Source organism: Gobio gobio (assembly GCF_949357685.1).
Source record: "Gobio gobio genome assembly, chromosome: 1".
Lineage (NCBI taxonomy): Eukaryota > Metazoa > Chordata > Actinopteri > Cypriniformes > Gobionidae > Gobio > Gobio gobio.
The window spans coordinates 42,113,617-42,184,214 of record NC_137097.1 but is presented as its reverse complement, the minus strand read 5'-3'; the positions used below and the strand labels follow the sequence as shown (position 1 = coordinate 42,184,214).

The 70,598-nt window shown below is 38.8% G+C and overlaps 5 protein-coding genes across 6 annotated transcripts; 4 read left to right on the top strand and 1 right to left on the bottom strand.

Moving 5' to 3' along the window:
* Positions 1 to 19,057: 19,057 nt before the first annotated feature.
* On the top strand, positions 19,058 to 19,384 carry LOC307127626 (proline-rich protein 15-like protein A; the record flags this gene model as incomplete). The annotated part of the gene is made up of 1 exon (XM_079819003.1): positions 19,058 to 19,384. One exon carries the CDS (start codon positions 19,058 to 19,060, stop codon positions 19,382 to 19,384), a length of 327 nt encoding a protein of 108 aa, XP_079675129.1.
* Positions 19,385 to 20,926: 1,542 nt separating this feature from the next.
* atf4b (activating transcription factor 4b) lies at positions 20,927 to 23,834 on the top strand. The gene is made up of 3 exons (XM_079840393.1): positions 20,927 to 21,103; positions 21,896 to 22,282; positions 22,390 to 23,834. Exons 2-3 carry the CDS (start codon positions 21,994 to 21,996, stop codon positions 23,367 to 23,369), a joined length of 1,269 nt encoding a protein of 422 aa, XP_079696519.1. The 5' UTR covers positions 20,927 to 21,103; positions 21,896 to 21,993; the 3' UTR covers positions 23,370 to 23,834.
* Positions 23,835 to 24,103: 269 nt separating this feature from the next.
* On the bottom strand, positions 24,104 to 27,891 carry LOC307140645 (GTPase IMAP family member 8). Its single transcript, XM_079840268.1, has 4 exons — positions 27,598 to 27,891; positions 26,057 to 26,758; positions 25,354 to 25,935; positions 24,104 to 25,182 (listed from the first exon to the last, which is right to left on the bottom strand). Exons 1-4 carry the CDS (start codon positions 27,626 to 27,628, stop codon positions 25,130 to 25,132), a joined length of 1,368 nt encoding a protein of 455 aa, XP_079696394.1. The 5' UTR covers positions 27,629 to 27,891; the 3' UTR covers positions 24,104 to 25,129.
* A 739-nt stretch (positions 27,892 to 28,630) lies between these two features.
* On the top strand, positions 28,631 to 46,032 carry adsl (adenylosuccinate lyase). 2 transcript variants are annotated; one of them, XR_013818251.1, is made up of 14 exons: positions 28,631 to 28,899; positions 32,327 to 32,530; positions 32,761 to 32,805; positions 33,212 to 33,291; positions 33,613 to 33,784; positions 39,551 to 39,597; positions 39,747 to 39,837; positions 39,957 to 40,026; positions 40,100 to 40,247; positions 40,375 to 40,465; positions 44,086 to 44,175; positions 44,339 to 44,515; positions 44,648 to 44,858; positions 45,418 to 46,032. XR_013818251.1 is itself a non-coding variant. In XM_079840003.1 (13 exons), the coding sequence occupies exons 1-13, from the start codon at positions 28,753 to 28,755 to the stop codon at positions 44,732 to 44,734; spliced, it is 1,449 nt and encodes a 482-aa protein (XP_079696129.1). In that variant the 5' UTR covers positions 28,631 to 28,752; the 3' UTR covers positions 44,735 to 45,165. The 2 variants fall into 2 exon arrangements, 1 of the variants encoding a protein (XP_079696129.1); XM_079840003.1 differs by lacking the exon at positions 45,418 to 46,032 and having other exon boundaries at positions 44,648 to 45,165.
* Positions 45,791 to 52,721, top strand: tmem150b (transmembrane protein 150B). Its single transcript, XM_079840153.1, has 7 exons — positions 45,791 to 45,917; positions 47,402 to 47,515; positions 47,606 to 47,665; positions 50,108 to 50,175; positions 50,252 to 50,379; positions 51,087 to 51,264; positions 51,374 to 52,721. The coding sequence occupies exons 2-7, from the start codon at positions 47,451 to 47,453 to the stop codon at positions 51,568 to 51,570; spliced, it is 696 nt and encodes a 231-aa protein (XP_079696279.1). The 5' UTR covers positions 45,791 to 45,917; positions 47,402 to 47,450; the 3' UTR covers positions 51,571 to 52,721.
* Positions 52,722 to 70,598: the final 17,877 nt, after the last annotated feature.

The window sequence follows — 70,598 nt, the reverse complement described above, 5'->3', positions numbered from 1 at the left end:
ATTGTGCTGAAACTGATTCAGTTTTCTTTAGGATATTTTGATGAATAGAAAGGTCAAACAAACAGCATTTATTTGAAATGGTTATCTTTTGTAACATTATAAATGTATTTACTCTTACTTTAGATAAATGTAAAGTATCCTTGCTGAATACGAGTTTATTTCCTTTAAAATAAATGTTACTGATCCCAAACTTTTGAATAAAATATTTGAACACATGCACATATACGGTATATATATATATATATATATATATATATATATATATATATATATATATATATATATATATATATATATATATATATATATATATATATATATATATATATATATATACAAACAAGGTATAATACAAACTTTGGTTTGTCAAATCTGAAGAGTTTGAGCCATTGTTGAGATCTCTTCTGAAGCACTAAAGGAGACACGTGTGAGATTACATTGACATGCGAGGAAGGTTTTTTGTTCTCAGGAGATTAATCTAAAAAGCAGATGACTAAAGCATTCTCCAAAATGGTAAAAGAATGCCTTTTTTCCTATTCATTTTTTTTAAATAAAAGGGTGGCTAATGACCCGAGGTGTGTAACAGTGTAAGTATATTTTTTCCTGCACAACAATAATTTAATCTTTGATGACTGAATAAGTGCAATTCACCTTTATTCCACAAGGTGGCAATGTCTGATACACAATCTAGAAGTGACGTTTCACTCATAGTTACCGCAGGCAGAAAACAGAAGAATAGCAAGAATCATCAGCAAAACTTGAAATGGCCCAGCGATTTACTGCAGATCAAGTGCAGAACTCAATCAAATATTAGTGCCAGTGTCACTTGATTGTGGATCTGGTGAAGAAGATCAAAATATTGATTTTGAAGATGTTGAAAATTATAGTTTTGCGAATATGTTTGAGATGCTGAATGTACTGGGAAATGAGCTCTGACGAGGACAGGGATGAAGGTATAAAACTGCTCAAACTGAACCCTTCCAAGCTCAAAAAGGTAACAAAATATGCATTACTCTAATATCAGGAGAGTTTTATATTATTGCAACAGGTAGAGATCGATCTGTGTTAGAAATAGATCCAGGTCGCTAAAGACCCGAATATGTAAGAATGATTGGCGAAAAATTCATGCATTTAAGGGTTTATGTTCTTTCCGAAGGGCTTGTTTGTTATATGAAGTTAATGCAAATTATTGTTTGTAAGTGAAGATTATGTTTGACGGCCTCATTTTAATGTAATGTCTTCCACAGTAGCAACAGAACAAAACTGCAGGGTACTATGGTATTTTGGCCGATACTTTAGTTACCATAGTACATCTATATAAAGAATGTTTAAGTCCAGTAAGTTTCCAAAGACTTTGGAGCAATTTATCATAATTTTCAGTTCATGCTCATGAGAAACATCTCTCAAACGGTGTTTTTCCATCGTGACTTTCAGCAGAATGAAATGGGAGACGCCACCCAGAAAGCGATGACCTCTGACCTTGTCGTAATGCCAGCCTCCAGGCGTGCTGACTTCACAGAAGCAGATGCACACAGCTCTTTCTGTTCTGTTCTTCAGCTGCCAGGCTCTGGAGCCATGGGGAGGAAACCTCAAGGACAGGGAGAGAGGAGACGGAGCCCTCCGGGCCTGTTCTGGACGCCACTGTCAGCTACAATGGACAGCTGTTGCCCAGGTAACAGGACAGGCGGGTTTAAGGGATAATGTGGGCGGCTGGTGTTCTGGTTTGTGGTTATCAATGCACAACATACCCTATAGCTTATAATTAAGTACATAACCAACAAGATTATAAATGTATAATCAAAAACAAACTCGAAGAGGAGTCCACTACAATAAAAAACACAGATTATAAACCTAATGAGCCCAAGCAGGAGCAAGTGTGTGTGTGGACGGTTTGACAAGCCGAGGAGATTCCACTTTGCTTCAACTCTCCAGATGCCATCACCATGGCTACACCAGGCTGGGAACCTGACCCTTGACCTCTCAAAGGGTCACTAAGTGACCCCTGCTGTTTGTACAGAGAAACTCCTTAGTGACAAGCAAGGGAGAAAGACATCTGGCGGTGTGTGTGTCTAGTGAATTACTGGGCGTAATAGACGAATCTTAACTCTGAATAAAAGTTTTGGACATTTACAATGATAGAGTGAGGTTTTGAATTTTGATGCCGTGTGATGCTTGTGCGAGTGTCTAAAATAAGCAATATTAAAACATCACTTGTCTCCATTTCTCCAATCTGACAAACCAGCCTATGTGGGGGGAAACAGTCTATCAAAGTGCTATTTCTTTTATACTCCCTCCCTTTTTTCTTTTCCATATTAATTTAACATGAGTGGCACTTGTGTTGTGCTCTCTCTCTCTCTCTATGACGCCCACATTCTTAATGTATGCATTTCCACCTTCTCACATACAATTGGACATATCTAGCCACGCCCCAATTATCTCTCTGTTTTTCTCTGTCTTACATATTTAGATACTATGAGTTCTAAATAGTATTAGAATGAATGCATCCTAGATCATAGTACACTACAGTTCAAATGTTTGTGCTCAGTTAGATTTTTTTTATTTAACTTTTTAATTCTATTTCAAATTAATGTTGTTTTTTTTAAATATTCTATGCATCAAAAAATCCTGGATAAAAGGCATCACGGTTTCTACAATAATATTAAGCAGCTCAACTTTTTTCATCATTGATAATAATAAGAAATGTTTCTTGAGCATCAAATCATCATATCAGAATGATTTCTGAAGGATCATGTTACACTGGAGACTGGAGTAATAATGCTGAAAATTCAGCTTTGATCACAGGAATAAATTACATTTTAAAACATATTACAATAGAAAACAGTTATTTTGAATTATAATAATATTTCACACTATTACGGTTGTTTAGATCAAATACATGCAGCCTTGGTTTCAAAACATTAAAACAAATCTTACTAACCCCAAGCTTTTAAACAGTGTACATTAAAATATGATGCCAAAGGTGCCCATATGGTAACAATATCTGGTGAATTTTGTATTAATATTTACGTAAATTCTGCAGTTTACCAGCATGTTTCCAATGTTATATAAATTACTTTTCCAGTTTTATTAATTATATCTACAGTTCAATTTGTTAGTACATAGTTACAGACATTTAATTGCAAATTACATTTTTGCTAATTATATAGCTTCAGTGTAGTTAACTACGAGTCAAGTCTTGATAAGCTAAATGAATAAATGTAAATAAAAAAACAGTGCATAAAATAAGTATGCAAATTGAAATGCAGCCTTTATGTTTATTTTGTATTATTATTGTATTTTCTTCATATAAAAAAAAAACCTGCTCTGAATTCCAGTGAAATCTGCTATTAAAATCATGGACTTGATTGACTGGCAGGCTCAGAAGGAGCCCGGGGCCTTGCAGGCCACAGGGCAATAGTGCATGATAATATACAGAACAGAAACACGCGGGAGTCAAGCAGAGCCCAAACACACATCCTGTCTCCTGTAGGACTCCCAGGTGCTGTGGTGTATCACATTTCCATGTTCACTCCCCAGAACGCTGCCAGTCAACGTGCCGAGAACTCGGAGCGAAAGACCGTCTGTGTGTTTGAGGGTGATACAGCACATATGGCCCAAATGATCTGGCAACTCTATTTATTACACACAAGAAGTTAAATTGAGCTTTATGAAGAGTGTGTGAACATACAGCTCTGGCAGCGGCCAACCAGCGTGATGTTACGCAGGCCTGAACGAGTGTGTGTGTGTGTGTCTGGAATTTCTATATAACGTAGTCAGTGGCCATTTCTCTCTCCCAAGCACACTGAATCGAGCTCTGTCAACTGGTTTAAAAAAGTTTTCCACATCTTGATTACTGCCATCTTCAATCACATCTCATTGGACAGCCATAAGGGAAGCCGCATTTTAATTAGTCACATTAATTAATACAGCTGTTAGAGTCTCGGTCCAGTTCCCATTACCATCAAATCATTTCACATGCCCAAACTAGAGTTCATGCAACATTGAGTTGTACTTCTGATTTTTTTGTTGTTGTTTTATCTCACTTTCCAGGTGTAATTGATTCAAATTAGTTCCAAACTCACATGAGAATTTGCTTAAATCTTATTATTGTTTGTAGCCAGATGAGTTTCATTAATATATAAACATCTCTTTGGAGTTTTAGTCCCAGGAGCTCTAATGCAATAAAGCATCTTTAACTACCATCTGCCCTGAATTATGGTCTAATTACCTAATAACCTCCAACATAAATGAACAGAATATAACATTGTAATGTTTTAATGTAGCACCTGCATAATAATGTCAACTAAACTTGCTATCTAGATACTGACAGATGTAAACATCCGAATTTCTACTGGAAAAGCACTGTTGCTTTAGTAGATGATGCCGGGTTTTATTGTGAATGAGTGATGCTGTGTTTTCATAACCGAGACAGATCTTCAGCACTTACCGTAGATAATTCAGAGCGTACGTTCACCCCGTCACTTTATTACACACTTTATTAAAGCACTCTGACCAGAGATGAGAGGCTGCAATATCCACACCATTATTTTTCTTAATGCCTGCGATCTATCTCTGTGCATTAATGCACCCGCAGAGGATTCCACCGAGTGTGTGTTTACAGTACTTGTGTAAAGCTGAGCTTTATATATTTAAAAACAATAAATAAATGAAAATATAATACAATTATTTATTAATAGAAAAACCCATTAAAATATAAATAATAAAAAGTTATGTAATAATATCAAAATATATATTTAAATTACTGTGGTCTCTTCAGCTTATTGTACATAAAACTATTTTATTTTTGCTGTTTGTTTTATAGTATGTGATCACCGGTTATAGTTTATAGTATCACCGGTTTTTATGTGAGCATGTCACGTCTTTGATGTTCCATGTTTTTAGATTGATACACGTCCAGAACATCATCTGCATTTCCAGCTGTGCAGATCCGGACTCACCGATGAGTGTGCGTGTTTGTGTGCGCATTCAGGTAGATCCTACGTTATGAGGACAAAATGTCCCCAAAAAGATAGCAATATCCGAAATCCTTGTACTTGTGGGGACATGTTTTGGTCCCCATGAGGAAAATAGCTTATAAATCAGACTGCGTTATGTTTTTTGAGAATGTAATGGTTTTCTGTGATGGGTAGGTTTAGGGTTATAGGGACAGAATATACAGTTTGTACAGTATAAAAATCAATATGCCTATGGAAAGTCCCCATAAAACATGAAAACCCACCGTGTGTGCACGTGTGCTAGCAGCTGAGCGAGGTGAGGTGTGTAAATCGGGTTTGCTGATGTATGTGTTTGGCATTCTTATGGTAATGGTGTCAGATAGCATGTAATGAATTCATTACACTGCCTTATTGCACCCTCATCTGCAAACAGAGAGCCACCCAGGGACATATGTACGTGTGTGTGTGTGTGTGTGTGTGTGTGTGTGTGTGTGTGTGCGATTGTGTGAGGTTAGTTGAAAAATATTATGGCATTGTCATTTCTAATAAGATAATAATGATCCTGCTTTTGTTTAACTAGGGAATGTTTCTTTTTTATTTAACGACAAAGCATTTTAATGTATTCACATTCATTTTCAGTCAAATTATTCAGTTATTTTTTCTTAAAGTCTCTGTTATATGGTGTAAAATGTGAATGTGCAGTCATTTGTGGTGTGTAGAGAATCTCGGGTCCCATATGGTTGAGTATGTGGCATCATGGCTGATCTGCTCAGCCCGCCCTTGTTTCTTTAGTTATGAAATACTGGTTGAAACGAGAACAACGGCTAGAAACGTTTAAATAAACATTTGATTGCAAAATTGAGAAGATCAGTCTCAGGCTTTAAATTTATTCATTTATTTCTGTACCGATTAGTAACATCCCAAACTGCACTGCGTATTATATATAATATATAATTATTCATTACTGATAATGATGATGGTGAGGACAATGAGGAAAAATAATTTGCCAGTGGAAGTGAAGGTTGATGGAGTATTAGTTATGTTTGGAATGGAATACTGGCACACCGCACAATATGTACTGTATCCTGCATGGCTATCATCATAGACACTGACAGGAACAAAACCCACCAAATATTTACATTAGTCTGGATGAGTTTTTCTTATATTACATTTGTTCCACCTCAGACCTGAATATGTGGTTACATACTAGCTATAAATACTACTATATTTTAAATAGCACACAGAATGCAACAATACTTTCGAACAGCAGTCTGCTATGTTGACCTCAACATGGGTATATTGTAGGCTATTCAGCGAGTTATAATCTTGGAAATAAAAATATTTATTTTGCATTTTTAAAACAATTGCTTGTAAAAAATTATTTAACGTTTGGCAATCTGATCAAATAATGAATCAAAAAGTAAATCATTGCATATATTAGTTCTGGTTCATTCATATTTTGACAAACATAATATCATCTGGGTATTCAGTGCATACAGAACATGTGCATGGTGCACTGCGCATTATCAGCTATACACTACTGCAGTAGCCTACTATAGTAGGCCAGTATGCTATTTGAACAAAGCCACTGAGTAAAGTGTCAGATCAGTAAAAAAGTCAAGCACTTCATGTTTGAGTAGGCCTCTACACAAACTCTTTACCTCACAAACACTCACTCGCGAACTCGAACACACAGAATCTCCTTCCCTCTTGCTCTGCTTGGCTTCATATTTCTCCATTACGCAGGTTTTTAAACACCTCTTGTACTCCTATTAGAGAAAAAAGAAGCAGAAGAAGAAGAAGTTCTGCACTATTTATCCCGTCAGACTATCAATCACTGTCGCTCTCGCTGCCCCGTCTTGGGCGCAAAGACAGCGCTACGCGGCCAGCCATTTGTCAAAGCGGCCCCGGAGGCTACGCATGGCTGTGTCCGGGGAGGACGGCCTGTCGTCGGGCCGACGTGGATGAACGAAAGCGCTATGCAAATTAGCGGCTAATCTGTGGCGGAACACAGGCGCGCCCGGCTCGCAGGTTCCATTACTCCTCTTTAGCTCGGTTGATTATGATTAAACTGATGCCTGCCGATCGGTTTTAACCCTTTTGCCCGCCAAAAAAGCAGCCCGGTGCGGATGCTTCCGTGTGGCTGGAGGCGCGTGGAAGATGAACTGTCTGTTTGTATAAATAAACACGCTAAGTTTGAGTCACGATGGTTCCCCACAGGATCAGCGGTTTAGAGTCAAACTTCCCTCCTCGGTCTCATGTTAATGAAATAACCTTATCAAAACGAGAGAAAAAAAAAGGTAATAGAACGGTTGTGTTGACCCACTTCGCAGCACATATTTTAAATGAGTTATTGCCACATTTTTTGATGAAAAAACAAACAAAACAAAACTAAAAGATGAAATTTAGAGTAGCTTAAAACAGAATGTATGATAGTCAGGTCTTTCTTTATTGTGACATAGCCTATTTAAGTGAAATGGCTTTGCGAACAAGAAAAAATGTAGGGTGGGACTTGATTTTGTCCATAGAGATTTGATTGGAAGGTTGTGGTTTGCTACTCATGAATGACAGGTTGTCCCGCCCACACGCCAGTAAACACGTCATCAGATAAGAGATGTGAAGTTACTTTGATTAAAGATTATGAGGACACATGAATTTTAATGAAATAATGATGTGGATGAATAAATCATGTCCTACAGTAGTAAACACGGCAACATTCCATTAACAAAAATAATTGTCCATTTTTATTTCATGCCGACTTTTAATGTTCCTCACTACAAAGTCTGAACTCAGAATCTAATGTTGGAAGTTGTTTATTTTATTCAAGAGGCATTAAGATTAGCTATGTCTTCAGAAGGAAGATGCAGAGAATAAAAAGCGATAGAAGCAGATATGTTTTGATTGATGGGTTCTATCATTCAACGTCCCTTCTTCTCCACATCGACAAGAACGAGTAGCCACAGAGTAAAGATGTGGTCTGGTAGCCACAAAATAAGAGCTCTCTGTAAAAACATGCTCTAAGCGAGATTTCTGGAAGAATGAGAGCAACAACCATAGTTCTCTTTATTTATTCTCGTTTTATTTTTCCGTCTATAGTGTAGAGCACTCATTTTATTTTTGCTTGTGGTACGTTTTCCAACCCATCCTGTTCAGGGGCTATTGTCCTCTCTTGTCCCTACAATTTTACTCTTAGTTTTCTTTTATTCTTGAACAATGAAATCTTTATGTGAATGCTTTCCCTGTTGCATCAATTATGTAATGCGCAAGGGGAAATAAGGAACAAGGGAATTGGAGATGTGAAAGAGCGGGAGGATTCTATTCAGTAGAATAAAACAAAGAAACAACAAAATAACTGTGTCATCCTTTTTTCTGCTCCTGTAAAACCACTCTATCTGCACCAGTAGCCCATCTGTCCATTTTTCCTTCCCTCTATGGACTATGATATGACATAACTTCATTCTCTCAATAGATTGACAGTAATTTCATTTTCAATTTGTTGTGGTTCAAGGCAGTAATGATGACTGACGGGAGCTACTGCCACCTGGTGGACAAATAGAAGACTGCAGCGCTTAACCGCATCACTGTATTGTTTCCACGGGGCGAACCTGTTGTTCAAGAATGTCGCCACGAGGAGGCGCACTAATACAACACATACCACGCTTTCAATTGACACAAGGTAAATAAAAACAATGTAATGCATGTGGACGAATGTGCAGTGCATTTCAAAACTGTAAATTATTTTTGATTGTAAAGTCAAACAAAATAATTTATGCTACGCAGAATTAAATCGAGATGAATCAAATTCCTGATTTTAATCGAATAAAATAGCCTATGTTGAATTGTATTTTCAATGTGAATAATAATGCAAAAATGTATTGGATTCCACTTTTCAGAATAACCAATGAAGATTTTTCATAGACAACATATGGTGTATTTTCAAAAACATTAGCCTATAGCCTATTATAACCAATACATGCCATCAATAGAAATGTGCATTTAATTATGATGGCATTTAAAAAAAGGCAACATTTTTATAATTTTAAATGAATTAAAATAAATAGATTTAATATATTATATGGACCATGGTGGGAGACCACATTTTCCAGAATGTTCTCATTTACTCTAAAAGCAGGGTTACAAAAGAGAAACCTTAAACAGAACGCCGGAGAAGTTATCTGACTATTTTGTTGTGTTGAACAACTGTGTGGTGTGTTTGTCTTGAATATCTTTCAAATGCAATTCAGTAAATTCATCTTCCTGTCATTCCAACTCTAGATACATCCCGTAGCCATTTATATTCAAATTCCAACTCATCAATTTAAAGGGAGACAATTCTTAAATTCTGAATTTTTATGAACTGCCGAATGTTCAAAGAGAAAGTCAGATAGCATAGGCTATATCAGAAATTGGCCAGATGCTTTAGATGCCCAAAATGTTCACTTTAAAATGAAAATGATGCTTGCCGGGCCAAATGAAGTTTCCCATCAGAAGCTATAAGATAGTGATTAATGGACTGTGTTCTGCAGACTGTGGAGAGGCAGATCTTGGCTGCCATGAGCAAACTACCAACGCCAGAGCCCAGCTGGTGCTGAACAGCCTTTCGAGCAGGCCATGAAATGTGGCTTGTTCTTATTTAATCCCGTGTGTATGAACCCTGCACACCCTGTCCTGCCGCCAGCGCACCACATGAACCAAGCAGGCCCCAGACAGAGGGCAAGTCCTCCTAAACACACCCAGCTAGGGCAGCGGTCAGCCATTAGTATCCCTCAGCCAGCCTAATCGCACCAGTGGGCATCCTGGCATCAGGCACTTCTCTGGCTATTGTTCCTGTTCAAACTAATGCCTGAGCCAGGACTGCTGAGTCTTACCTCTCATAGACAGGACTGAGAGTCTGCCCTCTACTGGTCGGATGTGGATTTCTTTCTTTCTTTCTTTCTTTCTTTCTTTCTTTCTTTCTTTCTTTCTTTCTTTCTTTCTTTCTTTCTTTCTTTCTTTCTTTCTTTCTTTCTTTCTTTCTTTCTTTCTTTCTTTCTTTCTTTCTTTCTTTCTTTCTTTCTTTCTTTCTTTCTTTCTTTCTTTCTTTCTTTCTTTCTTTCTTTCTTTTTTTAAATGCTGTTTTTTAAATCTGTTCTTTTTAAGATGTTTAACATATGTTTATAAACACCTTTAGAGTGTGGACACATTTAATTTAGAAACATAGAATGTGATGTTTTCCAGATATATAAGACTAATTTATTTTTTATTGGTGAGTGAATAAGTTTAATTTTGGGTACGGCGATTTAGGCTAGTTGTTTTTATATATTATCAAACAGCACCAGTCAAAAGTTTGGACACAACTGTTTCTCATAATTTTAAAGAACTGCTTAAATAATTGAAATGCGTTACAAAAGCAAAATGGTGAAGGAAAAGCTGCAAGCAAGTGTCTTGCATATATTGACTGAGAGAATGTCAAGAGAAGAAAATAAAATACAATTTTTAATTGTAGTGTCTATTCTTAAATTATTTTATTACTATGAAAATCAAAACGACGGTGGGGGCGGTGTCATGGTGGGCAAGTGATAACCAGTTGCCGTGGCTTTGGGAGTGGCCTCGTAGGGCAGCGAAGCAAGTGCATTCTGGGAATTGTTGTCTTTCATCCACATGAGACAAAAATACATTTTCTGTCTTTTCTCAGTCTAAAGGCACCAAATTCAAAAATAATTTCACATTTCTACTACAGCCCCAAATCAGAAAAAGTTGGGACAGTATGGAAATCGCAAATAAAAAAAAAAGAAGTGATTTCTAAATTTACTTTGCCTTGTATTTCATTGCAGACAATATGAACAAAAAATATTTCATGTTTTGTCTGGTCAACTTCATGTCATTTGTAAATATGCATCCTTTCCTGTCATTCAGACCTGCAACACATTTAAAAAAAAGTTGGGACAGGAGCAATTTAGGGCTAGTAATGAGGTAAAATGGTTAAATAATGATGTGATTTGAAACAGGTGATGTCAACAGGTGATTGTAATTATGATTTGGTGCAAAAGCAGCATCCAAGAAAGGTCTAATCCTTTAGGAGCAAAGACGGGCCGAGGATCGCCAGTTTGCCAACAAATACGTGAGAAAATTATTGAAATGTTTGAAAACAATGTTCCTCAAAAAAAAGATAGGAAGAGATTTGGATATTTCACATTCAACAGTGCATAACATAATTAAAAGATTCAAGGAATCTGGAGGAATTTCAGTGCGTAAAGGACAAGGGCGCAAGCCTAAGCTGAACAACCGTGATCTCCGATCCCTCAGGCGGCACTGCATCAAGAATCGTCATTCATCTATGAGCGATATCACCACATGGGCTCAGGACTACTTTGGCAAACCTTTGTCAAGTACCACAATACGTAGTTACATCCACAAATGCCAGTTAAAACTGTACTGTGCCAAAAGGAAGCCCTATGTTAACAGTGTCCAGAAGCGCCGTCGACTTCTCTGGGCTCGGAGGCATCTGGGATGGACCATCACACAGTGGAAACGTGTACTGTGGTCAGTTGAATCAGTATTTGAGGTATTTTTTGGGAGGAATGGACGCCGTGTGCTCCAGACCAAAGAAGAAAAGGATCATCCAGACTGTTATCAGCAACAAGTCCCAAAGCCAGGGTCTGTCATGGTATGGGGTTGTGTCAGTGCCCTTGGCAAAGGTAACTTGCACTTCTGTGAAGGCACCATTAATGCTGAAAAGTACATAGAGATTTTGGAGCATAATATGCTGCCTTCAAGAAGACATCTTTTCCAGGGACGTCCATGCATATTTCAACAAGACAATGCAAAACCACATTCTGCACACATTACAAAGTCCTGGCTGCGGAGGAAGAGGGTACGGGTACTTGACTGGCCTGCCTGCAGTCCCGATCTGTCTCCAATAGAGAATGTGTGGCGCATTTTGAAGCGCAAAATGCGACAACGAAGACCCCGTACTGTTGTCCACCTTAAGACTTGTTTGCAGGAAGAATGGGACAAAATTACACCTGAAACACTTCATCACTTGGTGTCTTCAGTCCCTAAACATCTTTTAAGTGTTGTGAAAAGGAATGGCAACATTACAAAGTGGTAAATGCTTTACTGTCCCAACTTCTTTTGAAATGTGTTGCAGGTCTGAATGACAGGAAAGGATGCATATTTACAAATGACATGAAGTTGACCAGACAAAACATGAAATATTTTTTGTTCATATTGTCTGCAATGAAATACAAGTCAAAGTAAATTTAGAAATCACTTTTTTTTTATTTATTTGCGTTTTCCATACTGTCCCAACTTTTTCTGATTTGGGGTTGTACATAAATGACCCAGTTTAAATACACATTCATCTTCCCAGCGCTGAAGTACCCCTTTAATTATTGCAGTTTTGCATAATATTCTAAGTTTTTATTCATTTTGAGGAATAGTACTGAATTGTTTGTGCGCAAGTGAGATGAGTAAAAGCATGCTTACAATAATGGGCCGTTTACACTACACCGTTTTCAACAAAAAACATACGACTTATTATGCAATTTGGCCAATCATGGCCGATCAACATGACAATGGTGTTCGGGGGCCTGAAAATGCAAACTTCTGAAAACAATATCATCGTCTCTGTGTAAACTACAAAAATGGGAATTTGTGAAAATGAGTTTGTGACATCATGTGCAAGAGTATTATGTGTTCAGTCCATATAGACACGTCGTCGTGAAAAATTACAAAGGAAAGTTTTTAGTATCGATGTTGTGTAAACGTACCATAAGGGCCAGATTTACAAACAGCTTGCTCCAGCGCAAACCCTCATGGGTGTTAAAAAACTACTATGGCAAAAATAGAAGAAAGGAAATTGTAACTTTCATTGCTTTACTGTAAGTTGTCTCACTCCTTCAATAAAAAATAAAAATAAAAAAATAAATAAAAAACTACAGGATTTAGGCTACTAAAGACATGCAGTAAATTAGTGCTGAAAAGGCGCGGACACAGTTATTTTTGCGGCTGAACTTATTGCATATAGGCCTATGCATTTGTAAGAGTTTCCCTTTCAAAATTTATGGCAGAAGAGTATTTAAATGAATCACACAAAGTGATTTACTATGGTTTGCACTCGTCAATTTACTGTTTGCGTCATTATTTACCGCCCAAAAAAGCACGTCTTAAACCAGACGCTAACTGGTAGATTGCATTGGTCATCTGTGTTCTTTAATTTGCGCGTCGTCAGTAGATCACACATAGAACTGTCCACTCCAATCGGTGATTTTTTGGAATTGCGCTCTCAGGCTAATTTTCCCTGTTTAGTAAATCTTGCCCCATCTTGAATTAAAATAGCCTAACCATCATGTTTACACACAACGCCTCTTGATTTCTCACAGACAGGAGGTGTCAGCCAATAAATGAGAAGTTGCTTGTGTTACTTATTTGAAAAATGAACTTTATTTTGTTGTAAATTTAAAGGTAATGTGTTACTTCACTTGTTAGCTACTTAAAAAAAGTAATCTGATTACGTAACTTGCGTTACTTATAATGCGTTACCCCCAACACTGATGAAGAGTAGATGTGTCTGAACATTTGACTTGTAGGCCTAGTATGTCTTCTTGTCTGAAAAACATTCACCACATAAATAACGCTGTTAAACACAGTTTTTGAGAGCATTGTCAATGTCTTAAAAAAAGAGATAAAAACGTCTCACACTATATACTATTATTATCACAATCCCTGCTGATTACAGTCCCAATGGCCATTAACTGCCTCTTAAATATTAGCTAAAGTAATATCAAAAGTTGATTCAGTCATTAATCTTCTACAACCAATCCAAGTATATATATTAGCTATTGTTCTGGCTGATGTGACATAAGCCTGTTTATTCAGGCAGCAGAGGGAAGGAGGAGCCTGATGTGGGTGTCTGTGTGGCTGCAGGTGGGAGGAGCCGCGTACCTGTGAATCTACACCTGTTTGCCAGAGAGAGCGAGAGGGACAGCCAAGCCGGAGAGGAGGTAGAAGAGAAGGGATAGACAGAAACAAATTAAAATCCCAAAAAAAGCTGGGTCCTATAGAGCGATGACCTCACCTGTTGGACTCAACTGGACCAAAAACTGAACCAGAGGACAGTGACCCCTCTAAGGCAGATAACAACTATCTCAACGGACATACATTCACCTGCGCAGGTGAGAGAGGCTTATTACCAGAATTCACTAGAGGATAAAAACTCTTTTAACTCCATGGAATATCGTCCAGTTGCAGTTAGTTTCATATTAATTAATTTACAGATAAGTTACTGTACTTAAATGTAAAATCAAAGTTCTAGAGAAAAAAAAATAGCCGATCAAATGGGAATTAATATTAAGTTATAGAGAAAAAAGCGAATGATAGCTGTGAATTTCAATGACCTTTGGACAGAGACACATTTGATTACACATTCATAGCAAACAGTGAACCTTTATCACTGACTAATCCAGCACAATGAGGTGCCCGAGATGAGTGTGTGTTTGTGTGTGTGTGTGTGTGTGTGTGTGTGTGTGTGTGTATGTGGGCATGTTTTTGTGAAATATCAGGACACAAATGTGTATAATGACATGGGTATGACATAGGTATTACAAAAAGAGGGTGAAATATGAGGACGTTCCCCATGTCCTCACTTTTCAAAATGTTTATAAATCATACAGAACAAGGTTTTTTTCACAGAAAGTGAACTGCACAGTCTTCTGTGAGGGCTAGGTTTAGGGGCAGTGTAAGGGGATAGAAAATACGGTTTGTACGGTATAAAAACCATTACGCCAATGGAATGTCCTCATATTTCACAAAAACAAACGTGTGTGTTTGTGTGTGTGTTGGGGGGTGGGGGTATTGCAATCAAGTGAACACTGAAATGCAAAAAAAAAAAAAAAAATCCGTTGTCTCAATAGTACAAGTCCAGCAGGCAAGATGAACATCTCTGAACAGATTTTGAATTTACTTATTAATTCTGACAAAAAAATTGCATTAGGAAGGAATCCAGCCAAGAAAGTTCTGACCTGAAATCAAAACAATCCAATCCACAAACAATAAGACATGACAGACCTTATTCACAGCAGCACCATCTTTGACTTTGACAAAAAAAACTCCCGACAATATAAGCTTTGGAAAATTAAAAGTGATCTTTGTGCTTTATACAGCTTTAGCAGATGCCATTGAAAACACTGTAAATATATCCTTTACAGCTTTGCTTTCAGACCTGTCATGGCGCTGTTCTGAATAAGGTTTATTGCTTTATAGTGAGTCTCTCCGTAATTCATAGAATATCAAGGATTTAATTCAAGTAAGGGGAGAAACTAATGCCGTTATGAAATTACAAGCAAATGCTATTTAGTGCCTCTACTGCCTGCTTTATTTGTTTACCATGTGATATTTGTATCCATACACAAACTCTCCCCTCTCCCCATTGGAAAGAAAAATGGAAAACTTTCAAAGTCAGAGATCTCAATATATAAGTTCAAACATTCCTCATTCAATTCTATCAAAACCAAATGATATGCACTATACACATTCAATTTATATCTATAACTCTTACCTTTGGTCAACAAATGTTTAATTTGAGTGTTTTTGTTGTTGTTTTTTAATGATGATGATGATGATGAAACATCTGAATTGGGATCTATTCTTCTGAGCTCTGAAAGAGCTTCTAAACAAACAAAAATTCTCTCTCTGGAAACTTCTGGAAAAATCTGGACCGATTTCCCTTTCCTCATTATTAGCTACTCTCTTACAAAAATTCCAAAAGGGGTTTTTCACAGTGATGCCATAGCGGAATCATTTGAGTTCCCCAAAGAATATTTCAGTGAAAAGTTCCAAAAGTATAAACATTATAATAATATAAAGAACCTTTTTAACGGTATAATGAACAATGGAAAGTTTCCGTGGATGTAAAAGGTTCTTCATGGAACCATCGATGCCAATAAAGAACCTTTGCTTTTAAGAGTGTATTTTACTCTCACGCCCTTTCAAAAAGGGACTTATTTTTAAGGTGTAAGAGTAAAACAGCATAAAAATAAATCTGAACTACTTTATGAAATGGATGCCACTGCACATTTTGGGCCTAAGATTGCTCAAACACAAGAATATGTCTGTGCACCCCAATTTCTGTAATTTGCACTATACTTTTACTTACTTAAAGTGTGACTGTTCCCGGAGCGAAGCTCTCCATGGACCTCCAGTTAACACCTGATGTTTTTTTCCAACCAACGACAGGAATAATTAATTAATCAGGATGTCTACAGAGATTGCTGTTTCTCGTGGGAGCTTCTGTTGAAACTAAATGTACTTTGTGTCGTTATTATTGTGATGCCTGAAATAAATTGAAATGCTTTTAGAGAAATTAACAAGCGGTCCGTAATTTGCCTAACAAGACAAATCTGAAGTTAGATTTTGCGTCATCAAAGCCATTGTGATATTATCAAATCCTTTTATTATCAGCACACAGAAAGTTCCTGCTGGCCATTGACATTATCCCGGAAAGCTCTAGCTTTTCCTTCTGAACAATCATTTCCTTGACCCCTATCATTATTTTTATCTTCATATGAAAACCACACTCTAACAACATGGAGTGTGCATGTAAGACCATGTGCTTTGCTTAGAAGTTCCCTTTGCGTGCAAAGAGTATCCTTCCTTATCCAAATCCTGACTACTTTCCCACGGCAAAACTGATGAGTGCATTGCACGTTTCAAAATCCATGTTTGTATTATAAATTGTGGTTTAAATGTATTCAGTATAATTGCAAATGATAAATGTGCGATAAAATTCAAGGCTTTATGTAGTTTATGAAGTGCTGGCATCACTTTTTGAACGATCAAACCCAAGAATTTTATAATATGCATAGGTAGCTTTTCAAATAGGTAATGCAATATGGCTTATTGTTAAAACCATCTGGATTAAATGCTTTTAAAGGTTAAAAGCGTCCAAAAAACAAGGCTGTAAGGTTGAAAGGGAGCTGGCCGGCACCACCTGATCTCTGTTTGCTCTCGTAAACATAAAAGCCGGAGCAAGAGTCAAAGCCCTGAGAGAGTGAACAGAAATTAGCATACTGTATGAAAATGACCACTTTGTTGCTAAGCAACAGAGCCAAGCCTTTCCCGTGAATGGATATTGCCACACGCTACAGCAGTTTTGTGTGAATTTGAGTGTGGGAGTTCATTTTTACATTTCACAGACGGCTGCTTCAGTTCGAGATATGATCATGGAGACTAAAGCATTAACATTTTCCAGGATATGCAGCTCAAATTATTTGTTTATTGTTGTCTTTGTGTGAATAAGTGTGCGGTAAACCTCACAATATGATGCTGGAACTTTCATTTGGACAGTGTTTCACCATGTATGCCAAAGGCGTGCTTGCTTTTATTGTAATGGTTTCCTTCAAAGAAGCCATTCATATGTATGAACCATAAACTCTCTCTGGACTGTGAGCTCTTAACACGTGAATGGATCATGGAACATCACGTAAATGAATAAATTAATCACAATGAATCTATTTGCGGTGTGAGCAAAGAAAGAACACTGAATATTATGGCTAAAATGAAAGCAGCTAAATGGAGAAGTGAAGTCTCACGAGGCCAGATGCTATAGTGTGTTCACTTATGACCTGAATGGAGACAGTTACACATTTCTGCTGAATTAGTCTCTTGCATGGTTGTTTATTAAATATTTTTGCTAATGTGATCCAGCTCCATTTAATGTTTTGTCATATTATTAGGTCAAATTAAGATAATAATTGTGTTAATGATTTCAAAGTAATCACCACAATCAACCTTTATATAAAGTTGTATTGAGGTACAAATGTACCATTCAAAAGTTTGGGCTCAGTAAGATTTCTCTCTCTTTTAAATTGTAATAATATTTCACAATATTATAATATACTTTTTTAGAGAGACTTCTTTCATCATAAAAAAAATCGTACAGGCCACAAACTTTGAACCGTAGCATTAATCGTCAGTTTTATTATTCGAAAGTGTTCAAGTCATGTCTGAAAAATCATATTTACGAGTTGAACGCACATGGACAATGTAGTTAATACGAGTGGGAATTTACCGGGATTTTCTTTAAGCCCTGATGTTTACGAGTAGGATGTGTGTCAGTGCTTATAATACCACAATTATAGGTATTTAGCAGCAGTGACATTTTCAGGCTTGTTTATTTACAACAAAATAAGCTAACTGCCTGCACACAATATGATAGCATTGTAATGTAACAGTATAATAAAATGTAATGATAAAGTTCACAGTGGCTTCATAAGTTAATTAAAAACACAAAAAGGCAAAACACACCTGATGCACATTCGTTGTTCTTCATTTTAGATGTAGAGTTGAAAAACCTTGCTGTATTTTTGTGTATTTAATCAAGAGAAGGTACACTGCCCATGCTGAAAAAAAAAAAAAAAAACCTGGCTGATCTTAGCTGGTTAAAGCTGGTCTCCCAGCCTGGCCAAGCTGGTGTTCAGCTGGTTTTAGCTGCCTTTTAGATGGTTTCCCAGCTTGACCAGCTAAGACCCGCCTAGTCAGCTAATAAAAGGTGTCCTCTAAAATCAGCCTGGGAGACCAGCTAAGACCTGCCTAGGCTGGCTTTAATGGGGCCATCTTGCTCTGACGAAAGTGACTTCATAAACCTGACATCGTAAACATGACTTCCCAACTCGTAAATACGAACTTCCCAGGAGGACTTGAACGCACCTTAAGCACATGTGCTTTATCATTTAGCATTAGCATGGTCTACATTTAGCATTTCCATCTTCCTAGCATATAGATGCACTGCAGAATGTGTGAAATTCGAGGCCTGTAACCAGAGCTCTACGGGTTAAAACCCTATCATACCTCTGCCATATGGTGCTTATTGAATTACACTAAAAAATTCATTAGCGGCTGTCCCTTCTAATGCAAGACACAGATCTTACATTAGCATTAGCTCACACCCTCAGGCCTCAGCTTACACATTATTCTTACTTTTTGTGGCCAAATGAAACAGCTGGTTAAATTGAACAAAAAACAGGATGTTTATAGTTCATTTTCTCATTCAGGCATACTGTTTGATCTTTAATCATAAATATAACTCTCTTTCTGTCCTCTTTGCAGAGTCTGTTTTCATCTCGATGGCGACCGCAGAACCTGCACCGAGCTGGTGGAAGCTGACCTTCCTGCGTAAGAAGAAATCAGAGCCGAAAGTGTTGTACGAAATCCCTGGAGACCACTGTAGCAACGCCGGGGAGACACCCGGGACACCCGACGCAGCTGCGGACAGCCAGTTTAACGCCCGCTTGGAGCGCATCGTGGACAAAACGGCGACAAAGGGTCGCCATGTGAAGGTCTCACATTCGGGCCGGTTTAAAGAGAAGAAGAGAATCCGCTCTACGCTAGCAGAAAACCCTGACCTGTTCCCTGAGGCAGAAACTAGCGAGAATAATACAACTGGAAAATAGAGTCACTGTGTGAACACACTAGCATGTGTGCAAAACAGCTCAAGAGGGCCCTGGTCTATGCAGCACTCTTCCATTGATGTCCCCTGCAGTTTACAATCACCTGAGGCTGAGCCCGAAGAAAGAAAAGAATCGTTGAATGAATTAGTGACTGATCTATACTAATGTTTGGGAACAAAGACAGGCATAAACCCAAAGATCAGGTTTCTTCACATACACACGGCAGGACTGCATTGTGGTTGTCTGATGAAAGGCTGACATTTAGCAAATGTTTAGCAAAGAGAAGTGCACTGAGAGGGAATCAAATCAATCATATATCAGCACAATATATCAGCAATGATAGTGTTTTTTTGCTTATTCTATGGTGAAAACTACAATTGCAGCTACAGCACTTTTGATTCAAAAGGTTTAAGGAATATTATCAGCAATAATATGCTACTAAAAGATCATAGAGACTTTTATTTACAAATTTAAATTATAGTTAATTATATAAAATAGATTGTTGTTGTTATTATTATCACCCCCACCCCCTCCCCTTCCAAAAAAAGATAGAAGTAGCTGAATGTGAGTCTACTTGTTATGGCCTCTGAACCACCAACTAGACCATAATATATTTTTTGAGTAGGCCTATATGTGCCTGTTGAAACTATTTTATGTCTGTGTTGATGTGTCAGGTTTAATTATGATCTTTGATCTTGGTTGATATTTATTGTACAGAGAGTTTATAACATTTGAACATGGTGGGGGTTTTTAATTTTATCCTAATTGTGCTTTTTATGTTGAAATAAATTGTCATATATTTGCACAATGCCTAATTTAATTGTTTGCTTAGCTGGGATTTTGTAAAAAATAAATAAATAAATAAAAACGTGTTGTTTTTAAAATACCATTGTATAAAATAAATGAATGCATTCAATATGTAAGCTGTCTTGTGTAGTATCTTTCAATTTCTCTGAAAAAAAAAAATATCTGAAATAGGACCACTAAACAAACTACACCTTGCCCTTCCTGTTTACTACAACATATTTCGTCTCTTTATTTAGTTTTGCCATCAGCAAGAGCAACGGTCTTTTCTTTCCGTTGTCTTTTTTCCCCATAACAATAAATCCCGTAAAACATCTGAGGTAAAACTCGCCCTGTAGATTATTTTTCTTCCAGCAGAGGGCGATAAATCCAAACTACATGCGGATAATGTAACCTTCCCTGAAATGTTTGTTTAGTATAGACTTTGTGCTCACGACACATTTGTTAGTCAATCTATCGACTGACAGATACGCTAATGTTGATATTATCACTCGGACTCTTTGCAATGCTGTGTCTTAGCCTAATACCATTGTCCCCCCATTTGACATAAACAAAAAGACTAAGTGATCTCAAACTAATTCTGAATGAATTATTTCTCCCACTATAATTATTTTTTAGTACTATTTTTCCTATTGATAAAAATGGACTAAAAGTGATGGGTCTATATGTTGTCTGCGCCCAGTAACAAAACGCTGTGGCGGAAGGATATGTCTGAGCGGCACTGCGGCTCTATATAAACATGAACTCGACGTCACCACTGGCCGATTCTGTTCTTCTCACAGCTGATTTTTTTGTTGATACTCGAGCGATTCTGCTCTCCGCCGAAATGGCCGTGTGAACCGCAGTCTGTAGACAGCGCGCAAACTCCTCAGTGCATCAACATAGTGCACTGGCTCCGTACATTTATATCAAAATGGCGTAAGTATACTTTTAATTGTTTATGTCTTAAAATGTCACGTCGCCTCACCCACCCGGCTGGACGGGCGTGTACCATTAAATAGTTCAGCCTTATGACCATTTATGTTATTTCCTATGTGTTTTATATATATATATATATATATATATATATATATTAGTGGATTTATTAATTTAAATAGATGGAAATTGTCTGCGAACAATGTCTTGACCAGCGTTTCGAGCTTAGCCATATGTCTAACTGTTACCCGACGTCGGTCGATGAATTTGTAGTCATTTTTGTTTTAAAATGTACTAAACTGTTTTTATTTTGTATAATGAATGCATATCCAACCTGCCAGAATACGTTTAACTCGAAATAAACACGAATGAGACCGTTTAATTGACGTTTCTTTGTCACCGCGTGCTCTTTATAAAATGGCGTACGTTCCTGAAAAGGGAGCGGCAAGTCCCTGAAATGGCGGAGTCTTTATCCACCTTGATAAAACAATAGAACATCGGGGTACATTTTACGTCAGACAACGGTTTCAACAAACTTTAAGAATGTATAAAAAGCAATGAGATGTTGCCTGTGGTAAATTGGATTGAGATTTTAAAAATGGAATCCAGTCGGCTGACTATGTGAGTGATAAAGAACGTCACGTGGTAGATTACCATATATGGGTAGGGTGTAGGCAGATGATGTCATCGTGAATAACTAATGAGGCTTTTTTCTTGCTAAGTAACTTTTGTATTTGTTTACATTTTATGAAATTGTTATACAAGTGATTAACTACTTTTAACATCTGTTTGCAGGTCCTTTGTGGCAAGTCTGATCTTTGCTGTAACTGACAGCACGAAATTATTCGAATTCTCAGTAGAAGACTCGTTGATTCCACTTGAAATAGACAGCCATGTCTTTGATGAGCTCACGGTTTGGCCAGGACGATATGGAGGTCCTTCTTTGGGACCCATCATCACCGATGGCTGACCCTCTGGGGTCCTTCCTAGATAAAGATGAGGAGATTCTTCCTCTCGGAGGCGCTGAATCGCCCCTCTCATCTTTCTCTTCTTCTCCACTTCCCTCTCTCTCCCCACCCTGCACTCCTCCCTCCACTCAGAGGGGGGAGAAGGCTGGGCTCGATCAGATGTCCCTGTCCTGGTTCCCCTCAGATGAGCTATGCCTAAACAATCATGGCAAAGGTAGCAATTTATTTCAAACACACCTACAAATACTCTAGTTTCAGCGTGCTAATATTTTAAGCATGCAATCATGATCATATTTAACATGTTTTTTCCCCCCATTTCAGATCATTCGTTCAGTGAAATGGATTGGATGACGGAGCGAATTGATTTGAGCGAGTTTGATCTGGAGTCTTTGATTGGCTCCTGTGATTCTGAGGATCCACCCAGTTCTCCTGAGGAGCTCATCGCTTCTCTAGAGTCACAGATAGACCTGGAGTCCCAGCCTGTAGCTTCTGATAAAACCCCTTCACCCTCTCCAGCAGCGTCTGTCCCTGAAATCAATCAACTTTCCAACCTTTCGTTCACTTTGAATACTCCAGTTGCTACTCCTTTCATACCCTCATCCCCCTGTGAAATACCAGATTCCTCCTCTGTGGTCCCTGAGCCCCAGGCTGAGTTTGAGATCAAGTCTGAACCGGCCTCCCCAGTCCCATCACCTTTCATCATTCCACCAGAGTCCCCTACTGATACTCTTGAGCTTGGTTGCGAGGTAGACATAACTGAAGTTCAGAGTCCATCCCCCATTGAGATGCGGGTGCCAAAAATAGTTCTGTCCCTCACCCCAACCCGCATCGTTCTTGTACTTTCTCCCAAAGAGGAGGTTAATGCGATGGTTACCCATCCAGGTGAGGTGTTTGTGGAAAATTCCCCAAGTCCAGCTTCCCCTGACCCACAAACCCCAACCTCTCCCCAGTCTCCCTCTTCCAGGGTGAAGCCCTACCCCACACCCGATTCTAAGCCCACTCAAAGCCAGCAGTCAGAGTCGCCTACCCTTGTAGGAAGAGTTAAATCAGCCAGTGGCCCAAAAGTTGTGGTTGAAAAGAAAAAGCTAAAGAAAATGGAGCAGAACAAGACCGCAGCGACCCGCTACCGACAGAAGAAGCGTGCAGAGCAAGATGCCATCCAGTCAGAGTGTACAGTCCTAGAGGAGAGGAATCAAGAGCTGGCGGAAAAAGCAGAGTCCATTGCTAAAGAGATCCAGTACCTGAAAGAGCTAATGGAAGAAGTCAAGAGGGCAAGAGAGGGCAAAAGTGTGAAGTCATAGAAAGAAATGGACACAGAGGCTTAAAGCTGATAGAAATGGACAGTTTCAGCATAGCCTGAAGTGCAGAATATTAGGGATGTTGGTCCTAAAAGAAAGTATTTTATGAAGGGTTAAATAAATTACAGTTTTGATTCTTCCCCAGTGTCCAAGTAGAAAAGCTTATTTAGCATGTCATCAAAGCCTGGTATTCTTTTGTTGGTGTTTTTTTTTTTTTAATCTTGTTTATCTATTGTATGCACAGTATTTTATATAATGTGTGTGCATTGTCTATTGATGGTCTTTGTCTTGAATTTTCCCAATTGAAATTCTATACAAATGCTTAATATTTAAAATTTCCTTCTGTCTTTGTGGTATGGTGTGCATTTATTAAATTGTGTATAGAACTAAATATTTTGTAGTTGTATGGGCCTTTCACTGCATATCAGTTAACTTGAATGTTATTTATTTAATAAACATTTAAAATGAGTTTTTGCGTTTAATCTTTTCATTATGAAAAGGAGGTAGAAATGAGTTTTAGTATTTTATAAAATTGATTTTATGACAAATTCACTACCTCTATTGGTAGGTAATGTGATCTAAATGGAATTCTTTTGAGGACAGAATACAACTTAAAATTAGTACGATACAATGACCAAAGACCACTACATTTATGGCTGGCAGAAAAATAAGGGGTTGTTTTTGTTTTGTAAGATTTCATAAATGTATCAAGACAATTCAAACTTGAAGCAGAATTTGACAAAAACACAATGTGCAAAATTAATCTTTATTACTATGAAAATATGAAGTGGAAAGCATACAAAAGCTAAACTCTCAAGTCATCTCGGTGTCTTCAGTCAAACCAGTTGAAAAGTCACATTTGAGGCTGATACGGTTGCCCATGCCCATAGGATTCCTTGGCATATTCTCATATTGCGCCAAATATTTCTAGACAAGATAAATATTACTATGCAATAGTAACAGCCAAGCCCTGAATGCTCAACACATATTGGTACGTGTTTAGGTAGAATGTAATGCTGTCATCTGTCATCACAGTCCTTAGTTTGTCCTCCTTAGTTGCTAATCATCAAATTCATAACAAAAAAGTTCTCAAGGTGTTCAATGGCACATCAGTTCAGTCTGTAGAACAATTGTATATTTGAGAACCCAGGTGCACATGATCCTAAACTACTTTATGATAATATAGTGAGTACCGGTACATTTAACCTACATGTAAGCAATATTCCAACTTTGTGAAATGCAGTTTTACTAAGTATGTGCATGAAAAGCGACAAGGATGTGTAAATACTGGGTATGAGAGTGCTGCTATACAGTGGAAATGAATAGTCATTTGGTTTGTTTGTTTCCATTCCAGCTTTTTACATATAACATTTGAAAATAATCAGCTCTGGAACTATTGCATGCATTTGGCGATACTATCAGTATTTGAGTAGCTGTTATTTGTGGTCTCTAGCTTGTAGGATAAAAAAAAAAACAAGTGTCACAAGAAAGTGCTACATGCTTCTAGCAAAGGTGCATGTTCTTGATTTAAAACTTTATGAAAATCTTGTGACTAAATCTTAACAGTGCTCAAAAAGCCAGAAATGTAGGTTGTAAGTGTATGATGTATGATACTGAATGTCAACATAATACTGTCCATGAAGTTTAAAAGCAGTAGAATATCTAGTTCAAATTCAGTTTGCATTAACACTGCTTGTTTTGGGATCCAAAAGGTCAATAGCTTTTACAGTCCTCCAGAGATGCACTTTGTGTTGCCTTATACTTCACTGTAGAATGCATCTTCCACTCGTTTCCTCCTCGTCTAGTTCTTGATTTACTGTAGAACAAGGATGCAATGATCAGGTTTTACACACACATATATATTTATATATATATATATATATACAGTATATATATATATATATGAGAAATATTCAAATGAACAAATTAATACATAACCTGATGTGAAAACCAGCAATTATAATAGTATAAGATGTAATACACTTACATTTGACAGGTAAGAAAGGATTCTGTCCATTCTCTGCTACCATCTCCTCTATTTTCCGCAAGAGTTCAGTCACCTGTGTCCTGTCCTTGTTGGCTTTGGTACAGTCCAGCACGTGATAACAGTTCCAGCAATGCTGCATCAGTTTCAACAGCTCACCTCCATCCCGCTGGATGTGATCCTCGATGGATGTGCCATACAGCCAGTCGCCACATGAAAACAGCACCAGTGTGTGAAGACACGCCTCCTCGCCAAACATTTCCAAATGGCTCTTGAGGGCCTGCCTCTTTTTGGGAGTGAGGGTCGAGACCACAGGGATGACCAGTAATAGTGCATGTGGGCCAGGATGGAGAAGCCCTGCCCCTTGTTTGATTTCTTTTCGAATATTGCTGGGTGTGCGCTGGGCGGAGAACCAATCCCAACCTGGCGTGTCAACAATTGTGAGGCGCCGACCAGCAACCAATGCTTGACGACGGACAGACACCTCAGTGGGGCGTCCTGATTCAAACACACGACAGCCCAGTAGAAGATTGCCTGCAGAGCTCTTACCTGCTCCACGCCAGCCTACTAGCAGAACCCGTAACTCTGTTAAAAAGAAAGTGGGAGATTGCAAAAAAGGAAATGCACTTTGCATGTTCTAAGGAGACATTCTGCAAAGGTACCAGCAAAACAAAGGTACAGGAGAATGAATCAGATGCGTACTCACCTCTTGGCGGAGATCTAAACATTGCTGCTGTCCGCTCCACTTCTGGGAGTCCATCCTCTTCTCTTTCCTTTTCTGTCTCTTCATCATCGAATCCAGGGCTTGGCCTCACCATTTCAAAGAACCAGCCTTGATTCTCCTGAACCATTTCCTCTACTTTTTGTAAAAGCTCTGCAACTTGTGCACTTTTGTCTGAGCAGGTGTTATCCAAGGCATGGTACCTGGAGCCACACCTCTCCACCAACCTCTGCAGAGCTGCCCCACCATCCACAATGAATTCCTCAACACCCTTGTCCTGCGGCAACTGGTCCGCACAGGTGAACACAATCATGGTGTGCCTCCATATTCCTGCTCCCAATGCTCTAACTCTGGCCCAAAGGCTTTGCCAGTGGTGTTCAGTGAATGGAACTCCAATGGGAACCACCAGCAGCAGGGCATGGGGACCAGGAGAACATTGATCAATGATGGACTGCTGGTTCTCTAAGTCCGTCTCACCAGTCGTGTCTTCAGTTTCCAGATTCCATCCAGGGGTGTCAATGATCAACAGACGCCAGGTGAGTATGTCTACCCAATGTTGTTGGTCTTTATGGGAATTGTCAGATGGGTTTTTCTCCTGGCTCAAGATGGTATTCAGTGTGGAGGTCTTACCCGAGCCGTGGAACCCCAGCAGCAGCAGGCGCCGCATGGGTGGAGAGGATCCCTCTGCTTTTGAGAGATAGAGATGAAAGTGAAAATTATATTGCAGGTGATCAAAACTACTTGCAGTTCAGTCCATGCAGCCTACATCCACAAGACCTATTTGCTACACTGTCATTCCAACACGATCTCATGGCAATTCGTATGTATTTATGAGGTGGTGAGTGAGGTCGTACAATTTTTTGAGTACCCCTAACCCTGTCACTGCGGTTTAGACAAATCGCACAAATTCATACGAGTGAGGTAGTACGAATTCGTACAAATTACCCACCTCGTACAAATACGTACGAATTGGTTGTGAGATAGCGTTGGACATTCTGAGCAATGACTGCCATAGTACATCAATCGAAAAATGATGCATGTAGTCCTGCACTAAATAACCTTCTTGTGATTGTAAAATAAAAATGTAAAACACATTTGTCAGGCAAGAAAGGTTTCTCTCAATTCTCTGCTACCATCTCTTCTATTTTCCGCAAGAGTTCAGTCACCTGTGTCCTGTCCTTGTTTGCTTTGGTACAGTCCAGCACGTGATAACAGTTCCAACAATGCTGCATCAGTTTCAACAGCTCGTCTCCATCCCTCTACTAAGTAACCCTAACCATTAGCCTTATGATTTAATTCTAATGCTGAAGCAGGATCCGAGTCAATCACATTTGTGTGGGCATCTGCTTTTGTATAATGGCAAACTGATCTAGATACAGCTGAAACTCTCCTGTCTGCATTAGAAAGCCCCCAGAGACACAGGAAGCGCATGCAGAGGGGAAGTGAGTCAGCTGCCTGTGTAGGTGGGATTTGAAAGTGGAAGATTGTCTGGCAGAAGAATGAAGTTAAAGTTTAATGTCACTTACCTGCATGTAAATCAGAAGAGACCGTAGCCATCTTGTGTCTAGCTGGTCTGTGTCTCCTGTTCTCGCTCTCTTTCTCCCTCTCTCTCTCTCCTCCGCTCAAAACATGGCTTTCTCCCCTCTTATCTCCCTCCTACTCTATTTCCCTCCCTCTCCCAGTGATCTTCTGATTATACAACACTCTCACAACCTTTCTCTCTACTTCTTTTTCACTTTCTTTCCCTCATGAAATGATACAAGCAGCAGTAGCTGGGAGAAAAGGCAAGTAGAGAACAGAGGGATTTAAGGAGGGAGTGTGAAAAAAAACAAGACTTGTGAGTTAGTGGGCAGAGTTTGACAAATATACAGTAAGAAGCCTCCCACAATTCTTAGGTACTAATAAATAATAATTGTGTGGAGTGGTTTCCTATTCTTTCATTGTGGAGTGTTGAGTTTGGGGGTGGAGCAAAGGCTGCCATTAGACCAATGAAAAGATGAACGAATCCAGTTTTGCCCCGCCCACCTGATTCTGCAGTATGACCTAAACTCGGCAGCATTTAAAAACTAGAGTAAAGCAAACACTGGAAAGTTTTTTCCCTTCTAAAGCTATAAAGTACATTAAATCAGAGAAAGCACTAGTGTATTATGCAGTATACAGTAATATTTATATGATAAAATAAATAAAAAAAACAGTTATTTGTTCTAGCCCAGAACAAATAAACAAACAAATTAATTAATTACTTAAGGGGAATTTCATTCATTTGAAAAGCTTTACAAGTTTCACAATCATTAAGGGCTCGGTATTTTATATTCAACATAGTTTATCATCTTAAAATATGTTTTACAAAAATAGTACACAAACTTTGTGTAATATTTATTTAATTACACCTATTAAACACAACCATTTTACGATAATATTTATACGCATATAGCATTTTTTTTGTCTTTAAAAATATATATTGTTTTATTACTTTTTCAAAGGAATTAAAAACCTTAAACCATAAACACTAGATGGCGTCAAAAGTCCACTGTACCTAGAAGTTGGAGAAGTCGTGATGCTCTGTTGTGCCGTCGATCCATTAGAACTGTCGTAAAAAAAAGTCTCTGCTTGCAACGGGAGTCCATCCGCGTGCAGTCTTGTGTTCACGGCTCTTGGCGCTTCTCTGATCCGCTACTGGCATGGAGGGATCTGGGGACGAGTTCATGAAATACCGCTCACCGCTGGTGTCCCGGTACGCCAGCAAAGAGATGGCTTATAACTTCAGCGACAGGAAAAAATTCACCACATGGAGAAAATTGTGGATTTATCTCGCCAAGGCAGAGAAGGTCTGTCTAGCCTATTTCTCTTGCGTTTATTTCTTTAGACTGTCTATAGATTAATTTGTTGTTATTGTGATGTGATCCTCTGAATGTCAAGTGTGATTCTGTCTTAAGTTTTTGACCTTGAGTGAGTGGAGATCTCAAGTTGCCAACTATCTTAGTCTAAAAATAGTTGGAAAGGTTGGATATGAGCTGTGCTGTTATATTTAATGCTTCATAAGTGGACCAGGCTTACAACCTTAAAAAAAAGTACTGTGGTGGTACTATGATACACTGATGGTATTAAATAGTAACATCGTAGTACATTTATTTAATGTATACCATAGTACTGAAGTTTGTGTAAGTTACCCTGCTAAGGCATTTTCATGGTAGCCTACTAATACTTTTGTACATGAACAGGAAAAAAACAAAACACAAAAGCACTAACTATTGTAGTGCCGTGATAATTTGATGTAGTGCTTTTTTTATATACAGTATATAAAACTAAAATCTCTGTTTTAAAACTGTCATGTCTAGCTCTCTATGTGTGAGGTTAAAGGTCATTGAATCTCTCAAACCATAAGCTCACAGTAACTCAGCAGTTTAGATGATAATAGGAACTCTCCAATTCAGATAACAGATATTCAGTTTGCTGAGGTTAACAATAGTTGAATTGATAAGAAATCAAATTATTGACTATAGACCGGTGGAATTTTCTGGCTTTGCTGACATGGGAAGACTTGCATATTGATTGCTTGTTTGAAGTGTGCATAGAAAGCAAGACATAATATTTTGTGATTACCCAGTAACCCTTAACGCTCCATTATCACTGGCCAGTGTTAATTGAACACAGTTGTCTGGTCACATGGTGGTCATTTTCTGTCCTGTTGAGACAGACATGTTTCTGTTAGCTGCTCTGGAAGTAAAGTCACGCTACAGAACTTTACTAATCTAGTCCTTGGGACACACCAAGGCACAGACAGTACCAGACGAAGAAAGAGTGCACAAGTGTGTGTTTCCAAAATAACTAATGTAAATGTCAGGGTAACAGGAGAGTGACTCTTGATGGTTGAACTTTTAGACTCTCTCTGTGCATCGCTAAAGATTAAACGAATAAGTTAATGAAATGTGTTACAGTCAAATGATATAAGGATGGTGATCCAACAATATTGCAATTCTGGCCGATATAATTAGCAAATAACTACTTTGAAATGTATATTTATACTAATTTTATAATGATACATTAAAAAAATAGAATTTTTAAAACATATATTTTATTTATAAATTAAATAAAACATTAAAAGATAAAATATGTTATTTAAAGTGAAGTTAGACATCTCAACATTAAAATGTATGTATGGAAAATGGATAGGCCTATTCATTGTAAGATTAGCTAAAAAATGACAAAGATAATATGATAATTGAATTGGAAGATAATAGAAATGGGAATGCATTAAAATCTCTGATATTGGCTGATTACCCATATAATAAGTTCTAAGTAAAGTACAGTCATACCTAGGGGTGTGCCGGTTTCAGAATTGGTGATGACGGTTATGATGTGAGTCAAATGTGACGGTTCGTAACATAACCGTCGTCAGGGGGTTGGGGGTTGGGTGATGTGATGATGTTCGTCTGTTATAGGACAACTTAGTTTGAATAAACGAGCAGACACTGATTAGCTACTTGCTATAAGTTTATTCATATACACACAGTAAACAAAACCTTTAAAACAAGTAGGCTACTTAAATTCTATAAGAGCTGCATAAAAATGAATGAGTAGCCTAGGCCTAAATTACAAATGATAAAATCTACATACCTTTATCAAAGAAAAAGAAAAAAGTCGAACAACGACTGTTGTGATAATACCTTAATTAAACTAACTAAATACAGGAAACAAAAAAAGTGCAATGACATTTTAAATTCCTAATCTTTTTCGACTTCCAAGTTCCGTGACAGGAACACCAACATGTTCACTTTACTCGGTTTTAGTGACGATCTGACAGGGGTAACGTTAGCTATGTTACCTGCACTGTTAAAAACTCGCTCTGATGCTGTGCTTGTAGCACAAATACACATGTATTTACGTGCCAATTTTGCTAAGAGCGGATAGCGTGTTTCATTGTCTCTCCACCATGCTAGTGGATTAGCTGTAGAGTCAATTGGTTGTTCTTGGAGATAGCGGGTTAACCATGTGTCAGCGCGCGCTCTGATCGGTAAAGGGGCAGAGATTTCGGACCTCCGTTTATTAAAGGGTTAGTTCACCCAAAAATGAAAATTCTGTCTTTAATTACTTACCCTCATGTCGTTCGACACCCGTAAGACCTCCGTTCATCTTCGGAACACAAATGAAGATATTTTAGTTGAAATCTGATGGCTCTGAAAGGCCTCCATTGGCACAATGGCACGGTTCACTCTCAAGACCCTTAAAAGGTACTAAAGACGTTGTTACAAAGTCCATCTCACTACAGTGGTTCTAAAATAACTTTATAAATCGGCGAGAATAGTTTTTGTGCGCAAAAAAGCCCTAAATAACGACTTGCATAGTGATGACGATTTCAAAACAAGGCATCATGAAGCTTCAAAGCGTTATGAATCAGCGAGTCGAATGAGCAGTTTGGATCGCCAAATTTCAGCAGTTTGGCGGTTTGACACGCGATCCGAATCATGATTCGGCTCACTGATTCATAACGCTTCGAAGCTTCATGATGCCTTGTTTTGAAATCTTCAAAAACTATTCTCGCCGATTTATAAAGTTATTTTAGAACCACTGTAGTGAGATGGACTTTGTAACGACGTCTTTAGTACCTTTTAAGGGTCTTGAGAGTGAACGGTGCCATTGTGCCAATGGAGGCCTTTCAGAAAAAAAAAATATCTTTATTTCTGTTCCGAAGATGAACGGAGGTCTTACGGGTGTCGAACGACATGAGGGTAAGTAATTAATGACAGAATTTTCATTTTTGGGTGAACTAACCCTTTAAGGAGATCTCCAAGATTTCTCTTCTTGGTAGGGGGTGGTGCACAGACCTCTCCCAAATCATCTCCAGCAGTAGCAGCCTCCGAAGCACCACTAACTCCGCCTCCCCTTCCCTCGTCAGCTGAGGGAACCTATCTAAAATTTTTTTTTATTTTTTTAATTTTTTTTTAATGTTTGTAAAAAATATTTTAATAACACGGTTTTGGCAGTTATAGAGTTCTAATGACGGTGTTTAACTATAACCGTCGGTCTCACGGTTATATACTAACCGTCACACCCCTATTGCTACGTGGTGCTTCAATTACAATGGGAATGTTAAATGCATACAAATTCAATGTTCTAATGTTATAGATAGTGTGAACAATTCATCCATGCATATATTTATGCAGTTTTTTTCATTAATATATGGAAGAAAAGAACTTCCGCTTCATTGTGACTTCTTCAATACATCTCTTTATCGCTCCAATATCCTTTCTGCAGGCGTTGGGTCTCCCCATAACCGATGCCCAGGTGAGCGAGATGGAGTCTCACGCGGAGGACATTGATTTCGACATGGCTGCAGAGGAAGAGAGGAAGTTGAGGCATGATGTCATGGCTCATGTGCACACGTTCGCTCATTGCTGTCCCATCGCTGCTCCCATCATCCACTTGGGTGCCACTTCCTGTTATGTGGGAGACAACACGGTGAGGCAACAATATTATCAATAGGATCTCGCTGCTGGAATTGAGTGATTATAGAAAGAATATGCCAACAGAACAGGAATTAAACCATTTTTAATCTTGGTTGCAATTAAAAACAGGATTTAATAATAAGGCACCATGCAAAATCCTTATAAGAAAAAGCATGTTGTCAGTATATTATTTTTAAATGGTGAAAATGGTCTTCTTGAAATGTGTGTGTGCTTTATCTCTAGGATCTGATAATGCTGCGTGATGGATTTGATATTCTGCTACCCAAGGTTTGACTTTCTGATATCTTCCAGTTTATGAAGGTGCTTAGAAGTGCCATTTAAATATAAAATGAAGACATCTATTATCAATGTACTGCATTACTTCAGGGAAAAAAAAGTACATTATTATAAATTTTTTTTTTACAAATAAATAGTGTGTAAAAGGGTCTAATTAATTAAACAAATGTATGCAAAATCTAACATTAAATAATAAATTGATAAATCACTTTTTTTGTTGTAAAATTAACAAATAAATGCATGTATAAATTATTGTTTATTTACTTAATGCTCAAAATATTAATGAAATGCAGTAATAAACAAATGCTTTGGCTACAAATGTGGTACTTCTAGTCCTCCATAATTGCCATCCACTGCAGTAAGTATTTCTTGTTTTAAAACATTCTCTCTTCCATAGTTGGCTCGTGTCATAGACAGGCTGGCTAACTTTGCAGAGAAATACGCCGACCAGCCGACTTTAGGCTTCACCCACTATCAGTGAGTAAATTCAGGGTTCAGTGCATGTACTAAACCTCACAAATAAGTATTTAGATATTAGAGCATGTTTAGAGTGTGCATGTAAAATGAAAATTTCTACTCTTTTCTTTTCTTCCTCCCCATCTTCTATTCATTTATGACCTGTCCATCTAATCTCTGACACATCTCACTCACTCTTCAACAATTACTCATTTTGTAACCCATACAACATTATTAATTTCCATCAAATCTTTTATTTTTTATCTTTTCTTCATTTAATACGACAATACTAGACTGGTTTTGGGTTTATTTTCCCTCTCCTTGTCCACATCTTTTTCTCAGACCAGCTCAGCTGACTACTGTCGGGAAGCGTGCGTGTCTGTGGCTGCAGGATCTGGTCATGGACATGCGCAATCTTCACCGTGCAAGAGAGGACCTGCGCTTCCGGGGTGTCAAAGGAACCACAGGCACTCAGGCCAGCTTCCTGCAGCTCTTCCAGGGGGATCATGAGAAGGTGAATGCAGCTGCATGAAAATCAACAGCTGAATCTTTTTTTTTTAATGACACACTGGCTTACTTCATACTTAGTAGTGTGTACTTTGTCTTCAGCATACATACTTCAGTATACACACCTTTCAAAAGTTTGTGGTCAGTACTATTGTTTTTAATTAAATGGATGTATGAAATTTATTAAAAGTGACAGACTTCAGCATAGTTTCAAAGAAATGTCAAAATGTCAAATAAATGTTGTTTTTTTAAACATAATCATGAAGCAAGGTTTTCACAAAAATATTAAGCACTCTTCAATAGTGAAGCTGTTTTCAGCATTATAATAAGACAATTATGATAATAATAAATGTTTCTTGAGCATTAAATCATATTTCTGAAGGGTCATGTCACTGAAGACTTGAGTAATGCTCAAGTGCTGAAAATTCAGCTTTTGGATTAAACAATTTAGTCACAGGAAAAATTGCAATAATTTTACTGTTTTCGCTGTATTTTTTATCAAGTACATGCAGCTTTGAGCATAAGAGACTTTTATATATATATATGTATTCACAGTACTTCACTTTACACATTTTGTTATGTTACAGCCTTATTCCAAAATGGATTAAATTCATAATTTTTTCCTCAATTCTAAAAACAATACCCTATAATGACAATGTGAAAGAAGTTTGTTTGAAATCTTTGTAAATTTATTCACATTTACATTTAGTCATTTAGCAGACGCTTTTATCCAAAGCGACTTACAAATGAGAGCAAAAGAAGCAACTAGAACAGTCAAGGGCAACAGTATGCAAGTGCTGTAGCAAGTCTCAGTTAATCTAGCTCAGAACACACAGGACAGTTTTTTTTTTATTTAATTTTTTATTTTTATTATAAATAAATTAGACAGACAGAAAATGAATAGAATGATAAGTGCTATTCTTGATTGGTCAGGTGCTGCTGGAAGAGATGTGTCTTTAGGTGTTTTTTGAAAATGGTTACAGACTCGGCCGCACGAATTGAGATAGGCAGGTCATTCCACCAGGTGGGAACAGCCCAGGAAAAGCTCCGTGACAGCGATTTCATGCCTCTCTGGTATGGCACCACAAGGCGTCGTTCACTAGCAGAACGTAAGTTCCTGGAGGGTGTGTAAGTCTGAACGAGCGAGTTTAGGTATATTGGTGCAGAGCCAGTGGTTGCTTTGAAGGCGAGCACCAGTGCCTTGAATTTGATGCGAGCAGCTATTGGCAGCCAGTGCAGACTGATGAAGAGAGGCGTGACGTGCGCTCTCTTCGGCTCATTAAAGACCAACCTCGCCGCTGCATTCTGGATCAGTTGCAAGGGTTTGATAGTGCAAGCCGGAAGGCCCGCTAGAAGAGCATTACAGTAGTCCAGTCTGGAGAGAACAAGAGCTTGGACCAGTAGTTGTGTGGCATGCTCTGATAGGAAGGGTCTAATCTTCCTAATGTTGTATAATGCAAATCTACAGGATCGGGTTGTTGCAGTAATGTGGTCAGTGAATTTTAGCTGATCATCAATCACAACTCCAAGGTTCCTGGCTGTCCTGGACGGAGTTATGGTTGATGAACCTAGCTGAATGGAGATATTGTGGTGAAGTGCTGGGTTGGCAGTGACAACAAGAAGTTCTGTCTTTGCCAGGTTAAGTTGAAGGTGATGTTCCTTCATCCAGGCAGAAATGTCTGTTAGGCAGGCAGGCGATACGAACACCAACCGATGGATCATCTGGTTGAAATGAGAAGTAGAGTTGAGTGTCGTCGGCATAGCAGTGATAGGAAAAGCCATGTTTCTGAATGACCGATCCCAGTGATGACATGTAGATGGAGAAGAGAAGTGGTCCAAGCACTGAGCCCTGGGGAACTCCTGTAGCTAGATGATGTGACTTAGACACTTCACCCCTCCATGACACCCTGAAGGACCTACCTGAGAGGTAAGACTTGAACCACTGGAGAGCAGTTCCTGAGATGCCCATCTTCATGAGAGTTGACAGGAGGATCTGGTGGTTAACTGTGTCAAAAGCAGCAGACAAATCCAGTAAGATAAGTACTGTGGATTTGGAAGCTGCTCTTGCCTGTCTGAGTGCCTCCGTAACCGAGAGCAGGGCAGTCTCAGTTGAGTGCCCGCTTTTGAAGCCGGATTGGTTGATGTCCAGGAGGTTGTTCTGTTCAAGAAACGTAGACAGCTGGTTAAACACCACTCGCTCAAGTGTCTTTGCAATGAAAGGAAGAAGGGATACCGGTCTGTAGTTTTCTAAAAGTGCTGTGTTTAGAGAGGGTTTCTTAAGCAGTGGGGTTACCCGAGCCTGCTTAAATGCTGTGGGGAAGGTCCCGGTGTGAAGAGAGGTGTTGACAATGTCAGTGAGTGCAGGAGTAACCGAAGAAGAAATGGCCTGAAGGAGGTGGGTGGGGATAGGATCAAGCGGACAGGTAGTGGGATGATTGGATAGGATGAGTTTGGAGACATCTGCTTCAGAGAGCAGAGAGAAGGAGGGGAGCGTGTGTGTGATGGTTGTTGAGATGTGTGTCAGTTTGTGGTGTGGAGATGGTTTGTGGAGGTGATCTGTGGGGGAGTGTGTGTTGTGTCAGGAGTCAGTATGAGGTTAAGAGTGATGAGAAAGTGATCTGAGGTGTGCAGTGGAGTAACTAAAGTGTTGTTTGTGGAGCAATAGCGCGTGTAGATCAGGTCCAGATGGTTACCTGATTTGTGAGTAGCTGTAGTAGATACTCGCGTGAGATCAAATGAGGTCAGAAGAGTGGTGAAGTCAGCAGCCTGGGGTTTATCAAGGTGGATGTTGAAGTCACCAAGCAGTACCAGAGGAGTGCCATCCTCAGGGAAGTGAGAGAGGAAAATATCCAATTCCTCTAAGAAGTTACCCAGTTGACCTGGAGGGCGATAAATAACTACAACATAGATTTTAGCAGGATGAGTGATAGTGATTGAGTGTGATTCAAAAGAGCGGTTGCCAGATAGAGATGTAATGGGCTCAAATTTCCAATCATTTGAGATGAGCAAACCAGTACCTCCACCCCTCCCAATCGGGCGAGGGGTGTGTGAAAAAGTGAAATTATTTGAGAGAGCTGCAGGAGTGGCAGTGTCTTCTGTTTTGATCCAGGTTTCAGTTAGAGCCATGAGACTGAGATGTGAATGAGTGGAAAAAGATTAAATAAAGTCTGCTTTGTTTACAGCAGACTGGCAATTCCACAGACCAATTGGAATGGACATTAATGTAGTAGAGGAAATGGGTACACTACGCAGATTGTTAGGATTACGGTGTCTAGAACGTGCTGAGCGTGACTTGCGGGTGTTTGAGGTAATAGTAGCGATTTGGAAGCACATCGTGAATACGGGTCAGAGAACCAAACAGATAACCACAAGCAAAACACAAAAGTGGACAAAGTAGAAGGAAAGCTATACTCAAGTGCCTTGTCGTGTCCTTGCTCGAGTGGAGTCGTGCAGAGTAGAGTCGAATGGTCTTTACACTCCTCGGTCTTCACACGATGAGGGCTTCACACGAGGGCTGCCGCGGAGAACCGCTCACTTATACTCACGTTAATTGTCCTTATTGAATACAGATGGCTACTCCCAGTAAAACGCGTTCGCGTGAGGTCACGTGACTAACAAACTTTCAGCAAACAGACAACCAACTACAGCACACAGACAACGTTCTGACTAACAGCTGAACTACAGATCACTTAAGAAAATGTAAACAGTACTCACAGACTAGTTGTTCTCCCTGAAGTTCGATTGCTTCTCTCTACCTCCAATTGTAAACAACACAGCTCTTATACCACGCTGGCTAGCGGCCACGCCCAGTGAAACGCGTTCGCGTGAGGTCACGTGACTAACAAACTTTCAGCAAACAGACAACCAACTACAGCACACAGACAACGTTCTGACTAACAGCTGAACTACAGATCACTTAAGAAAATGTAAACAGTACTCACAGACTAGTTGTTCTCCCTGAAGTTCGATTGCTTCTCTCTATTCAAAAAAAAAAACATGAGAAAGAAGAAAAAAAAACAACAACAAAAAAAAAAATTCACATGTACACACCTTTGGCACCAATTTGAGTATGATGCTACAAGCTTGGCACACCTATTTTTGGCCAGTTTCTCCCATGTTTCTTTGTAGGACACGCTCCATTAAGTTGGATAGGGAGCGTCGGTACACAGCCCTTTTCAGATCTTTTCAGAGATGTTCAGTCGAGTTCAAGTCTGAGCTCTGGCTGGGCCACTGAAGGACATTCACAGAGTTGTCCCGTAGCCACTCCTTTGTTTTCTTGGCTGTGTGCTTAGGGTCGTTGTCCTGTTGGAAGATGAACCTTCGCCCCAGTCTGAGGTCCAGAGCGCTCTGAAGCAGGTTTTCATCAAGGATGTCTCAGTACATTGCTGCATTCATCTTTCCCTCAATCCTGACTAGTCTCCCAGTTTCTTCCACTGAAAAACATCCCCACATCTGATGCTGCCACCATCATGCCTCACTGTTCGGATGGTATTGGCCAGGTGATGAGTGGTGCCTGGTTTCCTCCAGACATGACACTTGCCATTCAGGGCAAAGAGTTCAATCTTTGTTTCATCAGACCAGAGAATTTTGTTTCTCATGGTCTGAGAGTCCTTCAGGTGCCTTGTGGCAAACTCCAGGCGGGCTGTCTCTACCATACAGGCCTGATTGGTGGAGTGCTGCAGAGATGGCTGTTCTCCTGGAAGGTTCTCTCTCTCTCCACAGAGAAACACTGCTCTGTCAGAGTGACCATCGGGTTCTTGCTCATCTCCATGACTAAGGCCCTTGTCTCCTGATCGCTCAGTTTGGCCGGACGGCCAGCTCTAGGAAGAGTCCTGGGGGTTCCAAACTTCTTCCATTTATGGATGATGGAGGCCACTGTACTCATTGGGACCTTCAATGCTGCAGAAATGTTTCTGTACCCTTCCACAGATCTGTGCCTTGACACATTCCTGTCTCGGAGGTCTACTGACAATTCCTTGGACTTCATGGCTTGGTTTGTGCTCTGACATGCCATGTTAACTGTAAGACCTTATATAGACAGGTGTGTGCTTTTCAAAATAATGTCCAGTCAACTGAATTTACCACAGGTGGAGCCCAATCAAGTTGTAGAAGCATTTCAAGGACGATCAGTGGAAACAGGATGCACCTGAGCTCGATTTTGAGTGTCATGACAAAGGCTGTTGATACTTATGTACATGTGAATATTTTTTTAAAAATTTTTTTTTATACATTTGTAAAGATTTCAAACAAACTTCTTTCACGTTGTCATTATGGGGTATTGTTTGTAGAATTGAGGAAAAAAATTATTACTTTAATCCATGATCTGATCTACTGATATACTAACTGGAAAGTATTCGTATAATATAATTTTTTTCTTTCTTTGTTGTAATGAATACATTTAGGGTATGTTTACATGACAACAATGTAAAAAAAACAGAAGAATTTTTGCCTTATTTTGAAAAGTTTCACGTCTAGATGACAACATTGTCAAAACGATCCCTGTTCACACAGATCTGTGAAAACGACTAAAAACGCTGTAGTTCATTATTCATGCCAGGCCAGTACATGCCTATAGACTGAACATGTAATACGCATGTGCGTGATGTTACCGCTTTCACAAATCCATGTTTATGCGGTTTACACTATACACAGCAATAGTGAATTGCAATACAAAGATCACAATACGTATGGTATCTGCAGCCAAGTATCATGATAGTAGGGATAATAGGGAGATTCTATGGTTGAAATGACTTTTGACTGTCTTGTCTCTTAGGTGGAGGAGTTGGATAGGATGGTCACTGAGATGGCTGGATTTAAAAAGTATGCTGAGGCTATTTTTAATTTCTGCTTTTGTTGTTTAATAAATGCTTCAAATGGCTTCTAAATGCTTCAATGTTGTTGGCTAGAGACTTTCAATGTATATGTTTTTGTGTGCACATGGTCATTCAGTTCTTCCTCTATTTTTCTAGATCATACTTGGTGACGGGTCAGACGTACAGTCGTAAGGTGGATGTCGACTCGCTCTGTGTGCTGGCCAGCCTTGGAGCCTCAGTTCACAAGGTCAGCCACGAATAATTGACTCAGATCAGCTTTATGCACTGAGCTGCTGTAACCATCCACAATGGTCACAAAAAAGCAACAGACAGTTTTTTCATTAGAACAACCTGTTTTTGCTGTAGATTTGCACTGATATTCGACTGTTGGCTAATCTGAAAGAGATCGAGGAGCCGTTTGAGAAAGAGCAGATTGGTGAGTTTGTCTGTGAGAGAATTTGATCATATTTTAAATCAACCTCTGATCTGTCATGGTTTCCTGTTTTTAGGTTCCAGTGCCATGCCATACAAGAGAAACCCCATGCGTGCCGAGCGCTGCTGTAGTCTCGCTCGCCACCTGATGGCGCTGGTGTCAGACCCTCTGCAGACTGCATCAGTGCAGTGGCTGGAAAGAACCCTTGACGACAGCGCTAACAGGCACTGTTATGACATCTGTTGTCTGACCATATGATGTGCCTCTGCACCATTTTGACTCTAAAGATAAAACTTCAGGCTCTTTCTTTCGCCAACATCCTGTCTCATCATTTTTCATGTGCTTATTTAGGAGGATTTCATTGCCCGAGTCCTTCCTGACAGCTGACATCATCCTCAGCACTCTGCAGAACATCACTGAAGGGCTGGTGGTGTATCCTAAGGTGTGTGTGGGTGCAACCCTCAGTACATTTTGTCTTCTGGGTTATCTCTTTTCAACAAAATATTTTAAAAAGTTTTCATCAGGGCTGGCAATTATCTTTATAATTTCTTTTTATCAAATGAACTCGGATTACTTAGTCCAAATAATTGCATGTACTGTACAGTACACCACAAAAGATTTAAGATTAAAGTCTTTTTTTTAAGAGTTTTATTTTTGAAAGTAGTCCTTTATGCACACCAAACCTGCATTCATTTGATCAAAAATACAGTAAAAACAGTAACATTGTGAAATATTATTACAATTTAAAATAACTTAAATGTAATTTTAAAATATTATGAATGAAAAGCATCATCACTCCAGTCTTCAGTGTCACATGATCCTTCAGAAATCATCTGATATGATTTGCTGCTTAAAGGTCCCATGGCATGAAATTTTCATTTTATGAGGTTTTTCAACATTAATATGAGTTCCCCTAGCCTGAATATTGTCCCCAAGTGGATAGAAATGTTGATCGGTGTAAAACCGAGTTCTGGCTGTCTTTCTCTGCCTTTGAGAAAATGACAGGCCAGACTAGCCAATCCTGAAGTCTCCTGGTTTGACGTCCAAGCAGGAACGGTTACCTCCCTTTCCTCCGCCCAGAGAATCTGGCACGCCCATGCAAGCGCTCGAGAGATCATTGCTTGTGAACGAGTGAACGCTGGCAGTTTCTCAGTGTTTGGATGTACAAATGAAAACATAAGTCTTTTTTCAGTTCCTTCTGATCTGTGATCAGTGATTTCTTATGTGTAGCTAATTATTTATTATTCGTGCACACGCTGCGGCTTCTCTCTCTCCAGACAGAACGGTGTTTTCGTGTTTTCTGTCTTGTGAGTCAGTGTTTTTGTACGTCCTCATGTTGAGCAGAAACTCATGACTGTATGCACATTTTAGAACAGATAGACGATCTGTTCTAAAATGTGCATACAGTCATGAGTTTCTGCTCAACATCGGCAGAGCCACATCTTTAGAGATAAACCTCACACACGCCGAAGCTCGGGCTGCACTGGCCGGTCGGCCTTCAACATCACCGACCCACAGTACTGCATCCTGCCCACAGCGGAGGCACCAAACGCGGCATGAGATTAAGCAGAAGGGGGGTAAACGTGAGCATATCCGGGCTAGCCAGCCTAGCCCCACAATAAACTGGATTACATTCGATTACTGCCGTTGTGTCTTTGTTTGCGCCGTGTACTCAATGGGCGTCACTGACGCTTTTCATATGATAGGAACATATCTAAAAAATAATGCTATTATCAACACTTACTAGTAACTCGTTCGTCTCGACAGCTGTAATGGTACTTTGCATGTGTTACAAAGTTGGTAATAATGATTACGACGGACTCGTCGTGACTGGGACTCGTGTTTATTCAGAACTCTCAGATACAAACACAATAAACTCGCGCTGACTGACAGCGCTCTCATAACTCAGTAGTTACTATAAATAACTTTGTTAGCAATCGCTGAGCTCAGTCTCTGGTACATTAGTGATGTCCGGTTCGCGAACGATCTTTCTTTTGAACCGGTTCTTTTTAGTGAACCGAATCAGTTCACCAAATCGGACTGAATCGTTCTAAACGGTTCGCGTCTCCAGTCAGCGCTGATCCATAATTTACTAAAGTTACTAACTTTCTGACATGAGTGACAGTCCCTCCGACTAGAAATAGACTAATAACCTGAAGTATATGCTGTAACTACAACAGTTCACTGATCTGAGACTGACAGAACTGATGTGAAGTGAACTCCAGTCCATCCGTCTCTCTGGCAGCAGCTCCTGCCTCGTAGACCTCGTTAAACCACGCCCCCTCCGCTCATTTCAAATGCAAAGATGTCAGCCAATCACAACAGTGGGCGTTTTTACTGAAGTCTCACAGCAGACACGCCTCTTGAAGCAGGGCATTCAGCCACAGGGCAAACATCAGTATAGAAAAAATGCCTTTTATTTCTAAATTATGACATTTTATGATGTAAAAGTCATACTAACAATATAAGTACACCTCAGGAAACATTATAAAATAATAGAAAAATGCCATGCCATGGGACCTTTAAGAAACTTTTCTATTATCAATGCATTTATTAAAGGGTTAGTTCACCCAAAAATGAAAATTCTGTCATTAATTACTCACCCTCATGTCGTTGGACACCCGTAAGACCTCCGTTCATATTCGGAACACAAATGAAGATATTTTAGTTGAAAGCTGATGGCTGAGAAAGGCTTCACACAGGCCTCCATTGTCATTCAGTACATTGACACTTCCAAGATCCATGAAAGGCACTTAAAACGTCGTTACAAAGTCTATCTCACCACAGTGGCTCTACAATAATCATACAATGCGACGACAATAGTTTTTGTGCGCAAAAAAAAATCAAAATAACACCTTTATCCAACTTGTTCTCGACTTCCGTGTGTGCCTCCACGACGCATGCGCGAGAATATGACGTAGCGCCGGTGTTCGGGAATCGATGAAATACACACTTAAGCCCCATTTTGAGCACTACGCCGAGACCTAAAGCACGATCAATGTAGAATCCAACAGCTTAGACACGCGCGTCTTCCTCTGCTCGTAAACAAATCGCTTCTGGGTCATGTGTCCGAACGCCGGATCTGCGTCATATTCTCGCGCATGCGTCGTGGAGGCATACACGGAAGTCGAGAACAAGTTGGATAAAGGTGTTATTTTGATTTTTTTTTGCGCACAAAAACTATTGTCGTCGCATTGTATGATTATTGTAGAGCCACTGTGGTGAGATAGACTTTGTAACGACGTTTTAAGTGCCTTTCATGGATCTTGGAAGTGTCAATGTACTGAATGCCAATGGAGGCCTATCTGAAGCCTTTCTCAGCCATCAGCTTTCAACTAAAATATCTTCATTTGTGTTCCGAATATGAACGGAGGTCTTACGGGTGTCCAACGACATGAGGGTGAGTAATTAATGACAGAATTTTCATTTTTGGGTGAACTAACCCTTTAATGATATTTAAACCATATAACGATATTTTAAAACCTCAAATGAAGATAATTCAAAACCTTTACATTAGACATAATTTCTTTTAGATAATAAAGAAAATCAACACTTGCTTCTACATCATTGCCTTTTTATTTGCCACATGAGTGTATGTGATATGCATAAATGTTTTCTATAGCGCCTTTAAACACTAATATAATGTAATAACTACTTCACAAATACATATGAACTAAATATAAATAAAGATGATTCATTGGCATGGTCACAGACTGGAGTATCCTTGGTATTTGAGGTGTAGGTTTGTTGTCTTCTGATTCAGGATCAGACTCTAACATGTTGCCATTTTTCAACATCTGTTTTCAAAGCAGTTGCACAGGTGTAATGGTGGGGATGTTGAAAATTATTTGAATATGTAAAACTGTTTCCTAATCATTGCACTGGGCATTTACTTCCACGTCTTAAATGCGGCACTCCTATCAAAACAGAGTATTTTAAGGAGAGGGTCAAAAACAGGAAAGAAAATTTTGATAACATTATAAGTGGACCTCAGAGAACATCATAATACAATAAAATGCAGTTCATAACCCCTTGAGTTATTCTCTCTTTCTCTTTTTAAAGGTGATTGAGAGGCATATCCGTCATGAGCTGCCCTTCATGGCTACTGAAAACATCATCATGGCCATGGTGAAGGCCGGAGGAAACAGACAGGTCAGGACAATCAGTTTCTTGGGGTTGATTTGCCAAAGCAAATTTTTATTGCAAGATGTTTGAATAAATGATTAGCTGTAAATCTTCTTTAAGTGAGCAGCAGATGTTTATGATGCATTTTACCATTGACTAACTTTTTTGTCTGTACTGAAAACGCACTCAGGACTGCCATGAGAAGATCCGTGTGCTGTCCCAGCAAGCTGCGGCCGTGGTCAAACAGGAAGGGGGAGATAATGACCTACTGGCTCGGGTTCAGGCTGATCCATATTTCACCCCCATCCTTGGACAGCTGGACAGCGTTCTGGATCCCAAAACCTTCATCGGCCGAGCCCCACAACAGGTACAAGCATGCAGCCTTGACGTACCTACACATATTACTGCTGACCTATTAATATTTATCAGATGATTAACATAATGTTTTAATAATGAGGTGGGCTGTCACACCCTTCCAATCACTCCCTCTCTTTCTCAGGTTACAAGGTTTTTGTCTGAGGAGGTCAGGCCTGTTCTAGAGCCATACAAATGTAAAATGGATGTGAAGATTGAACTAGAGCTTTGAGACCCATACACACACGTGCGACTCTGTGACTGACACATCAGAACTGTATGACGATGAATAAATGTCTAGCTGTTTAACTTTTCGTGTGCTCTTTTATGTGGCATTTTGACAACATACACCAGATGTAATATATGTAATATGTATGCGTAAACCTTCTGACAAACAAATTGACAAACATTTTGGCATTTGCTCTTGTATTGTGACGAGTGAAATGTCAGGGGATACATTTTCTCCAATAGTTAAATTAAGTTGCGAATGGGAACATTGAGGTTTTGTGATCAGAATTACAGCTTTAATGGTATTACCACACAATACAATGGTATTACGATGTATAACACTTTTATACAGGAGTATATATTAGATTGACAATTTCTGTCAGGAGATATAAGCTTTAAAATTGAAATTACAATAAATATTTAAAAGAAAATCCTTAAATTGTTGAGTCCTAAAGTATTGGAAAATAAGTTTTGAGATATTTTTATGTTCCTTTCTATGAGCTAGTTAAACATATACACGTGGTGTTAAAGGAACACTTCAAAATAGTGAAAATATAGTTTTACTGTTTTCGAATTTTCCATTCATCTGATCTCTGGGTCTGGCGGTAGCACTTTTAGCATAGCATGCTAACGGTCTAATCAGATTCAATTATCTATGCTAAGCTATGCTAAAACTGCTACCGCCAGACCCGGAGATCATTCCAAAACGCTAAAACTCAACTGTTTAACTCTAGGGGAGTTGGAAAATGAGCCTATTTAAAAAAAAAAACTGGAGTGTTCCTTTAATTAATAATGACACTATTTAGATGTTTTCCTTTACCATGGCAATTTAATAGAATAACTGGCTGTATAATAAAACTAATGAGAGAAGACCAACAGATTATCCACTTATGTGTAAGTGATTTGGTGTTACTTGCAATTCATCATGACTGGTTGGTGTAAAAATGTGTAATGGTACGAGACAGAGCAAAGCGTGTTTGTACTGTATAAGCGCACACACCTCTAAATGACTCACAGTAGTCGTGCAGTTATAAATCAATTATTCTGGCTCAAAGTCCATAGTCACACAGGTTTGAAACCTGTTGCACGTTTACTATAACGTCAGCTTGAACCAGTCTGGTGATTCTCCTCTTATTTCGCAGATTAACAGGAATTAATTTGCCAGCGGATACTCAAATCATCCCATGGTAAGATTCACTTCTTGGAAGATATTTTGTTCACATTTTGACATTTGGTTTGTACAATTAGCCGTATGTATACAGCAAGTTGCAGTCTCTCGATTAGCTGATTACTTGCTGAATTAAAGATAAAATAAAAAAAACTCTTACCCCAAATATTAGAATGGTAGTGTATGTGTACATATATTACATTTTCAACTTCTTTTGCTGACTTAAATGCCTGCTCTTCCCTTTAAGTAAAGACTTCTCACCAATCTTATTTAAATGTAAAGTTTTTAAAGTTAATTTTTAGGCAATAAGTATGGCTAAAATCAGATAAGTGGTGGTTGTGCTGTCTTTTCTGTTGTCATACAGTAGTGGTTGCGTGTTTGACATCTCAATGGATGCTGGTATCAGAAATCCTTTTTCTGTCTAATGCGTTGCATTTGTACTCTGAATTAAGATTATTTTCTAATAATTGTCATGAAACGTTTTGCATGATTTTAAATATCTAGTTATATTGGTTGGGAACAATTTCCACAAACGTAAGGAAGAGACCCTGAGAGGAACCAAAACTTGAAGGGGAATGTCATTCTGTTCTGCTGGCCTGAGAAAATAATACATGAGAAACAGACGCTAATATTAATTCCCATTGAAGCAGTAAACCGTAGTCTCAATATCTGCATACCAGTCTTTGCCATTTGAAGAAAAACTGGCAGACGTACAGCTTGGAAAAATGCTGAAAGAGAATTTGGTTTTGAGGTTTCAACAGTCAGAAAAGGAAACTCTTCCATTTTCTTTTCTTTAGATGGTTGTACAGAATAAAATGCCTGTGACCTTCCACACCACTGTAACCATGACGTGTGTGTGGAGGAAAACGTGACTCCCTTAAAGTCAATTGTTCTGTGATAACTTATACTGGTGGGGTTGTAAAAATCGAAGCAGATACTTGCTAACTCTGTTTATCTAGCGCTGCTTTCTGATTCACAGGTTCCCTATGCAGGCCCTAATTCTAATTCATTCAGTGCAGTACCGAGGTTGTGCACAATGACTGATTGGTAAATTTCCCTGTGCACTTCCTGTGACATGATATTGTGTAGGCTTACACTTGTTCTCTATGCCATTATTGCATTTTAAACAGGCTCTTTTAACGGGATAGTTCACCCAAAACCCTCAAGTTGTTCCAAACCTGTATTAGTTTCTTTGTTCTGCTGAACACAAAATAAGATGTTTTGAAGAATGTTGGTAACCAAGAAGAGAGAAATCAACCATTGACTACCATAGTAGGGGGAAAAAATACTATGGTAGTCAATGGTTGCTCTCTCTTCTTTGTTACAAACATTCTTCAAAATATCTTATTTTGTGTTCAGCAGAACAAAGAAACTCATGGTTTGGAACAACTTGAGGGTGAGTAAATTATGACAGAATTTTCATTTTTGGGTGAACTAAACATAGTTATTAGAATGTGTTTTAGGTGTTTAAATGTATACATGCTAATACATGTGATCTCATAGGATGTAAAGAGACTGACAGTCCTTCTACAGGTGATCTGATTGGTCCATCATGTGGGCATGGGCATTACTTCCTGTCACTCTGGCAGTGTTTGGAACAATTGGTCTTTGGGTTGTGTGAGTGTTTCTTTTAGTTTTGCTCACTCTTGACAAAATCGTATTTTTTGGGGGTTTTATTTGACTCTTTCTGCAATTGTTTGTGTGCAGGTATGCCATAGCGGTGTCCAATAACACTGTTAATATAACTGAAGAATTCCCTTACATCAGGTATGTAAGCATGCATGTATATATGTATATATATATATATATATATATATATATTACAGTTTATACATACAATTACAGTTTATACATACAATTACAGTTTATACATAAAATTATGTCCCCGAAGGGCAATTTGTTTTGCAACAAGACCAACATGCATGCATATAAAAACAGTTTACAAACATTAAAAATACCTTAAAAACAACACAACACAAGACCGCAGCAGCCCAAAAGTCTACCTACTTCCCACAACTCCTCCCATACCCGAATTTAACAAAGAAACCACAGTAGGAATAAATGAATGTTTATACCTGTTGCTTCTAACAGTGGGAAATCTAAGTCCCGAAAGTAGAAAATTAAATTCAGACTGTAGGGGATGGGAGGAATTCATTAAAATGGATTGGGCTTTCCTTACGACCTGACAATTATACAAGTCAGTAGGGTGGCTCTGATGAGCTCCTATAATTTTGCTACTGGTATTTACTATTTTCATCACCGCATTCTTAGCTTTAACACTAAGACCGCCATACCAGCATAATAGAGAGAAAGTTAGACTTATAAAACAAGGTAATCAATGACCTGTCAATATTAAAATTTAGACAATTTCCGTAAACAAAACAGGCGTTGCTGTCCCTTTTTACCATTCAATCTCCACATTGGAATTGAAATTCAACTTATTATCAATCACACACCCCAAATACTTTCACCAATTCCACCAATTCAACATTCTGCTCTTTAATAATTGTGCTCAATTGATCAGTTTGATTATGTCTAAAGTCGATACGCATATCCTTTGTTTTAGATACATTTATTTGCAGACATGCCCTGTCACACCACTGCACAAAATCATCTACCACTGGGCCATGGCCATTTTCATCAGCACCGAGGAGGCTAACAACAGCTGAATCATCTGCATATTTTAAAATAAATATATTATCATGCCTACTTCGGCAGTCATCAGTATATAAAATATATAATAGGGTAGAAAGTACGCACCCCTGAGGGGACCCTGCAGGAAGAAAATACTCCTGACAGACACCCATTTACCCTAACTCTCTGTATTCGATCAGTTAAAAAGTCCAGAATCCATCCGACAATACTAGAGTCAAGACCAAAGCTCAAAAGCTTCTCTATTAAGATATGTGGTTGTATTGTATTAAAAGCTGATGGAAAAATCAACAAATAAAATTCTATTATGAGTCTTGATTCCTTCCACATGCTTAAGTATCAAATTGAGCAGGGTAGATGTAGCATCCTCCACCCCTCGTCTGGGCCTATAAGCAAACTGAAGGGGGTCAAGAGATTCTTCTACCTTCGTAAGAAGCTCTTTTTTCAATAATCTTTCAAAACTCTTCATTACCAGGGAATTTAAAGCAAAATTCTACAAGAGATCTACAAACCTTTTCACTCTGCCACAAGGATCAGTTTGGGTCTTCTGAGTGATGCATTATCATAATTACTGTTATTACCTTGTCAAGTCATAATAAAAGAGCCATGTTTGCAGTTTTGCCACCCTGACATTCAAATTGCCAGACAAAAACAGCTTTAAAGCTACTGATATTCATAGAATGTGTTTATGAAACGTTTCAAACCTAAAATTATACCATAGTGTTTAGTTTTTAATTTTTTATTATTAAGATGACACCATGTTAAGTAGTAGTCTGTTTATTTGTTTGGACAGTTGCACTGCACTACCTGACATTTTGTGGGTTTAAGTTAACAAAACATAAAATAATATGTATTATTTAAATGTACTAAACTTTAATTCAGACTAAATAGGTTTTATAGAATAAAGTGGTATATGCAAATAATTAATTAATTAATATATATATATATATATATATATATATATATATATATATATATATATATATATATATATATATATATATATATATATATATATATATATATATATATATATATATATATATATATATTATTATTATTATTATTTTTTTTAAAAGAATGAAATAATGCACTTGGACACAAAAATACACGTCATTACATGTCATTGACCCATGTACTGTGAGTAATCATGACTTAAATCGTTCATAATTTAGTTCGATTTACTGATCTTAAAATCCAGTCTAATTGTCCTCCCGGCCTAGCCTTTATAGTTAGTGACTTCCATTTTAGTAAACTGTATTTGGATGTGATTATGGTAATTCGTTCTAGTGAAGATACGTCTCATCAATCACCAGTTCAGTCTCTGACATTGGTGTTATGATGTACAAACACAGTTTTCTCAGTGATATTGTAGTATTTTAAATCCGGGGGCTATTTCTGAATTTGCAAAAGTCATGCCTGATCTGAGCTGTCTACCCAAAGATTCACAGACATACATATTGCCCAACAAAGTACAGCATAAAAGATGAAACTAGCCAACCCTGATTTAAAAAAAAAAAGAATGAAAATGATATATGAATATTGTTATTCCTTCAGCACGTGTGGCTCATACAACCCCCAGAGCTGCCTGTTTTCTCAGATCTGCAACATTTGCTGTGTCTTGGGTGAGTCCTGTCATCTCATTTTAAAAACAGGCCTTCTGTACTGTACCTTCTGCATGACCTCTTTTTCTTTCTTTAGCTCTATGGATTGTCACGATCAGATTTCAACAGATCCGGGATTTGGGTTGTGCTTCTCATTTAAATACAGCCGGTCTGGTGCTTGGTTTCATCTCTAGCATTGGTATTTCCATTCTAGGAAACTTCCAGGTACAGTTTATGTGTGTGTGAATAACAAATGGAAGTTACTGATTGTGCTGTGCTTATTTGTGGTTAAACTTTTCTGGCATACTTTGTGTGTTTTTGTCCGTAAAAGAGACTGTCTGTGCACACCAGTCGTGTGTGTCACAAAAAGAGGAGACTCACAGACAGCAGAGAGTATAGAGAGAGAGCATTTTCTTGTGGTGCCCCCGCCACACAGACCTCAGCCATTTAACCAAAATCCCATAAAAAAAACCAAGAGGAAACCGGAAGAGCTAAAATGCTAACTCGCTTCCACGTTTTGGCCTACAAAGTGATGTCATATCTGCACAACTCTATACCGCCCTCAGCAGAGTGGGTGACGTTGGGATGTTCCCTTAAGGTGATGATACACAGGGCAACTTATTGAGCAATGTTGCCGAGCAATGTTGCTTGGGCAAAAAAAAAAAAAAAGCTGCGTGTATCATCACCTTAAGATAACTAGTCCATTGCCCTAATTGGTTGCTCTGTATCTCACCTGGTTGCCCTTGATGGCAACATTGCTCAAAAAGTTGCCCTGTGTATCATCACCTTAACAGTATATCTGTGAAAAGGTGTTTTGAACTTCTTTAGACCCCTAAACGGAGAAGAATGAAAAAGAATGTTTCTGTGAATATACCAGGGCCTTAATTTGCTATACATGCATGATTTATGTCCATATGTGTGTGTCCATTCAGCCATCTGTATTACTGGCGGTTCATCTGCTTGGGGCGCTCATGGCCTTCTTCCTGGGTTTGGCTTACTTCTGGGTCCAGGCGTGGCTTTCGTACTTCAGCCCGCCGCCACAGGACCGCAGGTGGGTGGTGCCTGTGCGTGTCATCCTCTGCAGCATGTGTACTTGTCTGGTCATCTGCAGTATCCTTCAGCTCTTTTAGACAATACAAATTCATAACTGAAATGAGTGCATTGTCACTACACTTTATCATGTGTTCATTTTGTTGTCCTTAACCCTCTATCTTCTCAGTGCTTGTTCTGCATAGCACAGGGTTTCGCTCTGAAGCTGCCATGTGTGAGTGGGCTCTGGTCATGTGTTTTTTTGCGCTGTTTGGGATTTTTGCAGCAGAGTTCAGACACATTGACTTTCACAAGCTCACCGTACAGAAGAAGGGAATGAAAACCGCCAGTGCTAATGGTGTGTGGACATTACAGGAGATTCACTGAGGAAGAGCCGGCAAGTGGTAATCAGATACAAGATACAATTGCAACAAACTCACCATATAATATGGACACAACATTAGACTACAACCTGCACAACTTTGCTAAATGCACAAATACACACAACATATAAAACACTCCCATTTTATACCATGTTTGGAGTGTTTCTCCAACTGTTCAAAACCACATTTTTACAGTATTAATTATATTGCAGAAACGCTGAATCTTTGAGCTTATTGTTTACATATGTTATATACCATAAGGTGATTATTATAGGGTATTATGTGAGAGGATGGGTATCAGTGTATTCCACTTGTTCTTGCTGTACAACAAATGGTAATACCTCAAACTGGATCTCTTTGGTCTGTTTTGTAGGTCTGTTTTAATGACTTTTGCATAATGTTATTAAATATATTCTGTTATAAATAATTAAATTGTATCTGACTATTATCAAGGAAAGCTGTTATTAATAAATTGACAATATTAACAATTGCTAAGTTACAGTCTACAAAGTGAACATTTAAAGCTAACAAGCATGACCCTACTTGAAGTCAGCATAAAACAGAAGTTGCGATAGTCTTTTCTAAAGTGAAGTGAAGAAAGAATGTAGGACGGGACTTGATTTTGTCCATTGGGAAATGATTGGATAGTTGTGGTTTGTTATAGAGTGTAACAGCCGGGTTCTGAAAGTAAAAAATGTATTCTTAGCCCTACTGTGAGCTAGGAGGTTGTTAATAATGGTATTTGCTTCTGATGAAGACGTCAGCACACATTATTGCAACTTGTTTTTAAAATGATTGTGCTTAATATTGGTATTTGTGGTGAAAAACTACATCATCCTTGATGCTGTACAGACATGTGTGAATTTTTTATTACATGGATTTAATGAAAGTGCATTTACGCAAAGTCCACACCAGAGAGCGCTCTGGGCCTGAGGTTGGTTGTCTCAGAATTGTGTCCATATGTGTTCATCTCAAGGGTATTGTTTATTGTTTTAGAAAGCCACCTCAAAATAGTGTTATTTTATTATATATATTTTAACTTAATGTGTTTTATGTTTAATGTGAAAATAAGCAATACATCATTACATCTCACTCAGAGATTAAATGGCACAATCTGGGCTTTTGTCATGTGTAAGCCAATAAAATAAGCACGTGAATTTGGACACAACAGAATTGGACATGATTTTCGGATGGGAAACAGCAGTTTAGAGCAGTCTGTGCGTCTCACGATGACATTCTTTCGCATACACATTGCTCTCAATGGGTGGGGAAAAAAACACAAGAGAACAAAAAAGGAGCGAGGGACACAAGGGGGCAAATGAAGGGGACTTAAAGGCATGTTGACAAGTCCTGGGAATCAGTTATTTCTTTCTCTTTTCTATTTTAATATCCTTTCATGATCAGTGTTTTTCTAAAAATCTGAGCAATCTCCTTTGAATATTTGCTTGTTTTGTTTTATGTATTTTTGGCGAAGAGGGTCAACTGAATAAAGCTGTCATCTAAACACTGCTTTAATGTAAGATACAGTTGGGATGTAATTCAAAACCGGTAATGGATGTGGGGTAGAGCAAACTTTGAATTCACTGTTTGCTTGTGAAGTTTCTCAAGATAAAATCAATTAAATTTGCAATGAAAGAAACAAGGATGAGAGATAGTGGTAAAATATACTAGACCATAAGAAGTTGCGTTATTTATTGCATACTAATAATTTAAGTTTGGTGATCTTTGTCCTGCCAATTTGTATATTGAAAAGATGTTTTTATAATTACGTGGTTTAAACGTCAAAGATTGATCTTTTCGCTTATAATATTGCATTGTTTATTTTAAATGATTTATCTATGCACATCATTATTTCGTTAAATTCATGTGCCCTCGTAATCTTTAATAAAAATATTTTCCCCTCCTTCTTGTAGCGACGTGTTTACTGGCACGAGGGCGGGGCAACCTGTCACTCACATTACATCACAGCAATAAACTTCAACCATCATGTCAATTCCCATTGGACAAAATCAACTCCCACTACATTTTTTTCTTGTTCGAGAAGCCGTTTCACTCGGATATACATCAAAAGGGAAGAAAAGACTATCACAACTTGCGTTTCATGTCGACTCTATGATTTATTTATTAAAAAGAAATGCATCATCTTATATTGCTGCTGTCATATATTCGTTGCACAGTAATATCACAGGCTCAAAGCCTAGAGTGACTGCACCTTTTCTCCCCTAGCCTTGTCCTAGACTGCCATCCTTATCCAACACAAAACTTACACATGGCATCACTGTGACCTTTTAACAGACATTTAATTCAGAGGCAAATCCAAAAGGGCTCTGGTGTTAGATATGGGCTAAGTGCTATGTTTGACTAAAGGGCATCAAGTCTGGCTGGCTCTTATGTAATGCCTCTGTGAGTCTGTATCAAGCGTGCATTTGTTTTTATCTTTGTTTTAAAAGCGCAGCAGGCCGCAGGTCCACCGTGCCTTTTACCTCGACCGTAATCTCTGTTCAAGCCTGCGTTATTCCAGATTATTCTTATCCCTTGCTCAACTCCTGCTGCGCAACAATAGCACTGCCGTACTATCTGCAAAGCAAACGGCCTGCCTGCCACCTCGTACACACACGGCTTATCAGCAAACAGCCAAATCCTGCCCTGAATGAGAAAGCAAGAGTACGGAAGAAAGTTTAAAATGTTCCAGCACAACAGAGGCATAAAATCTGATTTAGGCCTAAAACCCTAATCTCCTCGATCCATAATCTAACAGGTCTGGAATTCCCCCAGCTGTTAGGAGAGAGGGAGCGAGGGGGCAAAAGTCGTGCCGCTGTTTCCAGCGAGTGGGCATCTCCAGTCATGATCTCATCCCGCAGCGCTGGCACTCTCAAGCGGAGAGCTGCCCTTTTACTCAAAAATGCCAAGCGCACCACATTCCTACACACTCTGAAAAGTCCCTAATCGCTGAGATACACATTCAAACGGCCCGTTTGCCCTCTCTTTGAGAACAATCAGACAAGGCTTAATTATATAATTATATGCGACCGGACCCCCGCACACAGACCGACACACTTCAGGATGTTTGTGACTGCACACAAGGTTTAGTCGAGGAGAGAGCCAAACTCATCTGTGGGAGAACAGAAAGGATCTTTATCAGAGGTTACTAAGTGTCTCTGTGTGATTCTCTGTGTCCATATCTGTGTTGTTATTCTATATGTAACACTTTAGCGTGCTGCAGTGATGTAATTTTGTAGGCCAACCTGGAACTTAGCATCATCCTGGTTCATGCGACAAAAACCCAATTGAATTTTTCCATTGGCATTTGGATTATTGCAATTTTATGATTCTTACATGTTTTTTAAGAGTTTTCATAAAGGAACACATTTTGAGCTCGAAAGAACAACTGAAATAAGATTCTTAATAAGCTAAATTGCGAGCAAACTCAATGAGATTGTGAAAGTGGACTCGTGAGTAGAGTTGTTGATGTTTACTGTCTCTGACAACCTCTGTAGTCCCATTTAGCCGCTTGTTAACAACTGCCTTTTACAACACCATATACCTTTTTACCAAAAACCGTTTAATAAACCCATTGACTTCAGGACAATGGAGCCAAGTGCAAAGATGCTAATTTGTTTCTGGGTTTTAGGACTCATGCCGGTAGCACACAATTCATTCCTCTCTGTTTTCCCTCACTCCACAAATCTGCTAACTTTCTTTTTGTACCCTTTCTCTGGGCCCCAAAGCTTGTGCCGTCTGGGCACTTGACCCATAAAAAAATTCCCACCTCCCAGTCCAACACAATACCTCTCCTCTTTGTGGACGTCAGTTTAGCTGTTCCGAACTCCCCTCAATTGAATACATCTCAACTCAAACTGAACGCCGCACATCCCATCCCAACTCAAGTCAACTTATCTCATTGCATTTCGACTCATCTCAGGCCATCTCAAGTTGAGCTCATCTGAAGTCATCTCATTTTTTCTCTTAAGACACGAAACGATCGGATTCTGCGAGAAACCGAGCAGTATTTATGCTATTATTTCACCTCATATCAAACGAATGTCATCAGCTCTCCAGACCGCCATAACTTCCTGCGAATACGGTCAAAATACTGGCGTGGTCATAGATATATACATAGATGCCTCATTAGTGCCTATGTGGATCGGTCGAATGAGGAATCTATGTATATATTTCTATGATCGCGCCTGTATTTTGACCTTATTCGCAGGAAGTTATGGCGGTCTGGAGAGCTGATGACATTTGTCTGATATGAGGTGAAATAATAGCATAAATACAGTTCGGTTTCTCGCAGAAACCCATCGTTTCATGTCTTAAGACATCAATGTGTCACCACGAGCCGCAGGGTTTAGTTTGAAGTTGTATGTGCATGTTTTTTTTTACTCTAATAGAATTGGACCCATTCACATGCATTATACGACTGATAGACGGCAACTGTTGGAGTTAAAAATCTTCATTTGTGTTCTACTGAAGAAACAAAGACACCTACATCTACCCTGGGGTTAAATGTTCGTTTTTGGGTGAACTGTCCCTTTAAGGACCCCCACATCATACGTTTTAATTCATAAAATGAATTAATGTTAATAAATATTTCCAAAGTAATTTGAGTTTTGTGTGATTGACCTAGTGAAATTAAGTTGATCTGATTTAATAATTCAAGTTGAGAAAACTAAATTTTTTGGGTGTTACCAACTGAAGTATTTTTTTTGTGATCCAACTTTAGGAAAAATTACTACTTTAAGTTGGAATGCAGTGAAATTAATTTAGACTAATGTAAATAATAGGATAGAATGAACTCAAATAATATAAGTGTGAATGACCTAGTGAAATTAAGTTGAGAAAACGTAATAATTTAAGTTGAGAAAACGTAATTTTTTTAGGTGTTACCAATTGATGTATTTTTTTAAAGATCCAACTGTTCGCTTTTTACACACTGTAAAAAATCCAACTTATGTTTTGTATGACAAATTCAGCTTTTAAAGTTTATTCAACTATTTAACATGAAAAAAGTTTGTTCAACTAGTTGACCCTAAGTTGAGAAAACTCAAAAATTTTCTGCAGTTGGTTGCCTTAAACTTGTAAGTTTTCTCAACGTTTTTTTATTTTTATTTTTACAGTGCAGTGTATGTAGCTCTAACTAGCTTAAATTTAGGACCTCTCTGATTATAAAACCATACGGCCCTGTGTGGGCTCCAGTGTTGTTTGGACTCTAACATTTATCAAAATATCATCATTTTGGGTTCTTCGTAGGAAAGAATACAGGTTTAGAAAGACATGAGGATGAGTAAATGATGAGAGAATCATTTTGGGGTGAAGTAACATTTCAAGTCAACTCAACTCAATGGATTTCAAGTCTTCCAATGTCATGTCCTCACAACTCAGCTCAACTCCACATAAAGGAAGAGGTATTGTATTGGACTGGGAGGTGGGGATTTTTTGGGGTTAAATACCCAGACAGCTATGGGGGTGCATTGAGAGAGAGGAGAAAAGGGAGTGGGTGACAAACAGCGATAGAGTTATATAGGGTAAAATGCACAGAATGACATACTGATTTTGATCGTTGGCGTATGGATAAAGATAATCACGCATAGCCACAGACATTTATGACCTCTGTGACTGATAAAGATCCTTTCTGTTCACCCACACGCAGATGAGACTGGCACATGCCGCTGCTGGCTCGCTGTCAGATCTCCCAGTATGTATTCCTCTGTAGGACACTTATCAAGACAAGCCTTTATCATCACATTGGACTTCACAGGAGAGTAGAAAGTGTTTAAGTTCAGTTTAAACTCCGCTCACTAAATTGAATCTCTATCTTTGTCCTTTTTCTGGTGTTGTTGGTGCAATAAACAATAATTACCCGCTGAGGGCAGAATATGGGTGTATCTGAGTAAGATATTCCTTTTTAAACATCTAAAGCTCCTGGCTTCTCTGGCTTGGTTAAAGCAGTCATGTGGTTCATCAAAGTCCTCTGGCTAGATCGGGCTCTTGTTTAGTGGTAGACACAGGGTGCATGTGTGCTTTGAAACGTCTGTGCCTTGGGCTCTTTGCCTTTATGTTTGATGTGTGGCATGGTGGTGGTTTCACATGGATCTCAGTGGCTTTAAGATGAGCACATTTCACTTTCTTGGAAAATGGAGCAGTTTAGAGTAGTTTTACATTTTGGCATGTTGTACTGTCCTGTTCTTGAGAATGTGGATGGTGTTACTATCAACAGGTGTTACTATCAATACGTGTTGGCTAATTTGAAAAACATGCATTTGATGCTTTTTTTAACATATGAAAAAAATACTTTAAGCTTCACACATTGCACACAAAACAGATGGCTATGTTTGCGCGACAGGGAACAGATTGTGTAAAAGAATTTTGCTCCATAAATTAACACCCCATTGGTTTAAAAAGCTTGCTTCGTATAACCTTTTTGTTGGTTTAAATCTTGAACCCATTCATTTCAGTGAAAAATTAACCTGTATCTGATTGCAAAACTCCAAAAAAGGTCCAAATAAATGTTCATCCATTCTCTGTGATAACCTTTGCAAGACCTTTTTCTTTGAATACTGTGACCTTTTTCCCAGACCAGATGCCTTAAGGAGCAGCTACTGGAAATCTCAAGCATGTTAGATATTATAATGAAGAACTTTATTATGTAACCATGATGACATTTCTAAACCTGCTGGTGGGACATCGGTTCTAAAATTAGACCTTAATATTAGTATTAATATGTTGTAAAAAAAAATATATTTTTTTACAATTTTATTTACCTTTAAATTACTATAGATTTTATCATTAAATAATATAATTTAAGCACATTCTTCCCATTCTTTATGAATTAATGAGGTTACGCAGCTCTGTTTATCATATTAGATACATCTGAGTGTGTTGAAAATGAAGTTATGCGAAATGAAGCTCGGCGGCTGCTAAGACACTTGTTCACAATGCAGTGAGAGTTAAGCGTTTCTGCAGAATAAAACCGGAAACCGAGGGGAACGCAGATATGGCGCAATTAACAGGCGACTCCCTCACCTTGGTTAAAATAGCAATTTCTCACGATTTACAAATAGTTGGAAACATTTGGGAAATTTGTAAGCACTCAACTGAACAAAATATATAACACTGGCCTATGGTTTTGGGATATTTTACTGCAAACAAGTTACATATTGCAGCTGTAAATGCAGGTAATACACTCGGTCACTCAATCTCTCTCTCACAATAATACAGTAAGCTTCAATGAACAATATGAGAACAAACATATGTTTATATGTTTATATGTTGCTAAGGGTGTTGTGCAGTGATACACAGAACCGCTGGGTGAAGTGACTAAAACACAGCTATTGACCAATCAGAATCAATCAGAATGGGAAGTATTTCATACTAAATGATTGCAGATTTTGCCTTATTACTAAATAAATGTTTAATGGTTCATATTACTTGTCTTGGAGGGGAAAAATGTAGCCATAATCCCTTAGGGTTCATGTTTTTTCACCCACATTGGCCTTTTTGAAACATGGCAACTGATGGTGCATGGTGCATGTCAGGTTTTTCATCATCTTATGATATTTTGCCCCACCGACATGCAGCATTCAATTTGGCTGCATTTTAAGTTCTGTGATGATTCACCATCAAGACATCCAGTCTGAGAACAAACCCCTGGGATTGTTGGAATATGGAGCGCAGCTCTCCCAGGCTTGAAACCGCTCACGTCATACAGACTTTCCTCCTTGTACTAAAAAAGACAAGCTCCACTCTTATAAGCCGACTGCAGTCCACTAAAGGATGATGTTGAGAATAATGGAATAGAGGTCTGTGTGTGCTGACCTTTCCGAGCTAAACTTGGCCTGCCGGTGTGAATGTGCTCCTAGGGTCTATTGTGTTCACAGCCGTTATCATTGTATTGCAGTTTCCTCTGTTCGAGAGAGAGAGAGAGAGAGAGAGAGAGAGAGAGAGAGAGAGAGAGAGAGAGAGAGAGAGAGGTGTGGGATTTTAGACATGCTGAGGTTGTTAGAAATCTGGAAACATAATTGATATTAAAAAGACCATTTTAGATTCCTGAGGAAGGTTGATTGGGCAGGTTATGTACACACAGCCCCTGATTTGGGCCAATATTTTCTAATCTTTTGATTCTAATGAAAAACCTTCCTAGACTGTTATCGCTCAGAGAACGCTCTTCGACCAATTCTATGTAGGACACTTTTGTGCCAAGGGTTCTGGGAAGACTGTATAGATGGCACATGTAGAAATGAAAATAATTTTTAAAAATGCTTGTATCTACTTTCTTGTATTGAGGGACTTTGGACTTTTTTAGTGCATGATATTTAACGAAAGGGCAGATTTCATTTGGAGTTTCTCCTAAAACTTAGGAGGAAGGAAAATATAAACAAAATGGTTGGATGGTTCAGATCATTTCATGGCAATGTAATGAGAAATTACTGACTATTGATTCCAGATCTTGGCAAATCTGAAAACAGTTTGTTAGATTCCATCTTAGACGCATGTGACATTAAGATCTTTTTCTCGGGATACAAATCTATGGACTCAATGGGACTTCAGATTTAATTTCATTGAAGAATTGGAGGTAACACTTTACGAAAAGCTTGAGTTTGTTAAAATTATTATCGTAAAAAATTATCTTAAGGTGGTTTGGATAAAAGCATCTGCTAAGTGAATAAATGTAAATGCATGTGGTGTCATAAACCAAAAAACAAGCTTTTTTTTTCTTTTCTTACATTTATTATGGTGGTAATTTATAACTATGCTACCATTCAAATTTTTAGGGTCTGTAAATAAGTTTTTTTAAAATTATTTAATCATTTTTCAAAAATAAATAAATATACTTTTATTCAGAAAGGATGCATTAAATTGATTAAAAATAAATCAAAATAGATCAAAATAATCCATTAAATTGACAGTAAAGTAATTTATATCGTTACAAAAGATATTTACTACAAATAAATGCTGTTTTAGGTTTCTATTCACATTCAAATAATCCTGGAAAAAAAAGATCACTGGTTCCACAAAAATATTAATCAGCACAACTGTTTTCAACATTGATAATAATAATAAAATAATACATGTTTCTTGATATTAAAATGATTTCTGAAGGATCATGTGACACTGAACTGAAAATTCAGCTTTGACATCACAGGAATAAATTACATTTTGGAAAAATAGGAACAAATAGGAAAGTTAATTTAAATTGTAATCATATTTCACAATACAACCGTTTTTACTGTATTTGATGACATGGATGCATTCTTGTGAGAATAAGATACTTTCAATAACATTTAACAAATGTAAAAATTCTTACAGACTCCAAACTTTTGAACAGTATATAGACTATCATTCATAATACATCAATGTAATGCATCAATTTATCATGTATTTAATGTTAAAATTGTATTAATGTACAAATTGCATATGTAAAAATATAAAATGTAACATGTTGAAGAATAAATACTGTAAAAGTTTCATTCATTATATTCTGATACCTATAACTAATGTTAATGATCAATCAGTCAATCAATCAATCAATCAATTTATAGAGCACACTGTACAATGAATAAAATAATCACAATGAATTAAAAGGGAACAAGACAAAATAAAAACAAAATAAGCAAGCAATAGACTATCAACAATATAAAAGACCCAAAATAACATACTCAAGGAATGTTAAAAGCCAGGGAGTATTAATATGTTGTAAGATAGGTTTTAAAAGCAGTGTTAGATGGTGCATGTCGAATATAATGAGGAAGGTTATTTGGTCCAGCAGTAACGAAAAAGCGATTGCTTCGATTTTCGAGTTTAGCTCTAGGGACAGTGAGTAGGCCAAGGTTACATGATCTTAAGGTTGTAGAAGGAGTTTATGAGAGCAATAAATCAGTTAAGTATTGAAGTGCCAGGTTATTGAGAGCTTTTTAGACAAATAATAACAGTTTAAAGTCAATCCTTGACAGGGAGACCAGCTGCAGACGAGAAATGGAAGACTGAGAAATGCCATAATACAGAGAATTACAGTAGTCAAGCTGAAGTGCTTTGCAGTTTCAAGATCGCTTGTGGATAAAACTTTAGTAAGAAGGTTAGGTCCCACTTTATATTAGGTGGCCTTAACTAGTATGTACTTACAAGTACTTATTATGTTCATATTGTATTGTAAAATACTTTTACTGATATTGAGGTGGGATAAGGGTAAAGTTAGGGACATGTGTGGTGGTATGGGTAAGTTTAAGGGTAAAGTTAGGGACAGGTGGGCTGATATGGGTAAGTTTAAGGGTAAAGTTAGGGACATGTGTGGTGGTATGGGTAAGTTTAAGGGTAAAGTTAGGGACAGGTGGGCTGATATGGGTAAGTTTAAGGGTAAAGTTAGGGACAGGTGGGCTGATATGGGTAAGTTTAAGGGTAAAGTTAGGGACAGGTGGGCTGATATGGGTAAGTTTAAGGGTAAAGTTAGGAACAGGTGGGCTGGTATGGGTAAGTTTAAGGGTAAAGTTAGGGACAGGTGGGCTTGTATGGGTAAGTTTAAGGGTAAAGTTAGGGACAGGTGGGCTTGTATGGGTAAGTTTAAGGGTAGGGTTAGGGACAGGTGGGCTTGTATGGGTAAGTTTAAGGGTAAAGTTAGGGACAGGTGGGCTGATATGGGTAAGTTTAAGGGTAAAGTTAGGGACAGGTGGGCTTGTATGGGTAAGTTTAGGGTTAGGTGAAAGGGAAGAGTCAGCAGTGTAATTATAAATGTAACTACAGAAATTAATTAGGTAATTTTTAAAATGTAAGTACAATGTAAAAACATGTATGTACACAATAAATGCATTGTATCAAATTATTAATTTAAGTTAAGGATACCTAATACAAAGTGGGTCCGAAGGTGAAGTTGATAAAAACATGACAGCAAATAGGATGCCCAAATTCCTGGCACGCTGCACATTGTATGGGGCAAGAAAGCTGAGATCAAAAATCAAAAACACTGTTGATTGAATTGAATAATGAATTGAATCTCTGTTCAAATTTCCCTCAATTTCTCTTTATTTCTCGTGGGATAGAAGGAACAAGACACGGAGGCAGTGAGTGAGAAAGAGATGTGATTGGCTGAGGAATTTTGGCACTGTGTGAGTCTGTGTCCACCTGCAGATTCCTCTCACAATCCGTTTCACTCACAATACGCCCACAGGCCCCCTCTCTCTGCTCCGCCAACAGGGGGCGCACTTGTGCTCGGTGGTATTTGCGTGACTAATTTCACACTCTCTCCCCTGCCCACTCGCTGCTTCACTGTCTCTTTTCTCTGTTTCCCAGTCAGATGTATGGACAAAAGACATGGTGTCAGAGTGTGGGTGAGACGATGGGATTGTTGCCATTGGCAACCTGGATACCAACACAATGATGACCCAGGGAATACCCTGTGTCTAATGGAATAAATGGAGGCATTGAAGGAGAGGGAGACGGAGAGTGAGAGGAAGAGAGAGAGAGTTTATGTCTGACACATCAGAGGGACTGTGTGAATTGAAATCCACCATTGTCTGCAGTATGAGACTCCAGCTTAGAGATGACAAAGATGGACTGCGCTTAGACCTGTGTGTGTGTGTGTGTGTGTGGCCTTATATATGTCTACAGCTGACCAAACGGGCCCAAAGTCATAGCATTGTGCAGCCTGTTATACTCAATCTACAGACAATCTTTAATTGATGACACAATTCAAGATGAACCCCATGCACTCATGATTAATTGACTGAAGCGAACAGGAGTTTTTCTAAGTCAAGGGGTGAGATTTTACTCCCATTAACAGGCTGCCAGCTGCCAGAATTACAGATTGTGCTTTTAACTGGAGGTCTTAAGGCGTTTGGGGGTGTTTTTAATGGGTTTGAGGCCTTTCTGACACAGAACAGGATTATGGAAGAACAATAACTGGTATTAGAAAGTTAAATGGGGATGCAAAGAGAAGCCAAAAAAATACAAAAAACATTGCTTTTTAAAAGGTTCAAATTTAAACTTTTTACAGTATACTTACCTAAGAAAGTACTGGGTAATGTAAGGTAACTACGTGTGTTAAGGTTAGGTTTAGGTTCAGGGTTAGTACCTAGTTATTACCCAGTTATTGAAATCAGTATAATAATACTGTAAAGTACATAGTATGTACATGGAGAACAGGTAAAATAAAGTTCTACCTTTTTTTTCTTTTTCATTCATCAGAAAAGAAGGGTCCATAAAGAAGTGCATTGTGGTACATCCTGACAGGGTTGCTTGGCAAGATCTATTTTTGTCTAATTTGTATACAAGTGGTTGTCTGACACATCCTAATATTTTTTTACTGACAAGGTGCGCAACTTCTGTTTTTAAAGTGGTAGTATATTGTGTCCTGTTGACAAGATGTGCTAGGTTGTGGCCCATCTTAAGAAAGAGCCCATTTTGTCAGGCAAGAATGACAGCTCAAACTGCTGGTGGTTCATCCTTAATGGATATCCTGGATTTTCAGAACAACAGGAGCTTAACGATTGGCTCAGGACAGCTAGGCAAAAGCTAACATTAGTTGAGGTAGCTGTTAAAGTCAGCAATGGTGCACACGATTTGTCAAAATGAATTTTACATGACTACCACTAATCCACGTTTCTTGTCTGTGTCAGAGAACTTTTGATTAGATTAGATTAGATTAGATTCAACTTTATTGTCATTACACAAGTACAAGTACAAGGCAACGAAATGCAGTTTAGGTCTAACCAGAAGTGCAATAGCAGCAAGTGCAGGATATACAATGGATGCGTAAGTGCAGGACATGGATATGTACTGAATATGTATAAATATGTGTAAATAGAGAGACGTTATTACTATAAACAGAACTGAATTTACAGGTGAATATGTACAGTGAATAAATATACAGATGGCTATTACTATAAACAGAATTTACAGGTGAATATGTACTATGAATACAATATACAGATGGCTATACTATAAACAGAATTTTACAGATGATATGCTTCATTCAGAAATTAATCTAAAAAATTAATTTTCTTTTTGTTTCAGGAACAGACCCTTCTCAATACGCTGTAGGAGATTACAGGCCGAGATAAAAGCACTCCTACAGCAAATGCGCACACGCATCAAAGTTATCCTCCTATTGTTCTCCCAACACACAGGAAGCCAGCATGTTGTGTTATTGTTGGATGACAAGAAGACAAGTGAGGAAGAGGGAATAGAGTGGAGAGAGAAGCGAGAGAGAGGAGAGAGAGAGAGAGAGAGAGAGAGAGAGAGAGAGAGAGAGGAGAGAGAGAGAGAGAGAGAGAGAGAGAGAGAGAAGAGAGGAGAGAGAGGAGAGAGAGAGAGAGAGATGAGAGAGAGAGAGAGAGAGAGAGAGAGAGAGAGAGAGAGAGAGAGAGAGAGAGAGAGAGAGAGGAGAGAGTGAGAGAGAGAGAGAGAGAGAGAGAGAGAGAGGGAGGAGAGAGAGAGAGAGAGAGAGTAAAATCAGTTTGGACATGCTTCTGCTACCTTCAGCCGGAACCCTGAGAGATTCAGAGATTTTCTCTGCAACTCAACCAGAGCTGTTAGGACAGTGAGATTAATCTTAGAACAGGAAGGTGTAATGGATGATGGGAAAAACAGCAGCAGGGATAATGATTGGGAGAGCCACCAGAAATTGACTGATGTCAGGCCTTTTTTTCAGTTTGAGCCACCTTAAAGAAACCGTAATGTTGTGAACCCAGATGGCGGAAACACAAGACCACAGTGTTCTTTTTTTTACCCTAGGCTATATGAAACTCAAATTTAGGCAACAAACAAGAAGCATTTACAGATATAGCCCTATTTTATGTATCTGCTCTAACTCAACTATCATCCTAGGTTTATCCTCAACCCACCTGCACCACTAGGATAGTGTCTAATGGATTTGGAAAGGAAAGGCAAAATCCAGTGTTAACCCATGTTTGAATCAAAGTCTCATCATCCTCAGTTATCTATGACAGAGCTCTTCAACCCTACTTGTGGAGAGCCTTTGTCCAGCTAAATTAATTTCCAACCTGCTTCAGCACGCCTGCCTGTAGCACGCCTGCCTGTAAATTTTCAAGCGATCGTGAAGACCTTAATTCACTGGTTCAGGTTTGTTTGAAAAGGGTTAGAGAAACTCAGTGAACAGTGGGTCTCCAGGAGCAGGGATGAAGACCTCTGATCTACTAAGTCCAGTGGTTTTCAATCCTGGTCCTGGAGACCCACCGCTCTGCATATTTTGTATGTCTCCCTTATTTAACACACCTGATTTAACTTAATAGGTAAGAGCTCCATTAAGAGGTTTTATTATTGGGAGATAATGATAAATTGCTCTACCATTGGAGAAAGCGCAACGGCCATCTTGGATCACGTGTGCTTTGATAACCAGTCACATTACTGGTTAATGTGATTTCTCTAATAAAACAATTTTTTTTTATTGTAACCTCTAAAAATGGATAAATCCAAAAATGAATGTGTAAGTGCAGACATGAAGATTAGCCAATGGGATTGCGATTCATTAAATGTTAAGCCGTTTTCCCACAAAAGCAGTTGATTCAGCAAAGTGAAGTCTTTCCTCCATTGACATCTCTCCTTCCCTGCATATTGCAACATTAGCAGACATTATGCTATATATATATATATACATATACTGTATATATAAATAGATAGATAGATAGATAGATAGATAGATAGATAGATAGATAGATAGATAGATAGATAGATAGATAGATAGATAGATAGATAGATAGATAGATAGATAGATAGATAGATAGATAGATAGATAGATAGATAGATAGATAGATAGATAGATAGATAGATAGATAGATAGATAGATAGATAGATAGATTATCTCTTCATCACGGCACCTGTTAGTGGGTGCGATATATTAGGCAACAAGTGAACAATTTGTCCTCAAAGTTGATGTGTTAGAAGCAGGAAAAATGGGGATTTGAGTGAGTTTGACAAGGGCTAAATTGTGATGGCTAGATGAGATGACTGGGTCTGAGCATCTCCAAAACTGCAGCTCTTGTGGGGTGTTCCCAGTCTGCAGTGGTCAGTATCTATCAAAAGTGGTCCAAGGAAGGAACAGTGGTGAACCGGCGACAGGGTCATGGGCGGCCAAGGCTCATTGATGCACGTGGGGAGTGAACGCTGGCCTGTGTGGTCCGATCAAACAGACGAGCTACTGCAGCTCAAATTGCTCAAGAAGTTAATGCTGGTTCTGATAGAAAGGTGTCAGAATACACAGTGCATTGCAGTTTGTTGTGCATGGGGCTGCATAACCGCAGACCAGTCAGGGTGCCCATGCTGACCCCTGTCCACCGCTGAAAGCACCAACATTGGGCACATGAGCATCAGAACTGAACCATGAAGTAATGGAAAAAGGTGGCCTGATCTGATGAATATATTTATGTATATTTAACCGTGGGCATTAAATATACATATATGTATATTTAACCGAATAGGCATGGGGAATTTTTCATCTCTGTGTGCACTAAACCCATCTTTTTTAGTTTAATCTGATTATAGAATCCGGTCCCTTTTGAATTTTCAGTCGTGTCTGAAAACTGAATATGCTGGAGTTTGTTTCTGGATGAGCAAGAAGGATTTTTCTTGAATCCCTCCCAAACAACTTGTGGTGATGTAAGGGATGTTTGATCATGTTTTTAGGCTTTCTGACTCCAAGACCCTGCAATTCTCCATCTAAGATGCTTAGAGAGTCTTTGGCAACTCAAACTCTCCTCCTCTCCATGCATTATAGGACGATATAGACACACGTTCTCTTCCAGGCAGATTCGTAACATCTTTAGTTGATTGGACCTTCTTATTTATTGCCCTGATGATGGAAATGGGGATTTTCAATGCTCTAGCTATTTTCCTACAGCCACTTTCTGTTTTGTGAAGCTCAACAATATTTTGCTGCACATCAGAATTATTTGGTTTTACTCATTGTGATGATGATTAAGGGAATTTGGCCTTTGTGTTTCCTCATTTTTATACTTCTGTGAAACAGGAAGTCATGGCTGGACAATTTCATGCTCCTGATCACCCTGGTGTGCTTAAAAAAAAAACTAAATATGAATGGGAATATACTTCAGAGATATTTTACTCATAAGAATTTCTAGGGGTTCCAATAATTGTGGCCAACGAAGCAATGGAAGAAGGTGGCCTGGTCTGATGAATATATTTATTGGTGAAAAACAATTTATTTATGTGCACTGGAGAAAAACATTTCTTTCATAATGTGAGTTTCCCCACTTTCAATTGTTTTACTTCAATGAAACGTTAGAATTTTGTGCAATTTTTGAATGAAAGATCGAATGGATATCAATAATGCAGTTTGTTTTCACAGCCGCCTTTGCTGATATTTACCAAGGGTGCCAATATTAGTGGAGGGCACTGAAATAGGTGTGTCAGGTAAGAGAGATGTGGATAGCAGTGGGTCTCCAGGCCCGGGATTGAAACCACTGATCTAAGTGCACATGCAAATCTCTGTAGAAGTGTTGATCCAGGATTATGTTCCCCTTCTAATTAACCCCTAGAATCGAAGTAAACGGTAAAAATGAACTACCTTATAAATTAAGAAGGTTAATATGAAAGACAAACAAATTATGAACTATAAGCCTGAGATGTTTTACAATTGAGGTGTCTGATCCTGCTCCTCAACGTCCACCTTCTTGCAGAGTTCAGCTCTACCAAGCTTATTTTTTGAGTAGCCCTAGTTTACCTTAATTGCCTGGTTCATGTGAGTTTAAGTCAGGCTTGATCCAAAATCTGCAGGAATGTAGACCTCTAGAGGCAGGACTGGACATCCTTGGGGACTAGAAGTTTCAAGTAGTCTTGAAGACATTGATTACCTTGTTCAGGAATTTACTGAATAATGAGGGTTTAAGCTAAACTTTGCAGGAAAATTGACCTCTTGGAGCAGTACTAGATAGAGACTGGAAGTTTAGAGTAGTCTTGAAGACCTTGATTACCTAGTTCAGGTATATTAATTGAGGAATGGAGCTGAACTCTGCTGGAAGTGGTCCTCAAGTACCCCTTTTCCACCAGCATGAACCGGGTGCTAGTTCAGAGCTAGTGCTTTTACCGGTTCGGAGCTGGTTAGACTGACGAGCCTTCTAAGAACCGGTCTAAGAAACGCCTTTACTTGGACACTGAGAGGACGCTGGCGTGTATGTCGCCGCTTCTCATGCTCTCGAATAAACAAACCAACAACAAACCAACAAACATTGGACAGGCTGCTACATTGGACAGGCTACTTTATAAATTCCTAAACTGCTAACTGCAGTCATTCTCCTCTGACATTAGCAGTATTTTACCTCTGGATATGGCTCAATCCCCCTCAATTCTCTGTTGAAGCTCGGACGTGTTTCTCTCTGGTGGTTGTTCTGCGGCTTGTAAACTAACGCTAGCGGCTTGCTAGCGGTCTCCTCGGGCATCATGGCTTTCCTCAGATACTGCATTATGGAACTCAAAAATCTCAACTCTCACATCGTACCGAGTGCCGTTGACTTTGAGGTGATTAAATCTCTCCATCTCTTACGTTGCCCCCGCTATGTGCACAGGGCTGCGCGGCATAAGTTTGTTTACATGGACACATTCCAGGCTATTCCTGTTCTTCGGTCTCTCACTGCTCAGCGACGACGTCATCAGAACGAGCCGCGCCCACACTTTTTCAACCTGCGGCCCATAGAACGGGCTGTTGATGATGTCATCTCTCATTCCAATACTTCTGTTCTGAAGTCTGTCTCATTTATGCTTCTGAACACTCGCTCACTAAATAATAAAGCACCACTCATTCATGACATTATAATTGACAGGAAACTGGATTTTCTGTGTCTAACTGAGACCTGGCAGAACCAAATGGACTTTCTTGCACTTAACCAAGCTACCCCCCAACGCTATAGATACATTCAAAGACCTCGTAGTTCTGGACGTGGTGGGGGACTGGCTGTCATACATAATGCAGATTTCAAAATAAAAGAACTTCCAGTACATGCCACTTCTTTTGAGTGCATTCACCTTGCTCTGTCTGGGCCTCAGCAGCTACAAGTGGTCCTTATCTATCGCCCGCCTAAGGCATCTGCTAGCTTCCTGGCTGAGCTCTCTGACCTTCTTGCTCTGATCTGCCCAACCTCTCCAGCTACTATCCTACTTGGTGACTTCAACATTCATGTTGACACCAGTACTGTTTATGCTACTGACTTCTTGTCATTATTGGACTGCTTTAATTTTACACAAAATGTCAATGGCCCCACACATGTTAAAGGTCATACACTGGACCTGGTATGCTCCTCAGGTATTACCCCAACCAATCTACAAACTATTGACCTGGCTGTTTCTGATCACCTTGCAGTTACGTTCTCTGTTACTGTGCAGAACACACATAGGAAGTGTGAGAAAAGGATCATTGCATATCGTAACATTAAACAAGTATCCATACAAAACTTGTCAAACACTCTAGAAGGCCATCTGATCAGCTATCCTCCAAATCGTATAGTCGATGACTTGGTTAATGACTATAACCGGGCCTTGTTGCGTAGTCTGGACTCTGTTGCTCCCCTCATAACTCGATCTGTCTCCTTCTCCTGTCCTGCTCCTTGGTATACTGCTGAACTCCGCCTCATGAAGGCCACAGGACGGAGGCTGGAGAGGTATTATAAAAAAACTGGCCTTACTGTTCACCGGGAAGCCTACAACGACCATGTTAAGAGCTACAAAGATGCTCTGTCCAAGTCCAAAAATAACTATTATTCAACACTTATTGGTAACCAACAACATCAACCGAAACAGCTTTTTTCCACTATCAACCGCCTACTCCGCCCACCTGACAACCCTTTGCCACTTGACGTTCTTGGCCTATGCTCCAGATTCCAGGATTACTTCCAGGAAAAGGTTGAATCTATCCACCAGCAACTACAGCAGCCAAGCACCTCTCATCCAACGACCCTACTGCTGCTTGACACAAATTTCACAACAGTCTTCACGCCGGAAGACTATCTTTCCTCTTTCCACATGCTCAACACAGCTCAAGTTTGGGAGCTAGTGTCAAAGGCAAAGGCTACGACC

Bases quoted from the DNA above. Each gene is read 5' to 3' on its own strand.
- atf4b (XM_079840393.1), top strand. From the start codon at position 21,994: ATGTCTTTGATGAGCTCACGGTTTGGCCAGGACGATATGGAGGTCCTT. The intron at 22,283-22,389 runs GTAGCAATTTAT...CCCCCATTTCAG, and splicing joins CCTAAACAATCATGGCAAAG to ATCATTCGTTCAGTGAAATG.
- tmem150b (XM_079840153.1), top strand. From the start codon at position 47,451: ATGTGGGCATGGGCATTACTTCCTGTCACTCTGGCAGTGTTTGGAACA. The intron at 47,516-47,605 runs GTGAGTGTTTCT...GTTTGTGTGCAG, and splicing joins ACAATTGGTCTTTGGGTTGT to GTATGCCATAGCGGTGTCCA. The intron at 51,265-51,373 runs GTATCCTTCAGC...CTATCTTCTCAG, and splicing joins TACTTGTCTGGTCATCTGCA to TGCTTGTTCTGCATAGCACA.
- adsl (XM_079840003.1), top strand. From the start codon at position 28,753: ATGGAGGGATCTGGGGACGAGTTCATGAAATACCGCTCACCGCTGGTG. The intron at 40,466-44,085 runs GTGTGTGTGGGT...CTCTTTTTAAAG, and splicing joins GGCTGGTGGTGTATCCTAAG to GTGATTGAGAGGCATATCCG. The intron at 44,176-44,338 runs GTCAGGACAATC...AAACGCACTCAG, and splicing joins AGGCCGGAGGAAACAGACAG to GACTGCCATGAGAAGATCCG.
- LOC307140645 (XM_079840268.1), bottom strand. From the start codon at position 27,628: ATGGCTACGGTCTCTTCTGATTTACATGCAG. The intron at 26,759-27,597 runs GTAAGTGACATT...ATCTCTCAAAAG, and splicing joins CTCTTCTGATTTACATGCAG to CAGAGGGATCCTCTCCACCC. The intron at 25,936-26,056 runs GTGAGTACGCAT...TCTTTTTAACAG, and splicing joins GTTTAGATCTCCGCCAAGAG to AGTTACGGGTTCTGCTAGTA.